This window comes from Excalfactoria chinensis, chromosome 13 (assembly GCF_039878825.1).
Source record: "Excalfactoria chinensis isolate bCotChi1 chromosome 13, bCotChi1.hap2, whole genome shotgun sequence".
NCBI lineage: Eukaryota > Metazoa > Chordata > Aves > Galliformes > Phasianidae > Excalfactoria > Excalfactoria chinensis.
Genome location: NC_092837.1, coordinates 9,300,197 through 9,372,285, shown reverse-complemented (window position 1 = coordinate 9,372,285; position 72,089 = coordinate 9,300,197). Strand labels below are relative to the sequence as shown.

The window sequence follows — 72,089 nt, the reverse complement described above, 5'->3', positions numbered from 1 at the left end:
TTCTTGCATCCAAATTTCCCAATTCACGATGCACCAAGGATTTTGCAAACAGATTACAAAAGCAACAAAAAGAAGTAAATAAATTAACCAAACTTTATTGGATTTTGGAGTTCCAGCTTCTGTTATATGCTAAATATATTATATTTTCTGATTAATGCTGAAAAATAAAATTGATGCTCTAACTCCATGTAGGCACTTTGCTCTGTTACTTTGGAACCCACTGTTGATGAGGTGTAAGTGAAATGGGAAAATCAGATTATATATGGAATCCTTTTGGTCACTAAGAGCCAAGTTCTTGAGGTCATACATGAAAACCTCTTAAACGCAATTTCAGCTCAAAATAATCTTTTAGCTCTTCTCGTCTTTTCCTGTATAAAGGTTTCAAGTGAAGCTAGATGGTCAGAAGCTCGTGATTTGTCTCATCAAAGAGAAGGAAAGGTAAGATACAAAATGTCACACTGGTGTTTTTGTGATCCTCTGTCTGCTGCCTGGAAGCGGATCTGGCCAAGTGATCAATGCAGCTGTCAGCTCCATGTGAGATTACCATAGCTGAAGGAAGGCAGGAGCAATGTTCTCGTAAGTACTGCAACCTTGTGCAAAGGAGATACCCAGTCTCCCCACTAGGAAGATTTAGAACTAGTTGCTCTGTACTCCCCTCTAAGCTAAAACGCATTTGTAAAGCTACAGTTGGCTTAGCGTGTAACCATGCCAGTACCTTACCTTTTCCATACCTGTCATCTACCTTATAGCAAATGCATTTAAAAGGCTGCTATGAAACACAGGGACTGCAACTGAAGAAGAAGGGATGGGAAATGTAATATGTGTATTTTACAGTGAGAAAAATACCACTCAGCATCTCAGATTCTGCAGAACAGAAGCTGCTTAGAAGGTGTGCTCTGTGTAGACAGCATGACTGCAGCAGGCTAACTCTTGCTCCAGCCCACTCTACCTTTAGGTCCCACATCCTTGCAGGAGCTCTGTGGCAACCTGTTTGCATGGCATCTTCCAGAGCAGGGAAAAGAGCAGGACAAGCAGTTGGTGGGGTGTGAGAGCAGGCGTGGATGCTTCTTTCTGTGCATCTGAACCCAGGGGCTGGGAGGACTGGCAGCAGAGAGAAGCTGCAGTTGCAGTTGTGAGGTGTTCTCTGGGTACACTGATGGCAGGAGCCCAAACCTCAAAACAGTGTTTCATTTTGCATTGGAGTTTTATTCTCTTCGGTTCTATACAAATTTCTATCCAATTTACTTCCTAAATGAGAAGAGAAAACATACTAGCAGAGTGAACTGTAACAGGCAGTGCATACCTGTCAGACACACTTAATTTCCAGTGATACCAGTCAGTTCTGACCTACATTTTACTTAGGATGATTTACACTATCTCACTAGTGACTTAAATTAGCTGAGATTTTAACAGTCCCTTTCCCAGATGCTCTATAATTAAATCATGTCTAGATTTTTATGTTTTTCCTTCTTTCCTTTCTTTCTCTCTTTCCTTCTTCTTTCTTTCCTTCTTTCTTTCTTTCAGATGTAGGACAATTTTACTTAAACTGTGTTTGGGTTTAACATTTTAACTTTGCAGTCCATCGTTCTCACATATAAAAATCCTTGAGCATCTTAGGGATTATGGTGTAACGGGAGCTTAGATAAACAGCATAATAAGACAGAAATGTATAGCCTGATACAGTATACCCTGTTTTTGATGAGATTTTGGAGTTTAGAGATAAATTAAATTGTAAGCTTAGCACTGCCTCAAGGGACCTTGAGTTGCAGCCTTGGGCTCAGAGAACTTGTGGCATTGCAGTGCTGTTTGTTTACTTTTTAACTTGTATTTGCCTGAATTCGTATTTAATTAAAACCTTAGAGAAATGGTACTTCTGTATGAGTTGGTATTTTTTTATAACCCGTAAAAGGGCTCTCAAGGAGGATTGGCTGTTTTGTGACACTGGCTTCCAAAATAATGACTGCTGTGTAATGTTATAGGGCATTTGCGAGCATGAAAAATTGTCCTTAGTAGTTATGTAAAAAGAAGTGTGTAAACAGCAGGGCATAGGAATTACATGAACAAAACTATCACAGGAAAGATTTCTGCCTCTGCTTACTGTTCCATTGATTTCTGTAGGGTTCCTTACCATGCTTATATTTAAGTACATATCAATGCTTCAGAGCGTCTTGACGGGAAAATAAACATACAGATTTTCTCCTGGTATGCATCGTAAGTGTAGTTTGACAGTATTCTGTTGGAGTCACTGTAATGTAACCGGAATGGAGCAGTTAAGTTCCAAATCCTTTTATTGCTGTCTAGGAACTGATAGTGATAGAAGTGAGTATAAATACAGGAGGATGGACCCAATCAGACCTCAGAAGTCGCTGTTTGTACCCCAGCATCAGTGACTATATGAAATTTAGCATGAACAAATAAGAAGTGCTGCACCTGGGAAGGAAAAGCCCTTTTCAGTTGATCTGGGATGAGTAGCAGCTCTGCAGGAAGGACCCTGAGTTCCTGGAGGACAGCAAGATAGCTGTTGAATAAGAGACGATGGACATAAACTGGAACATGTGCAGCTCAGGCTGAAAAGCCTTTCACAGTATGAGGACAGGGAATCACTGGAAGAGGTTGCCCAGAGAGGCTGTGCAGTTCTTGAAGGTTTTCACTGAATAAAGCCACCAGGCATTACCTCAAGGCTGACCCTGCTTTGAGCAGGAGATTAGATTAAAGGCCTCTGTGGTCCCTTCTGACCCAAATTACCCTATGATCCTATGACAAAAAAGGATTAAAGGAAGCATGAAAATGCAGAAAGAAGTGAAACATATTTATAAGCAGCAAAAGGCTGCTGGGAACACTGTAAGAAAGGATGAAGATGTATGATGCTGATGCTGCAAGTAGTCTAAATGAATTTCTTTGGCCCATTATTCATGAGACAGACTGAAGGTCAAATTCTGGAAAGCGGACTAAGTGAGATGTTAAAAGGTTTTATGATTATGCTGGAGCAGACAGGCAATTAGAAGTATTAAAAGCTGACAAGGCACAAGGTCAAGATGAATTATACATTTTGGTATTCTAGCAGGAGTGGGAAGAGGAATATTTTGAGTAGCTCATCCCTTGGAACAGTGGTGCTTCAAAAGCTGGGTGTAGGTCTGAAGTACTGAAGATGAAGAAATGTGCCCTTGTATACAAAGAGGCTTTTTTTTGCCAAAATTCAGTTTCCACAGGAAGGCAGCAGTGAAAGAGTTTTAAAAGGAGAAAAAAAATGTCCAAATGAAAATAACAACACCAACAAAATGGCTTTTTTTTTTTTTTTTTTTTTTTTTTTTTCTGTGTGACATTCTACATATTTCCTCAAAATAGCCACTCTAGATTGTAAATAAATGGTCTTGCAAAACAGTTCTACTATCCCTTGTGACAACAGACAATACAGGCACACATAGCAGAGCAGGAGAAAGCAGCAGGTATTTTTTTTTTCATCCTTTCCCAAGTGCCTGAGCATTGGAGAGGCTTTATGAAGAGCTACTTGATTCACACAGGCGAAGCAGAAGCTTCAGATTTTCTCCCTGAGGATGTAAAGCATTGCAGCTTCCTGACTATGGGGGAATACATTTTCATTGATTGTCTAAAGAAAAATAAACAAGTTCTGTGCCTGGCTGTTTCAGGTCATAGTTAGCTCCAATATAAATGCAAGTGTGTTCACTGATAACAGTGATACACAAACAACACATACTGAGAAAAGAAGAAAAAGCATAAGGAGACACAATGAAAGTACAAGATAATTAGTGTCTATAAATGAAGTCTTCTATCAGAAAACAAGTTAAATAACATTAGCATAAATGAAGATATGCTTAATTCCATATCCCAAATATCAACATTTGTAATATTCATCAGTCTTTCCATGTAAACCAGATGTAAATAACAATACTGTAAGAGAATACCTCTGCCTTGAAGAGATACTGAGATTTAAGCAGTCTTTAACACCTTATGCAAATCACTTTTGCAAAGGCTTTCAGGGCACTATGGGAGCTGAGCACTGAGCAGAGCAGGTAAATCCTATCATACATTCTGAGTCTCTAACCATCCCGCAACAGGCAGCACTTGGCTCATTTACTCCAGTTCTAAGTGTACTCTTAATTTCAGCTTGAAGTTCAAAGGCTCAAAAGGAATATCATGCATCCAATCAGTGTGAACTGAATGCATAATACTAACATGAACATTTATTTGTACTTTTTGATGGACCCTCTCTTCTTTGTTTGTTCACTGCAATTAAGTGGGGAGCTTTGCACAATGTCCTCCTCCCTCCTGCTGAGAACTGTTCCAGTTTATTCTATCATGAGAAAATAGATGATTCATCAAACTGAGACCACAGGGGCATTCTTGCTAAGTGTCTGTATATCCCACCAACCAGGAGGCATTATTTCAGAAGGTCAATGATAAACTAAGGCAGAGAAAGGAAACAAGTTTGAAACACAAAGTTCCAACCAAATCCCTGGCAGCACTGGTGCTGGGCCTTCACTGTCTGCACAGAGTGAAGGACTTGTTTCCTCCTCTCTCTGGGGCAATGTGTGTGGAGTTGGGTGAAAGTGCAGCAAAATATTACTGTCTGTAACAGGCATTTAGCTTGGAAGGTTTTCTTTCTTGAGGCCGAGTGGTGGCCATTTTGACTTGCTTTTTAAAAAGTGTGTATTTCACTGATAATTTATTAAAGGACAAAGCAGAGCATTAGGCATCTAAAATGAGCAGGATGACTGGAAGAAGATTGAGAACACTGCAGGCCTGTAAATCTGATCTCAGTGGCAGCAAATACAAGGAGAGCAATTATGCAAACAGAACATTTAGATGTATGTAATTGCTTAAGGGGTAGTCAGCATGGATCCTGGAAAAGAAGATTAGGGAAGATAGATGTGCCTGGTGGCTCTGAGTAGGCAGGACAGAGAGAGTGGTATCATTTATCTGGATTATGGGGAGGGAGGGGAAAAGTTCTTAATCCTACACAGCCCAAACGATGATTCATTTTTTTTCAAAGTCTATAAACATAGCTTGGGAAAAGACAGCCCTTGGACTTGATTACAGCAGGTAGAAACAACATGCATAAATATCCTGTAATGTTTCTACTACAGAAATTCTCTACCTGATTTTCAGAGACTGTTTAACAGGCCCCTGAGGCTTTGTATTTCTCTCAATTACTTATAAGTAACCCCTACTGACTCCAGTACTGTCCTAATGTAACCCGAGTCACTGCAGCAGTTCCTATAGCAGAGGCTTGGTCCTGTGCTCTCTTCAAGAGTACCTACTTTCACAGAATTAAGGTGTAGAGGAAGGGCTCTAAGCTGGCATCGAGGCCCCCGGTGTTGATTACATCAGCCATTTTAGGATGTGGCGGAACAAGCACTGTGTTGTGTTAACTCAAGAATGGAAGCCATTGGAGCTAGGACCTCTCTGGGCTTCAATCTTCAGTTTCATTGCCATCTCCAGCAGCCACGTTTACAATCTTGCTTTTGTTCTACGTGAAAAAATTTAGTCCCAGACTGTAGCTTGGGACTGAACAGGGACATTTCATAACCCTGAGCGCTGTGGCAGGGAGGGAAAACTCTTCCCACAGTGGGCCTGTATTTTCAGCCACACTTTATTCAGCCTCCAGCCAAAGCATGAGGCATCATGGCGGCAGTGCAGGACTCCTCACAGAGCTCCCTATGGCCACACACCAGCAGCTTACAACTGAAACAACTTCAGATCTCCATGTAGATTCTGCACCAATGGTTCCTTCTGACTTCTCTCCTAAGTGGTAAGATGAACCAAGATGTGAAGCTTTGTGCTGTTGCTGTGCACTGTGCTGAGGTAACCTCTGTGGCTCCTGAGGCCCTCAATGATTCTGTGGGGATCGAGCCGCTCCACAAAGCATAGCTTGGCAGTCATCCGTTTTTTTTGTGCTAGAATGTCATCATGCTCTGCTTACCCCCTCTAGTTCCATTTATTTTCATCTTATGTGCAAAAAAGAATAATATTTCTCAAGACATTTAAATTAGGTTTGAGGCCTTTCGCTGTGTGTTCACTGTGCTCCCTGTGTACAAAGTGTGTGCACAAAGGTTCTTCATGCTACAGATGATGTGCAAGGAAACTGAACTTTGGAGGTGGCAGATACACTCCTCAAGGGCACATCCTTGATTTAAGACTCTTTATTTGCTTTATTTTGTACTGGGAAATGGTTACAGGATGCAGAGGTATGAAATCCCGCTTCAGGTGGTAGAGCATGGGGGAACTAATATTCCTCTTGGCCTTGTTCTGTGAGGTAAAGCAACTATCATCTCAGAACCTACAAAAACAATGGCAATCGCTTAAACATGCCTTTTCTCGTGACCAAGGGAACAAATAATGCAAGATAGGCTTCTAGGCATGTGCTAAATAATGTAGTGAGCAGGTGAGAATGATATGTGCAGCCTGTGAGCTACAGGTGGGATTTGTGTGAAGCAAGCCTTTTCAGGCCAAACAAGCTACAGCTGATGGTGTAGGAAGTTTATAAGTTTGTTCTAGCATAGAGAAGTTCTACGGAGAAGTTTTTCTCATGTTCTAGCAGCGAAACGATCAAGAAAACATTTGGGAATGGTCCTGCATTTTCAGAAAGGAACCCTTTGCTTCTGGAGGTGTTTCTCTGCAGCGCTGCCACTAGAGGTCTGTATCGCCCCGTTTTACTGTTGCTCTGCTTTATCGGCTGTACCAGAACAGGTGGCACATTTGTTCGACTTCATTGAGTGTATTTTTCCTTTATTGAAGCGTGAGGGAATTTGATGTTTGCAGGTAGAAGTAGGTAGGTAGTTAAAAATTTATAATGTTTATTATTTCTTTGTGCATTTTTATTGATGGGGGCTGCAAAGTAGTTGATTTATCTCCATCAGTTTGATGGACACATGCTAATGTCACAAGTAGGACATTCATTTTGTCTCTGATGTAACACTTGAAAAATAGATGATATTTAGTTGGAAATGTCACTGAAGTAATGTGCACACATCAATTCCTTGATGCTGCCTGTCACTTAAGATTACAGTTGCATTTTTCTACAGGGACGTTAGAATGGCTGGAGGCAACACGATTATTTTGGGGTATGTGCATGTGTAGAAACGTGTCTTGTGGTTCTTTTTGTGTGTAGTAGCTGAGAAGTGGCCTAAAATCTGAATGTTTGGGTGACTTCAAGCATTTGTTGTATTTTATTTTTCTCGACTGATAAAAAGAAATTTCAGATAGCAATTGGTTCAGGCTATTTAGTGTAACACAAGAAGAGATTTTGGGTTGAAGGAAGAACGCTACATGGGGTTAGGGTTTTTTTCAAGTTAATATTTAGAAAATGCTTAGTACTGTTTTAATAGTACAAAACAGAAGAGTATTATGTGAAATGTTCTTTTCCTTCATTACAATGATGCAAATATATCAACAGAGGAGTAAGGACTAAAGCACAGGAACCTTCTTATTCTGCTTCTTGACACCCTGGAAATAGAAGTTTTTCATTCTTTCTTACTACAGAAGATTGCATAAGCACTGAGAAAAATTCACCTCGTCCTGAAATGCACTTTTGACCCCTTGTCTTTGACCCTGACACATATTCTTGCATCAGCAATAAAACCCTGGCAGTTCTGTTTGGTTCAGTAAAAGGCAAGTTTGCAGAGAGAGACAGGAAATCCATTCCTGCTCTGTAGATTTATCACAAAAATGCCTAAAGCAAACAGCAAAGTAAGTTTGCTTTATTGGAGACAAACTCACACCTTTGCTCTTTCAAAGACCCTGTTTACAAGTTAAAACCATGGCTCAGTCTGACTTTCTTCTTAAGCTCCCAATCTGTAGATGCTGCCTGAAGGCACATACAGAGGGAAGAAATCGGAAGATACCCTGCTGCTATCGTGGTCTAGCAAAAGTGCTTGATGTTCTGAATATAGAATGATTGTGTTTCAATAGTCTGAAAACCTGGTGAGGTGAAGCTGAAATAATGGCATGTGTGCTGTCACCAGCAAAATTTGATAGTTGTGCCTAGGAAAAGTCCAACTGAAGTTATCCAGACCAATACAAATCTTTCCAATATAAACATGCTTTCCCAGTAAGCCTATTAATGGACTGTATCATAGGAAGATTTCAAAAAGGCCAGTCCTCAAAGGCTCTGCCTGCACTTGGAATAGATTTGTGTTTGAAAAAGGTGTTGAGGCATAGTTTGAGTTCAGCTCTTGCTGCTCTATTCTGACAATGGTTTGGCAGCTTGGTAAGAGCTTGGCTGAGATGTTAGGTGTTATTTTCTTGGTGTAGGGGCAGGAGAGTTTTACTTCTGTTATGATTAACAAACAAAAAAGACAGCACACAAAACAACACTTCTGGCTGGTACAGGTGCTTTGAATTTTTCTTAATATGGTTGGTTTTGTGCTAAACATTATTCTGAGTTACAGGTCATGGATGACAGGGAATCCATCTTGAATCATTTTTAATACTGTTTTCAGCTTGGCTCCCTTCTCAAAATAGGCCCAATATGTATTTGAAAAGGGCAGAGTGAAATGAAATGATTACGGATTATGAAACGTTCTTATGAGTGCTGGCTGGCTGTAAGCACATCACAAGAAATTGCTGCTGTCGTGTGGTGGCTGTGTAGGTAGATAAATAAATAGAGGAAATAAGGTAACAGAGGGGTAGAGGTGTGTATTTGTTATCCTGGTTAGGAGGTCAGTACAAGAAGTTTGTGGTAAGGTTAGGAAGAAAACTTAAGTATTTTGATACCTGGTGATCTGCTCTGTTTGCTGGACGTGATGGATTTGAATTAAAGCACTCACAGGAAACATTTAGTGGTAGTTCCTTTTTAAGGAAAACAGTTTTTTTACTGAGTGCTCTTGTTGGCATAGTTTCTGATATAAAACCTCAATTTCTTTATTTATTTTTTTTCTAGGTTATTTCCTTCTCTGTCTAGGAAATTGCCTTTAAGCACCTTTTTCCAGATTATGTTATTACAGATAATAAATTAGACACCACAGTGTGGTATGGATTACCAGAAAGAAAAGCTTCCAAATTCTTATCAGTGGAATCTGCTTTCTTCCCATTTCCTCTTTCTGTTCAGTTCTGCACCATTGCTTTCTTACATTCTCAGGTGCATCATGAAGTGTTTGGGGGGCTTGAAAGACCTCCTAGAAATATAATGGAAATTTAAAGATGTATTGTTACTACACAAAATATAAACATTTGCTTGTGAATAGGTGTTGTATCTCCCAGGTCCTCTTGATGGCACTGGAGCCTTAGAGATGTATGCTCAGAAGGTCTCTCTTTCAGGCACCAAATCCTATTATCTAGGTTAGCTCATCTGTATTCAAAAGATCAATGTTGCATTATTACAAAGATCCTTTCAAGTGTAAAAAGGATGGCACTTCATTACAGAAAGTAAAAGAAACTAATCAAACTTTCTTGGTGAAATCACTGACTTTTTTAAGCAAAGGGCAAATTTAAGAATTTGAAAGTCCGAAATGTGAGAGCGCCTTACTGTTAAGGGTCTGTGCTGCTCTAACTTAAATCTTCTGAACACAGTTCTTGGATTTTCATGTAATCTGAAGTAAGTGGTCTGCTGCAGCTCTTCTAGCAGTTTACAATTAAGCCAAGCTGCTATTAGCCCTCGTCAATCCGATGTACTGTATAGGTTTAGAGAACTATCCCATTTGCAAATTGTCTTTAAATCAGAGAACAGAAGAGATCATCTTTTATTTCAGGGTATTTGGTCTGTGCTTTAGCAATGCACAGGAAAATTTCAGTCTATCTGAAATCGTAGCAGAAGTGATTTTGAATCCTTGTCGTCTGGGACTGTGCAATTTGTCCAAACAAATGAATTAGCTCCTTCCTTTTATTTTATTTGTGAAAGGACTGCAGAGATTTGTGCAGTGCCTTGATGCGATATTTATAGTGAACTCCTCTATCTCATGCCTCTAACAGCTTTCCAGGTGCTTTGTTACAGAAATGGTTATTAGCACTTTGCAGTACCTGCAGGTAGATACAGGGCAGAACCTGGACCACTGAACTTCCACTCCTCAATGAATTGGTACTGATTAGCAGCTCATCTGTGAACACCTCGCTGTGAATATTTGTAATTTGTGCTAGATTTACATATATTACTATTTCTTTTGCTTATTTCCCTTGTCTGATTAGATGACTTGTGTAGCTCACCAGCACTGGCAGACCTTGCCATTGAAAACGCTGCTCAGAATTCCCTTCTGGTGACTGAGTGCTCAGTTAGTTTCCATGAATAAATCTCCAGCATCTGATCATCCACAGAAGTGAACGTAAATGGGTTATGAATGCAGCCAAATCAAAATTCAGCTTTAGTTGTATGCATATTCATGAGTGTTACTTTCAACCATTTCCTTTCTCACTGACAACTTGCATGAGTATAGCTCAGTTGCCAAAGTTCAGTACAATACCAGATCTTGCAGGCACTGAAATCAGCTTGGGCAGCAGTGATTACTTTAAGCTTGAAGGATGCTGGTTTTAATTCAGGATAGAGGTGGAGAGGTTTGGGAAATGTCTTACATGGCATGCATTGTACAAACCAGCAAGGAAATACTTAAGTAAGGGTGCTGCTTTGGTGGTAAGACTCCACTGTTCGTTTTACTATCAGTCATAAAACCTTTAATAATTGGGATGCTCTGCTTTACTTTGAAGATTGTACTGCTTCCAGCCCCACAGCACTATGGCCGCTGTTCTCTGGGAAATCTCAGGTTTTCAACCTTTTGACTTTTGTGTTTAAGGATCTCACAGAATAGGACTAACTATCCCTTTCTGAATCTGAAGATTTAGGTTGATAGTGTCATAGAACACAAAAAAGTATGCTTAATAAGTCTCTAATCAGAGTGACAGAATTTGGTCTATAACATCTCCCTTTAAAATGAGGAGTAATTCTAAATAGCACTGTGAATTTTGCTGCTATAACTTGAACAACAACAACAATAATAAAGGCAACATGTTTCCTTGCTCTTACTTCTCACTCTACCCCTACTGCTGATGACTTTCAGTGCTGGCTGGGTGGTGTGAAGGTTTTCTGCTTCCCATTCCTGCCTCTCTGCCATATCACAGACAGTTTAGCATTCTCAGTACAAAGGAGCTGTGGACTGTTTGGTTCTCTAGCTGAGGACCTTGAGGCAGTAACCTTGAAATAATTTATTGTGAAGGTAATATTTGATAGCCTAATTACTGTTATAAGTCCCACTTTTCCACTTCCAGCTAATCATGGTCACTGGAGAAAACTGAGTCCAGACTAGTATTTACCTTGAGTAAAGGAGGGAATGTCTTTACCCTTTAGATTTCCTACATCTGGTGTTGGCTACTGTTGGAGGTGAGGTGTTGCATCAGATGAGCATTAGAGAGCTGTGCTCCCCCTCTGCTCCTTGAAAAATTAGGAACAAATATATTCTGTATTTTGTATGAGGGTATTAAGGAGTATAAATTTGTCTTGGACAGAAGTTTTGTAACTGTGCTATTAGAAGATCTCTTAAACAGAGAAGAAATATAATTAGTAACATGCTGGCTAGCAGTAATGAAAGAACAGTAAAAACACAACTTTCTCTCAGGTCATGTAATGGTTCAGCCACAAGTGTCCTTGGCACTTCTGCTCTAGAGCAGAATGTAATAAAGGGAACAAATGGAACTGTGTCCTAAGTGGCTTTTTTTTTTTTTTTTTTTTTTTTCCTCTCCTGTTTTTCTCCCCCTCCTGCCCCTGCCTCCCCTTCTATTTCTCATTTCTGTCACTGCTCTATGGCAGCTTTACAGGATGCAGGGCTGAAATCCTCTGCCATTTTACTGAGACTTATGGAGGCTAAAGTAGAGAGCATCGAGCCATCAAGCCAGATTGCAAGTTCTTTTATGAGCCAGTTTTCTTTACATTTTAACATTTTATTTTCTGGATTATGACTGGATTCATAATCTTTAGGGGGGTGATTTCAAGGGGAATACTCTGGAATCTAGAGAAGGAAACAAACAAGTATGGATTGTAGCCTTAGTCTGATTCTTTATGTTCAATGCAGTATTAATATCTTCTGTAAAAGCAGCAAGAATTGAGAAGAATTTCACTATATTAATGTATATTACCTTTATGTATCCTTTGTCATATATATTACCCCTTTAAAATAGATAATTAAAGATTTTTTTTGTGCTTTTAGACCGTTTTTTTGGACTTAATAGAAATGATGTAGCCAAATGCTTTTGAAGGCCAGGTTGGACAGAACTGGCAAGTGAGTTTATTTGAATTCACAGTAAATTGAGCTATGATTTCAGTCTATTTATATTTAAATGTAACTCACTGTCTAAATTTTATCTTGCAGTCATATTGTCTGAAGCTTAAAATTTACCCTTGAATGGCATGACTTGTATTGCTGCGTTTGATTCTTGTAGTAGTGTATCCCGTATGAATTAAAGCAGCTATTGATGCATGGTAACAGGGAACTATGTCATTGGAAGGGCTTGTTGGACAAGAGCAGGATGTTTCTGTATTTCAGAGTATTCGTTCATTAACATTTTTTTAACTGTTCAGAAGCAGTTTATTTCAATAATATGCTTACTGTATCCAAAGGGCACTCCTTGAAGTGTCTGGAGCCTTATGAAATAGATTTGATGGGGTTTTTAAAGACAGTGAGGGTGGATATGTAGTTGAGGCGTATTGGATCATCGTTTTTGTGAAGTCATGCCTTTTCCTTCCTACATCACAACTGAGTCAGAAACCAGGCTTTTTAGCATGGATAAAAGAGCCCAGTCTACATCCCTGATAGCTTAGTTGTCTGTTTGGTAAGCATCCACAAAGGCATTTGGAATCCATTTCCCAAAAGGCTTTGGTTCTGGTACAATGCCCTACCTAAGTAAGGAATGTTTTCTTCTTCATTATGATTTAATCTCATATGGCCCTGACTACATCTGACCTTCCTGTTAATCCTTACAAAAAGCAGCAGGAAAAGTAGAAAGAGATGAATCCACGTACTCTATTAGGCTTGTTTTCCCATCACTTTATCTCATTAACTGCTTGATCACTGTGAATAAAAAATAATACTCCATTAACTCTCAACTTCAAAAGATTCAGATTTTCAGATCAAACAGTCCTTCAACAGCTGTTTAAAAGTCTTTAAATCCAAGAGGTTAGCTTCAAAGAACACCTCATGAGTGTTCTGAACCCAGTCGACAGGTAAACAGTAATTTATGACCAAAGATGCGCATTAATGAAATGGCTTTAAATCACAGGCAATCTCTTGCTCTTTTTTTTTTCTTTTTTTTCTTTTTTTTCTTTTTTTTCTTTTTTGATTCTAGCAGGACATTCCCAGATTGGCAGCATCATGAGTGGATGATTCAATTAGTGGATGTTCCAGGCTTCTTTTTACAATACCATTCTACCAAGACACTTAAAAATGTGCTTTGTTTGGAGGAGCACATTACCTCCTGATCTCTTCTGTATGGCCACAAAGCTATTTGGAGCTTTGTTACAAAGCTTTCTAAGTAGCAATTTGTTAGAGTTGTTTAGAGAGAAAGCATTATTCAATTATTAAATTATTAGTGCTAATTGGTATGGGTTATAGACATACAGTCATTAAAGTGGGAGAATATAGTCCTACTGTTCACCTACCACCGAACTGTCCTCACTAAACCATGTCCCTTCATACCATACCAAAATGTTTCTTGAACACTTCCAGGGCCAGTGACTCAACCATTTCCCTGGGCAACCTGTTCCAGTGCCCAACCATTCTTTTGGAGAAGAAATTTTTCCCTAATACTCACAGGTAAAAAGAAACACAGGTTCTTTTCTTTATTAGTAGATATGAATTCCTTCTCTCATGTAATCAGCAAAGACTTAGAAGTGACTTAAAGGAGTTTTAGAGATAGCACCAGAAAGCAGGAAATGAAGAAGGTAGCTGATAGAATGTGTTAAGTAGAAATTAAACAGTTTTAATTAATGTTGGGATGTTTAGCTATGTGGTACCTGCACAGTTATTTAAACACAGTTACCCATCTGAATTGGGCAAAGCAGTGTGAGGTGTAATTAGCTATCTGTTACAGCCCTTTTAACTCTGGGAAAAGCAAATCAGCCCGTAAGATACCAACTGTATGTCATGCATACACAACATTTCAGTTTCTGTTGCTTTTGTGAAGCAGATTGGAGTTGGGAGAAGCCAAAGCCTGTTAGAAAGGACAGTTGAAATTATGTCTGTGGGTACCAGATGCTTTGCTTACATGCTGCTTTTCCTTGTTCTCTAAACCTTTGTCATTCTTCTTTTGCTGACGTTAATTACCAAGATATTTCCACTCTGTCAACTTGATTGTTGCAGACTTGCCCCTCGATTCACTTTTTTTTTCCTTTCCACCTTTTGTTTCTTTTTCTTTTCTTTCTTTCTTTTTCTGTTTTCCACTAAAACTCACTGATCCATAGTTCTCAAGGTTCAGGCTCTCAGCTCACAGATCGTTTATTATCTCAGCCTTTGCTGTTGTGCTTAATCTCCTTGGACAGGTTACATTACCACATCTCTTGGTTCTCGGTACTATAGGAAGCTAGCATATGGAATTTGAATGGGAGGTCAGACCAATGCAGATCAAGTAGCTGTTATCTCAGACTAGCAAGAAAATGTAATTTCTAAGGTTCTTATGATGAATTTTTATGTTGGGTGATTTTGTGACTGATTAGATAGTGCTATACTTAGCCATTAGCTATTTCTTTGAGATTTCCAGATGTGTTGGTTTTGTGTGTTAGCAGTATGAACCTTAATCAGAGGGTAAAACAGAAATGACAAGAATAATGCCACAAGTCAGCATTTTTCCCTAACAGTTTGGGTATAACAAAATACAACTGCTGCCATCTCAGCTATAGTAAGACAGTGTTTTAGGAGTAAGACACAAGCTGGCAGTTTTCTATAAAGACTCATAAGTAACTTGTGTGAAAGTTAGGAGATCTGAACAAGGAAAATAAAAGTTCTCCAAGAATTCTTTCATCTCTTTTGAGTTACTTCCCTGCACTCAATTAGGGACTGGATGAGGCCTTGACATGTAACGCTCTGCAATAAGGTCTGTGCCTCACTAACAGTCTGTTTGCAGAACAGGGCTGTTCTGCAAGTGTTTGAAAGAGTTGTGATTCAAACAATATCCCAGAAAACCTTTTGCTGTCAATTTCAGTTACAAATGAATTGACCTTTACTTTTTTTTCCCCAGAACTTTTTGGTGAGTTGTTTCAAGAAATTACTTTGGCTTTCTGAAGCTTTAACTCTAAGCAAGAGATGCTGCAGCACACACAGCCTGCAGTGAAAACAGCCTCCCTGATTCTATGATAACAACAAATGTAAATGACTCAAGATCAAAGTTGCGAATGAACTTGCTTGTTCTCTCTCTTCCATTTTCCTTTAACTTCTTTCTTTTTAAGTGAGGAATGTCTACTGAGAAATCTTATGAAATATCAAAACTGAATAGCAGGTTTTTTTTCCTCGAGTCCTAGAAACTTTTAGTGAGGGGGGAATCTTCTTTGTAGTATTGTGACAGTTGTTCCAGAAAATGTCTGCTTCTCTCTTCAAAGCAAAACTGCTTTTAGTTGAAATAGCTTGTATTCCCACTGACATTTTTTTTTTTCCTCTGAATCTTTTTGTTCTTTTTTTCCAGGCTTATTACTTTTTTGGTGAAGTGCAAATGCTACCAACATATTACTAGTCGTGCTGCTTAAGTAAATGACATGTACTTTTTGGTTTGTTCTGTGTAGTAGTTAACAGAAATTAGATCAACACTTTAGATTTCTAAAATATCTGGTGGCTTTCTCTCAAATGTTCAGTTTGTTTTTATTCATGCAGATGGACACTGCAGTATCTGGACTACAGAAATCACACTGGGGGGAAAAGGAAACAGTAGCAGCAGGAATAAAACTATAAACCCCATGTTTGACTTCTTTAGTTTTCGAGAAGATCTCTCTCTGGGTTTTGCCTTTGTTTTGAAAATTTATTTTAAAAAGTTTTTGTCAAACTACGGATGATGTGAAGTAAAACTTGCTGGTCTGGCTGTAACATAAGTAGACTGTCTGAATCTTCTGTTCCTGCCTGACAGTCGCCTTCACAAAGGATTTAAAAGCTATTAGGCCATTTGAAAAGGTGTGTTTAGGAGCATTAGGTGATGATCCAAAATACTAAATGCTTATTTAAAAACAATCTTCTGTTTGAAATTATGAACAAAATAACTAAAAAGTCTACCTTAGTGGGTAGAGTGAAAGTCCAGCTTCTGCTAGGAAGAACAAGGGGAAGCATTACCCTTCTTCTCCACCCTTGCTGTCAGCAGAACTCAAGACATGCTTCTTGACTGTTAAACTTCAGATCTGGGAAGTCTTTGTGTTGTTGAAGGGCTGAAGGTGGAAGCTCAGCTGTAAAGCCAGCCTAGGAGCATCTGCCATAGTGCAGATACTATGAGGAGCTGCAGATACTATGAGGAGCTCCTCCTGCTGTGGAGGAGCTGCAGCTGTCACCAGCTGTGCTGCTTCTAGCTGCTTTTTATACCTGGTGATGGGCATGTTTGCTGGGTGTCTTCAGATGATGAGCCTCTGCCATGGCCATGCAAAGTGTTTGGTGTTCTAGCAGCCTTATTTCTATTAGGTGAAAGAGGCAGAGGGTAGGGAAACAACAATGCTGTGGACGTTAAGCTTCTAGGTTGTTTTACTTAGCAGCATTATACAGTGTAAATGATGACACAGTTCAGGCAGGGAGGTGTGGGAGACAGATAAGATGTCTGAAGTGATTAATTAGTGCTCTAGTGAAAATACTAATTGGATGTGATGTTGGGCTGCTGTGCATGTCGTATAGCCTGACAACAAACACAGACACATCCTCCTCCATCTCCCTTTCCTTTAATTGTGGTCCATAACAACTAATCCCTTCCCTCAGCCTGAGAGTGTTCATCTCATCTGTGAGCCAACTGTTACTGTTTCTCTTCTTGTGTTTTGTGAAGCTGGGTGACTCTCCAAGGCTAAATGTGAAGGCCGCCTGCATGAAAGCCTGGAGGGACATGTAGTCAAGTTCTCTATGGGTGGATGTCAGTGTTATTAAGGCTTAAGAAAGCTGCCTCTCTTACTTATCTTCAGATGCACAAGAGAAGTACACTTAATGCAGACCCAACATTGGATCTGTTCTAAAAAAACACTGCTGCCAAGAGTGTCAGCAGAGAAACCCTGAGGTGCATGTGTTGAAGCAGCCTCTGCTTCCCTCTAAGTGTAGTTATTTCAACGGACAGGCTTGTATGAAAGATCATTAATATTTTCTCATTTTTATGGAGAGTTTTTCCTGAATAAGAAGGATTGATTGAACCCGCAGATGTTAGATTACTATTAACATTTTTATTTGCATTATGTGAACTGGACAGTCAGATTCTTAAACGTTAGAATATATCATCCCTACCCAGTTAATAAATACAACACAATATCATTCTACAGAACTTTGTCTCTTCTATTCTTGGGCTTCTGAAACAGACTGGGATTGCTTTTAGAATAACTGTCCTATTCTCTTCATTCAGGCATAGAAACCTCTGCATTCATGTAGAAAGGCCATACATACGACATGTCCAGGTAACTTGGTTCTGGGCATTTATACACAAAGGATGAGTCAATAAAGTTTAATGACCAAGCCACAGACACTGAACCCTGTTACAGTAAGGATTCTTTTCTTGTTGCATGTAATTTATGGTATATTTTTTCAAATTTCAGTGTCTTTATACTAATACAGAAGAACATTGCAGAAATAAAGGCATTGACAAGGAGGGTTCAGTGCTTAAAACAACTGGTCTGAAAACAAATCCAGAGTTTGCTCAGCTTACCTGCATTTTGTGTAGCAAGTCTTTTTCCTAAGTTTGATTTTTCCTAAGATTTTCCTAAGTCTGAACTTGAGGCTTCAAGGCTTCAGGTTGTTGGTTTTTTTGGCTGTTTGTTTGGTTTTTTTTTAATTTATTTTTTATTTTTTTGTTTTTTGCAACTTACATTTATCTTTCGTGTCGTTTGAAATGATGAGGACTGATTGCCTGTCTATAATAAGAAAGAGAAAACCATAGGCCACAGCTTGAGAATCACCTGTGTGTAACTTGCTCTTTTATTTTTAGCTTGTTTTGTTTTGTGATGTGTTGGCATATATTGATTACATGGGTAGATTTTAAGATGATGAGCTAAAGAGATTGAGCAGCACATGCAGTGAGAATAAAATACTCCAATGAAGGATGTTATTTTTATCTTAAACTTGGATGCTGCTTGCATTCTACTAGATTCAAACTTTACCTGCTTGCTACTGATTTTATCTGTTTTATTCTTTGAATCTAAGTACACGCAAATCTGAATTTATCATCAAAAGATCAGTTTTTTTCTTTATCTTTGCATTCATCTTTTTTTTTTTTTTTTTTTTTTTTTTTTTTTTTTAATTTTCAATTTAAACTACCTTATACATCTTTATATTTGTGAATTTTTACTTTTACAAGCTCCAGCTGAATGATGTGGAATGGAAGGAGAATGTTAGTCAAACCCTAATTTATAACATTTAAAGGAAAAAGCGCACAGAAACAGTTAACACTGAAGAAATTAGTGCTAAGTGGAAAACAGAAGAGTCTCTCTATTTCTTATCTCACTGAATATCTGACTGAACATCAAAGTAACAGCACTAAAATATTGTTTATCGGGTAACTTTCAGAAAATAGAACATGGAATCAGATGGGGAGAGAAGAAACCATACTGAACTTCAGGAAAGTTGAGCACCAAACACAAGAGCTCTTATTCTCTGTTTTAAATTCTGTGTAGTCCTTGCTCTGAATCACTTGAGTCTGATTCTCCCAGGTGCATTGTCCAGTTACAATGGGATAGTATTACTTCTTAGCACTCTGTTAATATGTACTTATATTGTACATAGTGACTTCTGTGTGCGCCTGAAAATACATTTGTGGGTGGGAATGGGAGATTCTTTCAGTTTGTTTTTCTCTATTGTGGCTCCTGCTGAGCTTGTACAGTAGACCATAGTATCCAAGGGAAACTTGGCTCACGTTGGCTGCATGTACTCTTGGATCAACTAGTGGCTGCGGTCAGCTTGTGTATGAGACAAAAGTACCCGCTGAGCTACAGAAGTTTTATTTTCTGTAAGCATGGCTATATTGTTTCCCACAAGCTTTGCCACTGTGGAGTTTTTAGTGAGGTGTACAAATTTTTGATAGCCTGATCAGAAATGTGAAGGAAGTGGTGCCAAACCTTGATTGGTCTTAAAAGCAGACTGAGCTCTTATTTTTTGAAAATACTTGCAGTGATATGGCAGTTCAGCTGAGTAGTTCAAGTATAGTTGCACAGTTCTGCTAGTCTTGCTTAAGTTCTGTGCTGTAGAGACAAGCCAAAGGCAGTGCACAGAACAACTATGAGGCAACGTGATGCTCACACAGCACTGCTGCACTGCTGCACTGCAGTGGCTTCTGCAGGAGGAATCCAGCAGCTCGGTCATGCAGTCACAACTGGATGTAAAAGAGACTACAGTGACTTTGCCCACTAGTCTCTTGCCTTGGGCTTTTCTTCCCTTTCCTATACTTAAGGTTGCTCTGAAGTGTTACATTTTACAAGTCAGAGCCTAAACTCTGCATTAAGTTAGCCATATGGGAGCTCCTCCTGCACTGAGCAGTAATATCAGATTGGGACTGTGCAGAGATATGCTGTGTATCCCTATTTTTGCGGTTTGCTGTAGCACTCTATAATCAAGTGCTCAACTATTGTGAGCATACTTCAGCTTGTTGTAATTGCCCTTTGTTTCAGTAAAGAGACTGTAATTACTCCTGTGGGCCATGCCTTTTGCTTTAGCAGTGTTTGATTGAAACCAGTCATTTATTTTAAAATCTTAAGACTTTCTGCAGTGTTTACTGATAAGCTTTCTGTGTGACAGTCATTTAGTCTACCCAGCCATCCATATATTAAAGATATTGCACATTTTCCCTTTCTCTATTCAGACAAATCAACTGCTGGTTTTAGTTTGATTACATTTCAGTTTATTGAGTTCATTGTGAAAGTCTTTTCTTCTAGGTTCTGCTTGAGGGAAGACTGTCATTCTGTGGGACTGTGGTAGGTTTTGGGCTGTTGGAAATTAGTGATGTGAAACTCATTAATAAAATGAACTAAATACCTTTATATATACTTTAATCCTTTTCCCTTACCACTACATGAAAGAATATGCCACCACTTCATGAAGCCTTTTAAATATCAGTGAGTTAGAAACCACTGATGCTTACTTTATCAGTTATTTGCAAACTGTTGACTAGAGGTATGTGAATTTTTATCTATTTATTTCACAGCAATAGAAATATTTTGTTTACTAATAAATTATCTTGGTAACTAAATATCTCAAGCTAGAAAATAACTTACTCTTTGTGAAAGAACCCAGAAAAACTTCGTTTTGGGGACTGGTAGAGTCTGGCTTAGATACTAAGGAAATGAAATAGTCCCATTTCACATCTAGTGATATGAAAGTTGACTAAAACTAACCACCTGAACCTAGTTATAACCTAGAATTTATTCCAAAACAAGTATGAATTCTATACAACTGCTGTGGGTCATTAGGAGATCTCATGTAGGTGAGTTTTATGCAATGCATTGCCTATTTTTGTATCCTTGGACATTCTTGCTCATTTTAAAAAGAGAATAGTAAAAAATAATTACCTTTTCAACTTTTCTTCTGTAAGTAAAATAGGCAATTTTGACATCTGAGAAGTGTTGATTTTATTATGAAGATGCTTCCAAATGATTCATGTGAGTTAAATAACTGTCTCAGTGGTACTCAGCTACTTTGTAGCACCAAGGGCAATAGGTTTGTGTATTTTGCTTGAGTGATCAAGACTCCTGCTCTTAGCACACATTTAACCATCTTCCAGGTTTGCTTTGATTAGCAACACCTAAGGAAGTGGTTTAAGGTACTTAAGCTTTGAGTTTTGTACAAACATCTGTGTCTCTAATCTAATTGAGAACTCTGAGACCCACAGTGTTAATGGTGTCTTATGAGGAAGTTTTCCTTTCTGTTTTTTATTGGTTTGACCTTTCCATCACATAACTCATTGCAGCTTGTTTGGAAAATTTCTATAGCATAGTGCTTTTGTCTGCAATGCCATCAAGTCTGTGAGTACATAACCAGTCAAGGAGTGGTTTTTTTTGTTTGTTTGGGTTTTTTTTTTTTTGTTGTTGTTGTTTTGTTTCTGTTTTTAAGTTGGACTTGATAAGTGGTGATAGTAGCTGTAAAGTCAACTGAAAAAGCTGTGGATAGAAAAATGCACATCCATGGAAGAAATTTTCTTAGTGTTTCATTTTCTGTTCATTTTCTGCCTGTATTTCTGCTTTATTTATGCTTTTGTTGCATTATTTGATCAATAAGATATATTTAATCTGAAGTGCTTTTTTTCTGTTGTAAGCTTGTATGTATTTGTGTGTTTGAAAATAGGAAAGGAAAATCAACTTCTGCATATAGCGCTGTCTCTGTTACAAATGTAAAAGTCCCACAGAAGAGGTTTGGCAGAGTAGAAGGTGGAGGTTGTCTTTGACTCTCTTCCTTTTGTAATGATTAAGTAAAAATAGGTAAGAGTCACAGGTGAGGTAAATTGAAGTTTTCCACAGATCAGTCAGGGTGCGTTTTCCTTGAGGAAAGTGTGCAATTTGTAGCCGAGTGTGCCATACATCTGCTTTGGATGCTGATACAGTGTAACTTGATTAAAGTCATATCAGACCTTTTTCTCCTTCAAGGCTTGCATGACTGTAAATTAATAAAGTAGACTACTTGGCCATTTGAAAGTCATGTTATTTGTTCTATAACAAAATTGTTGCAACAGTTTTTTAAATGGAAGACTCTGAAATAAATCAGTCTTTCTTAACAGGAAAATAGGTCTCCCAAGTATTTCTGATAAAAGGATCCAAGAATCTATGCATCTCCAAGCAGTTTTGTTTGTGCATGCGACACAGACAAAGCTTTGCTGTAGTGCTCAAATGGAATGTGCCTGAAAGTGCTGGTGAAGACAGGCAGAATTTTTACTATAGGTAATAATGTTGAGAAATACACCAGAAGTACAATAACAGAGTGTATGCAACTCCCATTTTTGCAAACACAAAACAGCCAGTTGTATAACAGCCTTGACTGCCTTGGATTTTAAAGAGTCATTGTTTATATGAAAGTTATATAACTAGCCAGTGTATTCTAGTAATGCTAAAATTTTCTTTGAGTAAAATCTCAGAGTTTCAGTTGCATAAGTAAATTAAATGTTCACATTAATGAGGTTCTAATGGATATACTCAAAGGAATGATTAGGGCCTGGCAGAGAAAGCTAATTGTGTCTTCTAAGTTTATCTCTTAAAATTGTGATTGCTAATAAAATGGGACCATCAGGTGTGTGATCCTTGTGTAACAGAAAGCTGAACATTTGTGTTCTGGCTGACTTGAGTTCATACATATATAAGTATACAAGTCACTTTATATGAACAATGTGTTTGTCTACATGCATTAGTTTGATTTTTATAATGACATTACATGTCTCTGTAGATGTATAACTGCCCCGTATGAACCTTATACAGCTGGTTTATGGGTTCTGAAAATCCTGCCTGGGGATCAAAAGGAGCTCCTTCAGTGATTCACGTATGGAAATGAACCTCCCATCCTGAAAATTGTAATCCTTTGTTTTCTTGGAAGCTCATGTAGTCTATACAGATTTAGAGGAAAACTGAAGTGCAACTCTGTGAAAATCCGGAGTGTTAAAATGAACAGCATCTGGTCTTGAAGAAGAAATGGAATAAAAAGAATCAGAGACACAGTGAACCTTAAATTATTTAAGCACCTCCAGTGGTTGTGTTCTGCAACTACTTTCTCTTTCTGTAAATGTTTCACAGCTGTGAAGTTTCCAAGTGAAGAGCTGAAGTGTTGGCTACTGAGCAAAACTTGAGGCCAATCTCTGCTTGCTTTGCTCCCTTGTAAAACCTCATCAGCCCTGTCTTGTGCTCTCTGCAGTCAATTACGGCTGTGCAAAGTGGTTGTAAATTGCTACTGTTTATGAGGTGATAGTTTTATCTCATTTTGTGATCTGTTTGACAGTCTACAAAAAAGCTACCATGCGGTGCAGAATCAGGCCCACGTTTCTTAGCACCAGAGGAGTTGTACTTAATAACAAAGACCCCTAGAAATAAATATATGTGAAAACAGCAATAATTCTGGTGAGCGTCTAAAAGACTCAAAGCCCAGAAAAGCAAGGAAGAGAAAGACAGCAGGAGTTGCATTGCTTCCACAGGGCTCTTAGAAACATGGGCTCTGTTAGTAAGCTGAGCTTTGCAGGAGGTGGAGCTCTTTCCTGTATGAGACTTGATAACTAGGCATGAATCTAGGAAGCGTGAAGTGTCAGATGTTTTGGTTTTATTCTGCCTTATTAGTTGGTCTGGAGTAAAGCTAGCAATGGATTTCTCCTGCAGTGTGTAGAGTCGAGATTTGTTTTTATTAAATACTTTTTATCAGTCCAGGTGGAACAGTCTCACAGTTCTTTTGCTGCAGACCCTGTAAAGAATGTAGGTCAGTGTTGAGTAGTTGCCTGGGGAGATGGAAAAAACAACAGAACGATTTCTTCGTCTTTAGCATTTCTTTAAAAAAGGTGGATGGTGGTTGCTGTGCTCTCTGTGAGTTTGAATTTCTTGGGATGCTTACCCTTTTGGTTTTGTGAAATGCTTTTTGCTTTGGTTCTAGGCAAGACTAAAATCTGTAGCAGAAATCAAGCAGCACAACCACACAGAGAACTTAAATACTGAATCTCTGAAGTGGTTTGAAACAGTTCTCTCTTTATGAAGTGCAATTCATTGACACTACAGAGAAAACTTAATTAGTTGGCATTTACCACCTCCACCCTATGGCAGAATAAGCTAAAAAGCTTTACATAATCAAACAATCCTGAATTTAACGATCTTGTTTATTTAAACAGTGTATTTTTTTTGAAAAATCCATAGTCTACTTTGTAAATTCTTTTCAGATCATTTTATTTTTATTGATTTTGATTAGCCAACTAATTTGTACATAATCAATAAGTGTGATGCTGATTAGCTCATTTTGATCTCTTGGCATAGAAGGCTGAAATGAAGAAGAGATTAGCATGGTGTTTTGCTGACATTCCAATCTATTTTAAGTGAATGCAAGCTTTCTAATAAATATTTAATGGGTAGTTGTTTGTGGTTTAATAGAATTAGATAATTCTATTAGAATCCTGTTTGAAAATTTACATGTGCCATACATCACTGCTGAGGACATGGTTAATAATTTAGGCTAAGTGACTAGTAATTAGAAACACAGTCAGATTAAGTAGGGACTTTTTTTAAGGTCATCCAGGGATTTAAATGTTATGTGTTTGCTGTGTAGCTGCAACTCTGCTCTTAGGTTCTCTCTTACATAAGAAAAGTAATTTGGTGAGTTCAGGACAGGACTTAACAAAGCACGAGGCCCCTGGGGTTTATTTAATATCTCATCCTCTGAGTTAATGAGATGGAAAATAGTTCACTGTTTATCTACAGTAGATTGAGCAGATGTTACCAATTCAATTTTATGGAAAGTAATCTCTGAGAGATTGTCTTCTGCCCATTACTTTTTCATTGGCTGCATCTCTGCTGTCCTTTTCTGAGCTTAAGAGAAAGTTTCCTGCACTGGTCATGGAGCTGACAAAGGATCAGTGCAGCTGAACTTACTTAACTAGGTAAACCTAGTTAAGATCAGGAATCCTAGCGAAGACTACTTGAAAATATCTTGAATTTTCAAATGCTTAGTTTAGTGTCATAAACTGAATGGCAAGTAATGCTGAACAATTGAGAAGGCACTGGAGAAGGTTTTAACTAATAAAATACAGCACAAATATTTCTCAATTGCTTTCACTTTATTTAGCTTTGATTTCAATTGTAACTATAGAGATGGCCATACAGTGTGGACCGATATCTTCAAGGGAACTAAATTTGGAGCCAATGCAAACAAAACCATAGACAGCTGCAGTAGTACTGACCTTAGCCCCTAGCATTTAACTGGAGTTCAGGGTGTGTGGTTTGCTGAAAAGCCAGTACTCATCTACTGTGGCAGACAGTGAATTTGAAGACAGAGTGAATGCAGAGTTGAGTCAAGGAGACATGCATGGCAAGAAGCTTTGTATCCCAACAGTTAGGTGGGATGAGCAGGCAGTTCACCTCTTGCACTGTCCAGGAGGTAAGCTCTTCCTGGACGTTCCTCTGGTCATTCAGATTGTAATATCATCACTTCTGCACCTCTCATGAATTACAGAGTGTTCAGTTACCCTCTGTTCTGTCCGTGTAGCAGATGCTGACTGTGTTTCATGAAGTGTTGGTTCTAATCTCCATGAACATGTATATTTTCTACAGGACATCCAGAGGCTGTGATCATTACTGGTCTACTTGTTTTCATGTTGATCCAGTACTTGTTCTGGTGCTCTTTACTGAGACTTACCTACATAATGGTTGTACTGCAAAGGAAGCAGGACCACTCTTGTGCTTGGGAGTGTTTTGTCTTGTTTTTGGAGTTTTTCATATCACCTGTAAGACAGAAGTGTCTTATCTACCTTATGTATTTATCTGCAGAACCACATTGAGAGGAGAGTCCTGTAACAGGGCTGTGTAGTTAGGGTTGTAGTTTGTCTAGTTACATAGTAAGTGTACAAGGGGACAGTGTCAAAGAAATCTGTAACTCTGACATTGCTGGATACTTCTGCAAATATATAAAAACTTAAACTATTGCTGATACAGTGTATTTTTTGTCTCTTTACTTTTCCCTATTATACCTTTTACTTTTCAAAATTAACTAGAAGTGTTACTCTATAGCACTGTTCACGCTGTTACTTAGTAGTACTGGCTCAAACTGGAGATACGTACTGCTTCAAAGACTGACAAAATCTAAACTAGACACCTGTGGATTTAAGGACAGTTTCATTTATTGACAGATGCAAAGATCTGTGGAATTGCTACTATTCCTTGAGATAAACCTACTGGAGCTGAGACCTGAGTCTGGCCTTGAGCTCTTAGTGTGTGTAGGTGCATGCATGTAAATAAATCTTCCCAAAGCACTCTGGGCAGGTCTGGGGACTTTGCAGTTGAATTAGTGCTGTTCATAGTACTGCTTGGAAAAGTAAGGTTATTAGGCACTGCACTGACGCAAAAGATTGGATTGGAACTCTTCCTATGGATATTCTCTTTTAAAAAGGAAAAATAAATAAATAAAATCTAGTAACTCTTGTAGTCATTTCTTAGATAAAAGAATGCCATCAACCCAGTCCTTGTGCTCATCTTGAGTCTGTCTGCTTTGTTTCTGTTTTATTCTTTACCAGGCTGTGATATGTATTGTGTTCTCAGGAGAACAGGTCTATTACTGAGAGCTGTTAGTTCCACTTGGTATTCACTCTTTGGAAACAATGGTTTGATGGGCTGGGACATGGATTGTTGTATTAAGCAAGAAAATAACTTGAACTTCGCCTGTAATTACTTCGCATGCAGTCAGAATCTAGTAGAGTTTCTGGCAAGCTCACCTTCAACTTCTACACAGACATTATTGCAGCACTTAACATTTATGTAACATGGTTTTATACCTTCAAATTGTTTTATAGTTATTAACTAATTAATTTCATAACATCCCTTTAAGGTCTATCTGTTTCTGCTTGGGTGACTACATAGAGAATAATATGTGGCTTGAATGTTAATAAACACTGGAGTGGCATATCAGACTTGTCTTGTGATCAGACTTGCTCTGTTATATTTTGTTTTTGTTTAGATAAAATGATTATTTTCAGAGGTGGTGCCTAAATGAAGGTTCTGAATATATGTAGACTAATTTTTCTGCAGTGCTGATGAATATTTTCACTGTTGTGATAGTGAGTCAGTAAAATGCTAGTGATGCAATTACAAAATCTGATCATAATTATTAATTAAGGATATTAATTTATTAAAAGTAATTAGATTATTTTTTTTAGCATAAATTGAAACTTTAGTGCTTTTAAGTCACTCCTTTAAGAATTTGATGGATGATGATTAACTCCCTTAGATTTGTCTTTACACTATTCAGTTCCTAGCAAAGAGTCAGCTGACAGCATGCAAACTATGCAGGCATCTAATACCCCTGCATCACAGTTGGTCTCTCAGTTGTAGCTGAAAGTGATGTTGAGCAGAGACTTTCATGGGAAAGCTGAGATGATGGGCAGAATGCTGGTGGTGCTGATAGGCTTGCTTGGGCTTAACCCAGTAGGCAGCTGACAACCACATGCTTGCTTCCCCCAGTTGGTCTGGGAGAGGAAAATTGAGAATTGTCTTGTCTTGAGATGAGAATATTTTAATGGGTAATATAAAAGTTCTATGTTCAAGCAAAGTAAGGAATTAATTGACTACTTCCCATCAGCAGGCAGGTGTTTAGCCAGTTCTAGGAAAACAGGGCTTCAACAAATGGAATAGTTAATTGGGAAAGCAAATGCTACAACTCCAAATGTCCCAGTCTTTCTTGTCCTTTCCCACAGCTTGTATTGCACATGATGCTGTGTAAGATAGGATGTTTCTTTGGTAAGTCTGCATCTACAGTCCCGGTATTCCTGTGCAACCTCAGCCCTTTGCTGGCAGGGTAGTGTGAGATAGAGAAACCTCAGTGTTACTCAGCAGATGATAAAATGGCACTATTATTACGAATTCATAAAGTAGCACCATATGAGCTACTGTGAAGAAAATGAACTCTATCCCATCCAAAACCAGCACAGGCTGTTTCTGTTCAATTAGAGCATTATTCTTTGTGATTGGAAGTCAGCTTATAAGTTGCTGTCTTTTAGAAAAATTTGCATATATAAAAAAGTGAACATCAAACTCACTTTGATACATTGTCAGCATCTTTGTGCTTTTAATATAGAATACTGACTTGCATTCAGCCTTTAGGGATTGACAAATGTGCTTTTATACAAGTGGATAGTGCTGCAGAGGTCAAATGCCACAGTAGCTGTGCAAGAAATATTAATTAAAGAAAACAAAAACAAAAACAAAACAAACAAACAAACAAACAAAACCCCCAAAACTAAATTCAAACCCTCACAAAATCTACCATTTCCAAGCAACAAAATCAGCCCTGAAGCATACCTATAATTTACAGGAGATTAAAAAATTAAAAAATAATAATAATAAAAAAAAGTGATTTTATATATGTGGTGGTGTGGATTTTTTTCAGTATTTATTATCGGTGTGTGTGTGTATGTGTGTATATGTATACATATATACATATACAGTCAGTAAGTTCTTTTGTATGTTTAGCATGAATCTTATCCTGGTGTGTCCCTCTCTCTTGAAAACTGGCAGTATTTTTTCCTTCTTTATGTGCAATTTGAATGTCTTAAAATCTTGAAACTTCAGCTTTCTGCAGTGAAGTAGAATTAAGGCAAAAGGGCATTTGGGTTGGTAATACAATGAAACTAGTGACTATTTTTTCTAAGACTTAGGATGACAGGAAAACAGATGCTCTACTTGATACAAAGAGAAAAGCTAAAGGCACTCAGTGAGACTAAAAGGAGTTGTATTAAATGTATTTTAACTATGGAGGAAAAACAAGGGAAAGCAAGAGGATGTACTGACTTGAACAAAGTGACTCGGCAGTTGTGTTTATTACTGAAAAACATCTGTTTTGGCAGATGAGCTGCAACTTGAGTTTCTGGAGAGTAGTCTGAGTAAGGACAAAGCATCATTTGATGTTCTTCTGTCACAGGTTTTTGCACGGTCACTGTGCTAACTGTGAATCTGGGTCAAGGACCTGAGTGGGTAAGGTGGCCTCATTTATCTTCAGCCAAGGTTGAGACAACAGTCATCAGTCCACTTGACTCCAGCTGTGAAGTGAGCAACTTACTTTGTTGTAGTAATAATTTGAGAGGCTCATCAATAAAGTCACTGATGCTCTTCATTGCAGCAATCTGTCCATGTCTCCATGAAACTACCAGGAGAAAAGAGAAAGGAGACCAAAGTGAGCAAGAAGGTTTCCTTTTGTTTCCTCTCAATTCCTTTATATCAAGACACCTTGGAATCTCAAGAAGGTTGTGAGGTTGTGATTGTCTTGTCCTGCAAAGCAGTCCTATCTTGTTACATTAAAATAGATGCAACCTATACTTGGTATGCATGTACTTCAATCTCATGCAGAAATTCTATTGATTGTGCTGCTCCTGCTTGTTTTGTGTAATTATGTACAAAATCCTCAAAAATATTCCCAGTTCATGTTGACATGGGCAAGAATTTAGTAAGGTCACCTGAGCAGGGCGCAGTTTTTGCAGACATAGCTGTGGAAATCCCTGACCAAGTAGCCCCTGGCTGGTTTGGAGGGCAGGCAGAGCAAATCTGCATTGCTGTCTGTGTAAGCTGCCATTATAGTTCGACTGCATCCTTGTTAAGTTCTAAGCATAGACAGGGAAACACTTAGGTTGATTTGAGCTAATTGAGTTGATCAAGTGTTGCCGATTAGTTCAGTTTGCACAAAGTCCCACTTGTCCTTGTCTTCACTTGGAACAACAGCAGTGTTAGCAAATGAGTTACTGCATCACGGCTCTTGTTAAAGATAGAGAATAGAGGGCTGTACTTTTTCTATATGGGAAGATTGACAGGCTTTTAAAAAATTTCTTGCTTCTAAAGTTTAAAGGACCCTTAAGACCCTTTTAACTTCAAAATTGTTTCTTTTCTGTAGGCTACTGGTGCCCCAGATGAGCTTGATGCTGCTGAGTTGCTACTGTACTCTGTATTTGCCTGTTCTGAAGGTGTTAGTATTTTAGTGTATGCTAATTTTATTTTTAATTTATGTTAATTTTACATTTATACTTTTTTTTAATACAAGGCTCTGTTTGCCACATTCCAAAATCTTCTAGAGAAGAACCTTACATTTGCAGTATGTTTCTTGCACTGTGTGCTTCAGGGTGCTTTATGTTGAAATCACCATATTACATTCTTGTGGTATGTATACAGCACTCTAGATTACCCTATGCGTAGAGCTGTCACTGAACAGGAGACACATTTATGTTTATTATAAGTTTGATCTTTCTATGTTTTGGAGGTTATTTTTTACTAAAGAGTTTTTGCTAAGGTCGAACAACCTTATTACAGGAGAGATTGTCTCTAACAGCAGGGAACTTGTCTAATCTGGTAGAAGCACTGTCTTACATATCAAGGTGCCTAGTCAATACTCTATTATTGCAAGTTAAGTAGTTTGCTTCAGTGTCCTGCACATGGGGTATTAGAAGGGTTGTTACCTAATTTCCTCAGCAATAATGGTATAAACAGTATGCATTTATTTTTTTTTTTTATTATAAAAAGCTAACTAATGCCTCCACTGAGGTAATATTTCTTCTATATACAGTTAACACCCAGGGGACTGACTTATAAATCAACACAAAATTAAATGGAAAATGCAATGTTCTGAGAGTCTAGAATTTATTATAGAGCTGGAGACCTTGGCTCAACCTGCAGACCAACTTCAACTTGCTGAGTTGTAATCCTAGTTTAGAGAAGGCTCTGGGGAGATCACACTGTGGCCTTCCAATGCTTAAAGGGAGCATATAAAAAAGAGAGGGAAAGGCTGTTTAAGAGGGTGGATAATGATAGAACAAGGGGGAATGGTTTTAAACTGAGACAGGGGAAGTTTAGGTTAGATATTAAGAGGAAGTTTTTCACACAGGGGGTGGTGACGCACTGGAATATGTTACCCAAGGAGGCTGTGGATGCCCCATCCTTGTTGGCATTCAAGGCCAGGCTGGGTGTGGTTCTGGACAGCCTGGTCTGGTGATTGGTGACCCTGAACATAGCAGGGAGGTTGAAACTGGATGATCATTGTAGTCCTTTTCTACTCGGGCCATTCTATGGTTCTATGACTGTCACATTCTTTATTTCAGTTGATGAGGGGTAGCACAACAACTGCCAATATTAATCAAAGAGCACTAAAACAGAGAGGAAAACAAAATACATACTTCTATTAGATATATTTTGTTCCTTTGTTCCGTTTTCATTTTTCAGGTGATCAATCCCATGTGGCATGTAGGCACACTGGTGTGCGTAATATGGAAATAATATGTTGGTAGCTTAAGGGTAAAATAAATTTAAAAATAAATAAAAAGCCACAAAGTAACAAAATGTCCTGGTTTAAATACACACTTTTCAGAACTAAATAATTGTCTTTGGGACAATGGCCCCAGTGAGTTGGTTTGATTCACAGCTTCTCATTTCAGAGCAAGAGTTTGACTTGTGAGTCTGTAAGACAATGATGGTAAGCTGCTGAGCTTTATGGGAGCTTGTTCTTCTCAGTTTACAAGTGGGATGAAAAGTTCAATCCAACCTTTATGCTTTAATAAATAGTAAAAGCAAATAGAAAAAAAGGCTAAATCTATATGGGAATCCAGAGCTTTTCGACATCTCAAAGAAATGCCAATAATGGCTGTGGAAATGTCATAAATCAAGCCTATAAAACAAAAGTTTGACCTTAGCTGAAGATATCTAAGTTAGCCTTCTTTTCCTGGGAAAAGTAAGAAGCTGCTGCTAGTAAAAGAAAGCATTCAATCTGTAGTGGAAATACAAGTAATGGCTTGGACCAGTGATTGAGCACCTGGAGGGAAGGCAGGGCCAACCCAAGGGAGCTCAGGTGTATGCAATGCAGCTTAGTGACTGGAAGGGTTAGAGCCAGGATCCAACCCTTCCCAGACCTCATTTAAAGGTTGGTAGTGAAGGTGAGGGTGTCTTTCTGGAGATCCCTGAATGCCTGTGGCCTTCCGAAGGTAAGCAGCTTCTTTCCTTTATTTTTGTCCCTGATGTTGTTGTGTTTGAACAAATCCTCACTCACAGCTGCCTGGGACCTTGCTGTTTTGTGCTTTCATTGTTGTGCTTTCTTTTGTATTACGCCATCACATCTACCTTTACAGTAATGAAGTTAGTTCTCTTGAAAGCCTGGGTGCATTCTCTAACTGGCTTTTAGAGTCTACACCTGAAGTCAGTATAGTAAAAAATTTACTGTCTTTGAAAAGATTTTTCAGGGCAAGACATGTATGCACCATAAGAATGCTCAAAGGCTTTCTCTTGGATACCACTATGGCTTCAAATGTACTTTTTCATGCTGCAGGACTGCAGGAGCTTGCCATGAGTTTCTGTTTTCCATTATCTCTTCTGAGTACAGCTTCTTGATTAAAATACATATATGTGTGTATATATATGTGTGTATGTGTGTATATATATGTGTGTGTGTGTATATATATATATATGCAAAACACTGTGTTGATCAGTGAGTGTCTTGTTTTAAAACTACCCTCATGCAGAGGTTTTAAAATAATCTTTAAGATCTGTAAGGCAAGGGGTGGAACTAACACGTAAGAAAAAGCTTCAGCATAATGAACTTTGAAGACTTATAACTGTGTACTTAGGAGAGCTGAAGAGGAACTTCTAGAATTATAGGACTGTAAGGCTGGAAGACCAATAGGAAAAAGTGAGTGCACACTTCTTAACATTTTCTGACCATGCATAAGATTGTACTGAACAGAAAGTTTTTCTTAGTGTTCCATCTGTTTTTCAGCTGCACCTGTGTGACAAGTTGTTTTTATCACCTGAGCACTAGGTTGGGGAATTCTATGCAAAACTTCCTGAGGGACAGAGAGGGAGACATAGGCTTCACCAGAAGACACTATCCTTGGCAGTCCTCCTGCTATGCCAGTAAATCTCCAAAAGCCCATGAGATTCTCAGGAGGTTATCTTCCGAACACCATACTAATAGTAGTAGCCAGCAATAACAAGTTCTTATACAGAAGAAAAGTGTTTGGGTGACTTAATCTGGTTGAACTTGAAGCTGTAAGCAGTCCTGAATACTTTAGGGAGGAAGAAATTCTATCCAGGTGCATATAGAAGCTGCGGTTTGTGGCTGCTGTGGCTGGCTCACAGGATAGTTTACAGCTCCTTGTGTTTTTCAGTTAATTACCAAACCAAATGACTCTAGAGCAGCTTGTGAGAGCAGAATAGGACAGCAATCAGGGTCTTCAAGAAATATCTCAGCAAAGCTGCCGAGATATTGAAGGTGGATAGCCAGAGGACAAACCACGTGCCTGTAAGGACAGTGCTCACTTGAGTGCACAATATGTTAACTACATCTGGATTTAGGATAATCATCCTTGACTAATATGAGGAGAAGGTTTAAGTGTTGAATAAATAAATTACTTAATTGCATGTTATCAGAGAGGAACAGATGGTCAGTCGAGTGTGTTTTCTGACTGCTTGTGCTTTCAAGGGAGGGTAGATTTGCACTGATTCTTGTACAGAAGATTTCCCAATGTCAGTAACTCATCTATAGGTACATTGAACAACCTGCTACTGTTATCTTTGAGGTATGTCTTGCTAGTGCCTGTTTTAGGCATCTCATTGTTATCAGAAATTTACATTTTGTGAAGCTTTCCTCTTTCCTTCATACGATAACAGTATGCTTGTTATTCAGAAAGGTGGAATATGGTTCAAGATACCACACCAGAAAGTGACGGGTGGCTGTCATGGATGTCATGTAATATAACATCTTCCTGAAGCTACATTAAAATCCTAATTTGCAATCCATGTTCCACTGAAAGAATTTGTTTTCTTGTTCTTTGGAATTTTTCTGGGGAAAAAACGAATAAATCTGACTGCTGCTGCTAAGTGCCTTTCTCAAGTTCTTGCATACAGGTGCCTGCAGGCCTTAGCAGTTGGCTTGACCTACTCTTGCTACAGTCCTTCACCAAGCATGAATTTAAACTGTACTTAGTGGTGAATGTTTCCATATGAAAAATGAGACAGGGAACGTGGCCCGATGTTCTTCTTTGGAACTAAGATCTATCTCCCTTGCATTTCTTTTTTAAAGGGTTCTTATCAGTTTGTTGCAGCATTTGCCTTGCATAACTTTGCAGTAGCCTAAACTTGGTGTGGTAGATTTGATTGCAGCATGTTTTTCTTTAAATTGTTTTCATCTCACTTTGCCAATCTTTTCCTCATGAGAGGTAGCATGGGAAAATTAAGCTTAGGAGTGCTTCAGTTTTAGTACACAATTCTTTCTCTAAATGAGGAGGAACAAACCAGGATTTACTTTTTGTATTCTAGTACTTCATTAAGAGAAAATAAACAGCAAAAGGGAAATTCCCTAGTGTTTTGAAGATAACAGCAATATGGAACATGCTCGTCACTGTCTTCTCCCATAGCACTGAATACTTTATCACCTGTTGTTTGTTTGTTTTGTTTTTTTTCTTAAAGTAGCACATGAAGTACCTCTTTGCTCCTTGTGTGTGAATGTCAAAATCAAATGCAGTAACAAATGCTGGAGCAGAAATTTTCGAATGCTGAATTTTATTTCAGAGTTCATTCTTGGAACCAGCTTGATTCATTAATATTTAGCTTTCTTCTATTGAACTTCTCTGCTTAATCTTTGTTTAAAGAATATTTTCTATTACTTTTTTTTACTAGTTTGGATTTAATTTTGAGCTAAAATCTGACATTGAATATAAAAATGCAATTAATTGTCGGGAAAGCATTGGGCAGGTTTAAGCAGTAGTACTAGCTAGTCATATGCTTGTCAGCACTCTTAACTCCCCTAGTCCTGCTTCTTGACATGGATATCTTGGCCCTGAACATGAGGGAGGGCCTTAGTGTTCAGGACTGATGTATGCTAGGTGCATGTGACTGGTATATTCTGGTTATCTAGTGTGCTTCAAGACAACAGCATAAAAAATAGAGCAGCATTTACTATCATTAATTAGGTTAATTCATTTATGTGATGGACTAGACTAGATAATTTCCAAAGGTGTCTTCCAACACCTATGATTTTGTGAATTAACTGTAAATGAGATTGTATCAGTGAGTAATATGGAGAGGGAAGCTGTGTTAGCTACTGTTTGCAACAAATAGTTATCCAAATGCCTTGTTTGGCATTAGGCAACTATTAAAATAGAATTTGCTGTAACTTACTTGTAAGGCACAGTGGATTTCTGAATTGTATCCAAAGAGCAGTGAGGAATCACTCTGTTTGCTACTCTCCTCTCCCCCTCTAGTTTTATTTAACTGACAGCTTTCAATTTTGTCAATTGCAAAATACCAAAGTAGGATAGGAAGCACGGAGCGTGGCACCTTTAGACACAAAACAGCTTTTGAATGGTGAAAGACAGATAAATTGTCTATTTTTTGATAGGGATGTGTTGGGGAGAACCATACTGAACAGTTAATGCCCCAGTGAATCCACAAGGACTTAGAGTGACTTGACATGTCAGTGGAAGCTGTCAAACTCCTATCAAAAGGACAGATCTCTGTGGGATTTATGTTCTTCATGCCAGCCTTGGTAAGAAGGCTTCATAGCACCAGAAAAGCTAGGAGTGGTGAAAACTAATGAAGAGAACACAGACACCTCAAATACAGTTAAGCACTGGTAGTAGTCTGTGAACTCTAGTCTTCAGGACTCTGAAACTTTTTTTTTTCTTCTAAAATTCACTTTTGCCAAAAAATCTGCATACAATTTGAATGAAATTGAATATGTTTCAGGGCTCAAGCAGCATGTCTTCAATCTGAAGCAAAATGGAGATGAATTTCAATTAGATGTTCCCATTATAATCTATCTCCACCTGTAGTTTTCATCAAAATTGCTAGTAAATGTGATATAATATATGATCAGGATTTGCCCACTAGCAGCAGTATGCCTATTCTTTTTTGAAAAGGAAAAAAAGAAAATAATTAGCCCGATGCATGCATACCTTCATGCATATAGATGTATACAACAGCTTCTAACAGTGAATGACATTAATTGTGATGTGCAATTTGTGTGGGGCTTATAAGTAGATCTGTATGTATGTGTTCTGTGAACGTAATACATCTAATGGTTTACATTCCTTTCATCTTCATGATAATGATACACATTACTAATTAGGTTGATAAAGCAAAGCATTTCAAAAGAGGTATTGTGATAGTTGCAGAGAAGTCAGGTACTCAAAAATGTCTGTTTTTGTAGTGATGGTTTGTTCTGAACCTCATTTGATGGTAATTTCTTACGCACCAACTCACAAATTGAATTCTAGAGTGGCAGTGTTAATTCAGGTTTACTGCCTGCTCGCAGTGCACCGATGGCAACTGCTTGCTGGTGTAGTGAAGCTCTTCTGCCTTTCTGGAGTTATTGGTGTGCTGGGATGTTGTGGTGCTCTGAAATGAACATCTCCCTACTATGTATCTACCTGCTCCCTAATATGCATCATTCCCACAGTTGGGAAGTATCTACTCCACACAGATGATAACAAGAAAGATTGTTTCCATCTTTTATCACTGCTTTAGACAAAGATCTTAAAGATCTGTGTACTCTTGGCACAGTTCTTAAATGAGACATTATCCAGGCTTTTATTTCAGGCAGTACCAACTTCATATATGGGTTGAAACAACTTGATGTCTTTTATTCACAAGATGGTGATTTTTATTAAGTGGTTTTGTGTTGATTACATTAAAAAAACAAAAACAAACTTATATTAGTACCACGTTGTAGGTGTTAATGAGGCAAAACTTTGTTGTGCTTGGGGAGGGTGAGATGTTTTAGGTGTTAAGGGGAATTTGAGATGTGACCTGATAGTACCTCCCCTGTTCAGTCCCTTACCTTGTGATGTATCTTGGGCGTACATTTCAAACGTACACTCTAGGGGGTGTAGGTGAAGTGATTAAAGTATATGTTGTATTTGAATCAGCTGTGGTGATAGGAAACTTCGGTTCAGTGTTGAGAGGAGGAGGGTTACTGTTGAGCTGTAATGTGCAGAGAAGGAGATAGTTGATTAGGTTCATAAAGTGTTCCCTGTTTAGGGAAACTTGACAGAGTTCTTGAGTTTGGTTTCTGTTTAGAAGGATAAGGGAGTGTTAAGTGGAAGATGTAAACCATTGTATTTTAGGGAGAGACTCTGGGTACCTTTGGAGTGCCACATAAGCACTATGTGGGAGACTGCATTGCATCTAGTATATAAATAAGTGTTTGGATTTTAGTGTAGTTTATTTTTCATGTGCCTGGTAAGGAAGATGGAGCTGACTTTCTATGCTTCTGAATAAGCTTATGCTTAATTTCAACCTTCTACTATTTTCATTGTGGAACTTAAAACTGCATGTTCTTCTGCTTGATACTACATGTGGTATCTGGGCTGCTGCTGTTGAGACAGTAATCTTTTCATCCTTCTTTCCTTTGTGATAAATGCAGCAGCGCCACCGATGGGTCACTTAAGTGGAAGGTGTTATTTAGAGGAGTGGCATGGTGCAGAGTGCTTGAATCATGGCTCTGCCAGCTGCTGACACACTGATAATAGACACCTTGTCAAGCAACAGCTGTTAGAGAGAAATCAGCTAAGCCTAAGTGAGTGTGTCTATCTTTAGGCAGCTGTAAGTGAAATTCACCTGTGGGCTTGTGGGATGAAATGAGAAGAATTCACATTCCAGTGTATGCATGATCAACTTCTAGAGATGACAAGAACCTCAGTAATGGTAAATGGGGAAGCAGCAAGATAAGGCAAGCATTCCTCTGAGCTCTGCCATCTGAAATATAGATGTTCAAGTTGTGACACTCTGGCAGAGGGATGTTTGGGGTTTCTTTTGGATTCTAGCACTAATCAAGTGATCAATAATGGGAGATGTACATCAGGTAAAAGCAGGAAGGAGAAAAGAAAGGAAGAAACAACTGAAAAGGGAAAAAACAAGTTGTAGTTCTTCACCACACCTAAATAGGTAGCAGTAATCAAGTGGTTCTGTGGGGCCCTTCTGCTGATAAAGACATGATATGTCTGTCCTGCTGGGAGGGTTTTTTCCAAATACCCTCTGGATGCTGTAGCCAGGTGAGGGTGAGCAGTTAATGTGATTGCAATGAGCAGTCCGGTGTCCTGCTGACTGTGGGCTGTTGGTCAACTGACCTGAGTTGTACACTGAGGGCAAGTGGTTGCTGCTTTTATAACCTTTTTCTATACTGTGCTTGGTCACTTAAAACCAGTTATATGTGAATCTGGTTCACGATTTGCTTGTGGACATATCACTTGTTGCTTAGTGCCTGCTATCTTGTTGTCCTTGATTTTATTCAGAGCTTGTATTTCTTTTGTTCCTTTTGTTTCTGTGAGAGCCAGTGTTGTCACTGGAGTTTCACAGGGGTAGGGGACACTGGCAGTCCCTAGCCTGTCATAGTGGGACTGGCACCTCCTGTATGTTGTAGGAATGCAGACCATGATGTACCCAGGTTTTCTGCCCTTGGAGGACACCCCCAGCCCTGCCCCTGTCTGTGCTGTGACTGTTCTCAGCTGATCTACCTTAAAGGATAATGTGTCACTGGTGTGTCTTCATCAAGTCAAACGCTGCTTTGAAAACCCTACTTAAAACAGTAGTAAGGAAACACAGTATGAAATCAGCAGCTCTGATGCAGTACTGGTAGTATATAGTGATGGCTTTCATCCTGCCTGGCAAATTAAAGATTTAATAATAAAAACATATAGCACAATCATCTGTCTGAGTGGGAGAAAAGAGTATTGCTGTAGAAGCAATGAGCAGCAAGATTTTTCTGAGGCCAGAAGCTTAGTGGGAGTCAGAAAAATGCTGGACAAATCTTCCATAGTTAGCAGAGAACATATTTAAAGAGTGAAGTGAGGCTTTAGAAGCAGTAGTAATTGTATATGTAAGGTCAAATTTTATCAGGGTTTATGAAGGTCCTTTCTTGAACGTCATATGATGCCTTTATTGCTGCCTTTAAGTTGTTTTCTACTCTCACTGGTGTACTGTTGGTATGCGATCAAATGAAAATACTTCAGTAAGACAACTGTGCATCTGAGTATATCAGCTTTCATTCTTAGCCTTGAGTTATGATTTTAGGTTTTGATAAGTCATATAGATGCATATATGTTTTCTCTTGATAAGTCAGGATAATAACCGAAGCAAAAATGGAAATCTTATTTCTTTTACTTCATCAGTGAGTGAACGTCAGTTGGAAAGTACTTGAACCAAACACCCTTACACCAGCAGAAGAGATGTGATGTCAGTGATAGCAACTAACAAGAGAAAGCGGGGAAGTGTTAGGAGCAGAATATAAATTAAAGTTTTTGTAGTGACTCATAAACACTAAGAATATTCAAGGACAAGGTTAGACCTAAGTACTCAAGGTAAAAAGACTTTTCTTGAATTATTTCAAATGACCTAGAAGCTCACAGCATGAATCATTGTTAAAAGGGTTCAATGTCTTCTGTTGTTGAAAACAAATTTCTCTCAAACCACCCTTAGCTATTAATATGCAGAATAAAGGGTGACTGGGAATGCCCCAAATTGCTGGCAGTATGACTTGCTTTATGCTAGCGCTGATGGCCTTACCATTCTCTGGAATGCATTTGAATGGATTTTGTTAAGGTAGAAATGGTTGGATTAGCATTTGCTAAAAACCCTACTAAACTTTCTGTTGTCAGAATAGGAACTGTTTGGTCTGGGTTTGGTACACTGAACTTCTAAAAATAAGGAGAAAAAAAAAAAAAAAAAAAGAACAAGTATAAGATTTAAGTATACTGCTGTTGAATTGTTGGCACTAGGACTTTTGTCGCCTTTTTATTCCTGCCAACCTATAAGCAGACAATGTAGAAATATTTCAGACAGTTAAAGTCTAGAGAAATAGTTACGGCTTCCTTTTCTTTGTCTTTCATTTGGGAGGGGGAAAGAAGTTGCATCGGAGTGATTTCAGTGATTCAAAATTTTGAGTGTTCCTTCCTAAATATCTGCATTTTCAGAGGTTGGTGCTGGGTCCAGACTTGTTTCCTTGATGAGGAAATAGTGTCCACCCCCAGCAAGTTTGATGATGGTATGAAGCTGGGAGGGATGGCTGACACACCTGAAGGCTGTGCTGCTATTCAGCGAGACCTGGACAGGCAGTAGAGTTGGACAGAGAGGAACGTGATGAGGTTTAACAGAAGCAAATGCAGAGCCTTTCACCTAGGGAGAAATAACTGCGTGCACCAGTACGGGTTGGGGGGTGACATGCTGGAGAGGAGCTGTGCAGGCAGAGCCCTGGTGGACAGCAGGTTGGCCATGAGCCAGCAGTGCGCCCTGGTGGCCAAGAAGGCCAATGGCATCATGGGGTGCATTAAAAAGAGTGTCTAGCAGGTCGAGGGAGGTTATCCACCCCCCTCTATTCTTCCATGGTCAGGCCTCACCTGGGGTGTTGTGTCGAATTCTGGGCTCCCCAGTACAAAAAATACAGGGATCTCCTGGAGAGAGTCCAGCAAAGGACCACGAAGGTGACAAAGGGCATGGAGCATCTCTGCTATGGGAAAAGGCTGGGTGACCTAGATCTGTTCAGCCTTGAGAAAAGAAGACTGAGAGTGGATCTGATTAGTGTTTATAAATATCCAGGGTGTAGAAGGCAAAGGGACAAGGCCAGCTTTTTCAGCAGTCTGTGGGGAGAGAACGAGGGGAAACAGCCACAAACTGAAGCATAGAAAGTTCCACACAAATTTCTTCACTGCCTCCCTAGGCAGCCTGTTCCAGTGCTCCGTCACTCATAGTGTTAAGTCTCCTCTCTGGAGATGGCCAAGACCCACATGAATACCTACCTGTGAAACCTGGTTTAGGGAATCTGCTTTGGCAGAGTTGGTTTGGTTGGACTTGATCTCTAGAGGTCCCTTCCAATTTTGTGATACTGTGTTTCTGCTTTTTAAACTTTTTGTCTATGGTAAGTAATAATAATAATAAAACAACAAACAGAAATGTGGTGGTTGTGGCTTGTTTTACGTAATTCAGAAAGGCAATTTCTTGGTGTCTTCTGTCCTGCATGACAAACACAGGTCTGTTGAGAAATTCATTATGGGTCCTAGTTCAATATAGCCTCTTCACATCCTGCAGTTGTTTTCAAATCCTTTAATCTCAGCACTTCTGAAGAGTTGATTTTGGCTCATGGCTCTTCTGCAGCAAGGTGTTTATTTAAACTGGCCAGCTCCAACAGTTAATGCAGCATCTCTGAAACTGCCAGTGAGCCTAAATTAAGTTGTCAGAGTCAACATACAGATCTAGTGAGCCTATTAAAATCTTAATAACTTTTAAAATTGAGCTCTGGGTAGCAAATGTTGTCCTGCGCATTAGATTTTGAGTAGATAAATCCATTAAACTGCATTTTATCTCTTCTCTTTTTTCTTTTTTGTCACAAACAACCTGAAAGTGGAGATAAGAGGAATTTTTAGAAATGCATTGAATACCTCTAATACTGGAACATCACAAAAGACTTGTCCTTGAACTGTATGCTGCTCATCCAAACAAAGAAAAACTTTCTGCTTTTCATTGGTTCTCCCTACTACTGGTATTTGGATTTTTGTCCCTGAGTGGAAGCCTGTTGGTTTTAATGAGGCAATGGTGTGGAGAAAACAGCTGTGGTGCTTCTTTGTTGCCTATTGCTTCAGAGCCCATAGTGCATTCTGAAGTTAGGAAAGGAGCTGTCAATTGCATTTATAATCAGCATTTTATTGTCTCATCTCAGTTCTATGTGTGAGGACATTCTTCAAGTCCAGTAAAGTTACATTTTTTTCTTCTTCTTCCTTCCAGTGAAGTGACACATAACTGACAGGTGGCAATATCTATGATGCACTGCTGTAAATTAGAATTTCCTCCTTCCATTTACTCTGAACTGGAAGGAAAATTCTTTTTTTGCAACAGTTCTCACGTAGCACTTAAGTTCTCCTTCATTAATAGATGCGAGTGGGAGGTCAAAATTGAACTTTTTAATGGGAACAAAGTTGCAGCCTTAATTATGGAGGAAATTGTAGATTACTCATAATAATCAACTGAAATTTGAATGTTAAGTTTGACTGACAGAAAAACATCTGTCATTATTATTACTATGTGTAAGACCAAATCCATTTGCAGACAAGTACTGAGTGATTAGACAGTACTAGAAGAAGTAAAAGGACTTTTATGCAAAACTCCTTGTAATTCTTTTCTTTCAAGAAGGATAATTAGTGGCCTTTTGGATTTTCAGCCAGTTGTAATGCTCTCTGAAAGCAAATTAAATAAAACCGAATGTGGTCATTTGTGACAGCGGTAACTGAAATGAGCCCTTCTGCTCAAGTGTATTATGATCTTGGCTCTGTCTTTTATCTCAGTGTGAAGTGAATATTAGCACGGAATCTTTTATTTGTACACCAATTAATAACTAAAGAAAATGTAAAATATGCGGTATGTATAACACGTGTTGATAATGAAGAATTAGACATATAAATGTCACACAATGCAGTTGTCAGTTCTTCTAGGGTGGCATTTAAAGCTACACTTTGAACTTTGCAGAGAACTGTAAAATGTAAATTCATTGTAGATAGCCAAAAATGTGGTGAAATGTACTTGAGGGAGTCAACACTGCTAACCATGAAGTATATACCAGTCTCTATGATAATGAAGTAAGTGCTTTCAGATGTGGTTCGATTTCTTAGAGCTGCTTTCAGTACATTCTTGTTCCTCAGTACAAAAGGATAAACTTGGCTTGGGGTCTTTAAAAGAGGCATTATCCACTAAGCTATCCAAATGCCAGCACTTTGACATCATTAAAGCCTAATTATCATGAAATCTTAGTCAGAGGATATTAATGACGCTGTCTTTCTATGGTTTATAAAATGGCAGCATAATGATCTAATTGAATACTAAGATTTGTTTTTTTCCCTCCCCATAATTCTTCTATTAACAAAAATAAGAACACCTGCAGCATTTTGTCCTTGCAGACAGCCCAACCCAACCGATTTCTTAGATTTCACATTTGTGTAACAATTAGATAGCATGGCTCCTTAGACTGGGAGCCTATTTTGGTTACAGATGCACTACCTGTAGCTGATAAGTTACTCCCAAATCTCTTAGAACCTAAGCATAAAATGCTTTTTCAGTGGTGAAACAGGGCAGTTGGCTGGAATTGAAGGAGACAGAAATGATGGAACAATTTTCCTCAGCATAGCTGTCCACAGAATTCCTTTGCTAGCTTTTAGTTATCCCTGAGTTTGGACCCTGGAATCTATTAAGAAGGCGGTGGTGCCACAGATGAGAGCAGTCTTAGCTTGATTTTAAGCATGAGCGTGAAGTGAGGTATGAGAAATCTTAGAGAAGTTAACTGTGTAACAGTTAGTGAAACACAGTCTGTTAGTATTGCGTAGCACTTGGAGGATCTCCAAGCAGCTTGCAAATATCCATTAATTAACCCTCAGTGGGTAATGACACAAAGATCGTTTCTCTCATTTTGGAATCATAAATGAGTTGCTGTTAATTTGTAGATCAACTTTGCTACCATCTGTTAAAAGCAGGAAAGAAAGTAGAGCTTAAGGAAAAAGCGTTTATTTGCTGTCAGGACAGCCACACGCAGAATGTAACCAACTGAACTTGATTTTACACTGGAGAGGGGGAAAAAGAAAAAAGAAAAAGAAAAAATCCTTAGATACTTGTTGATTTGTGTTTATAAAGACCTTCATAGTCTGGGTTTTGTGTTGCCTGACTTTGGAAGATGGAGCTTTCCAAACAGACCACACAGCCGAAAGAGGTCAGAAGTTTCAGGAACTTCTGTGGCTTCTTCAACTTCTGAGCCTTTGCTGTTTTTCAAATTACTTAATGCGTGTCCAACCCCAGCTGCTGTTTTGGACTGTCATCTTTACATTGCTGTCATGTCACGCATAAACTTGCCTATCATTACTGCGATGCTTTGTTTATGACAAAGATTGGCTTTAATAAGCCTTTTTTTTTTTTTCCTCCCCAGTTTACTGCTTCTCCAGAACCTTTGTCTGTGAACATTGAAATCATTAGTGAAGTATGTAACTCTGTGGCTTTCTGATAGTAAGAACCTGCAATGGTTTGTGCTTCTTGTCTCTTAAGGATGTGGTTGGTCGGTATTAATCACCCTGATTTTTTTTGCTCCTGTATAGGTATTTAGTCACATTTTGTATTAGCCACTGTTTCTCGGATAGTCTATTACTCACATATCAATTACATTGAATGAAAGATGAGTTCTTGTTATTTGAAAGTCTGGGTCAAATTACATGGTGTTTTTTCTTGGTTTTTGTTTCTATGCTGCTAAGAGAAGCATCAACATGCAACACATTTTAAGAACTGGAGGTGGGGGGAGGCACACGCTTCTCAAGTCCTCGAAGGAAGGCATATAAATATAAAGGTCCTTTCTTCAGAAAGTTAGAAAAATATATAGTAGCTGAAAAGGGAGGATGGAGTAGCTGTAAACGTTCAAGTGAAATGATCTGATAAAGATTCTGACTGCATTTAATAACAAAAAGAAATAAGATTTATGTTATCACTTTCTACTTGATATTGACATTCATATGCTTTTTGTCAACTTAGTAATTCTCAACTTCAATCACTTAGAAGAGTTTTATGGAAAGATCTTCCCCTTGTTAGTGTGTGAATGTGCTAAGTTGAATTTATAGTCCACGTTCCACAGTAGAATAAGCTGCCAAGCTGTTTGGTTTTTAGTTCGTACTATGGCAAATGTGGCTTGTTGTGAAACTGAAAAAATATTTTATAACAAGATCCAAGTTCATCCATTCACCACTTGGTGCCACTCTAGCTTTATGAACTGCACTTTCACCAAAATTAAAGATCTTTTTTTTTTTTTTCTTCTAAGTTTTCTATGTGCTGTCTAAAATACAGACTGCTTTCAGTTACGTTTCTCGGAGTCAAAGTGAATGGTGGCTGATGGACAGTTTTCTGATATTACTCAGAATGGAAAGGATACGGTGGTATCTGTATTAGGGATTTAAAACTGAATATGTAGAGAGATGAGAGTACAGCAGGTTTTTGTTTTCTAATGCTGCTGTCAGTTCAAACCTGAAGCTGGGCTAAAACATTTCAGTGACTGCTCTAAGTCTGTCCTTTTCCTGATGAGGAAGAGAGAGAGAGCTGTTGGGTGCATATAGGCATTTGCATGTAGGTTTCAGAGAACTATAGCACGTTACTTACTGTGTTTAATTACATCCCGTGTAGCACATATGCTTTCTTGCACTTCAGGATCTTGATCATCAGAGTGTTGTGAGTAAGGGTCTTTCCTCTGCAGACAATTCCATCTTCTTTATTTTGTTTCTTAAGATGTGCAATCATGTATAAGGAGATGAGTAATCTTTTTCAAAGGGTACAAAACAGTTTGAAGCCATGTTAATGCCAGAAATGTTTCCTGTCCCTATGAAGTGAACAGTGATGGTAAAAAAGGTGATAAGTTATTGAAAAGTAAATGTCCTTATTTGCACATGGAAGATAGGATTCCACTATCTTTTTGAATGGTTGAGGAGCCAAACTGGAGAAGTTGGTGGTAATAAGAAGCTATTAGACTAGCAGGACAGGAAGTGTATAACTTCATATGGGAGCAGTAACATAGGAGTCAAGGGAGAGACAGGAGAAAGGCTGGTACTGTTGTGAAAGAGGCTGTGATACCTACATGTGAGTGAAGAACTCAGGAAAAAAAATTGCATCTGGACTTCGGAGTGTAGGCAGAAGAAATGAACAGATTAAACTGAATAAAGGAATAAGAGTTTACAATGCTTTTATGGCATGTCCTCTCACCCTCTTCTCTCTGTCTTATTCTTATCAGTCCACTCTGTCAACCTTCTCTCCAATTGCTTGGGCACTGTCTTGTGCACACTTGGTGTTAAAAGAGATAGTCTGCATCATTTAATTTTCCTGTAAGCTGAAGAGATCAGGTGCATGGCTAATGAGCAGCAGGAAGTAATATGTTCTGTAAAAAGATGCAAAGTAAATACATATGTGAGCAGAACAAAGTCTCAGAAATGACCTTAATTCCCATTTCTGGCTGAACTTGCCAGAAGAACTTCAAATCCCAAAACAAACAAATCAACTTAAAAAATAAAATTGGAATTCCTGAACATGGTTACTAGCTTAATACCACTATTGCTGGAGAAACAACCAGGGACCATTAGTGGTAAGAGAAATAAAGTTACCATAAGAGAACACATACTAATATGCTGTTTTGCAGTTATTCTTTTTCTGATACTTCTCAGAATTGCTAGTTCTGTCATTAATGTTTGTCTCTTGCACACACTCCTTTTCACTAAGGGCTTGATTAGAAATGTTCATGTCAGGTGAACCTGTCATCCCACCACATTATTACTGGTTCTGCACATGATGTCACATACAATATCGTTCTGAAACAATATACCTCCATTGCAGATACATGAGAAGGGGAGAGAAATGTGGTGTAGAGTAGGGTGTATCTTACACACTTGATTGTTTTTTGTTGCAGTTGTTGTTTTTGTTTTTACTTTTTTGAGTAAATAATCATCTTACAGTATTTAAAGTTGTGTGATGAAAGAGCCACATTAACTTGCTTTGGACTTCCTATTTGCTACGTATGTATCCTGTGGAATGAACAATGGTGTGGGAGTGTAAAGATATGCTATATTCACAGTATCCGTTTTGGAACCCGTATTCTTCTGTATTGCTTAGAACTGGTGTAAGGCTGAGTTGCTAGTAATACATACATCCAAGCTAACTTGGAAGGTGTTGAATGAGTAGCAGAATAATTTTTAATGCAGCAGCCTGTAAATCTTTGAGCTAAATTATCCTGCCTTACAATCTTGCTATGGCTAGATTATTTACCTGCCTCAACTAGCTTGCTTTAAGCAAATGTGGATTTCTGTACACTAAACTGAAATTTAAAGTTAAGACAGGCTAGAGTGTCTATTTGATTCCTTTACTTTTTTTTCTGTGACTTTCAGAGCAAAGCAAGGTATGTGCACAAAGACAAATGTGCCTAGGTAGCCATGTGTAAAGACACGAGTTTTCCAGCAAGATGAAGAAGAAAGCTCAGGTTCTGAATTACCTTAATTTATCACTTTTGCATTCATCCCACTTCTTGGTACACATGCTTCACTGTGGAGTCCTCACTGTAATTTTACAAATAAGAAAACTGCTCCACTTTTTAAGCCACTACTGGATTTGCAGTGCTGACAATTACAAACTTTCAGGGGGAATAAATGAAACATTTTATGTGCAGAGAGGGAGAAAACGCACAGCATGTGCTTTTGATGATAAAAGAAACCAAATTCCAAAGGGACTCATGAAGTCTGACTTTTTACAGTTGTGGTGACGAGACACATGAAATAGCAGATCTTAACAATTGAAAAATAACCTTAAAGTGTTCTTATAAGGTGTAAACAAGAAGACAGGAATCTACTGTTTGAAAAATATCTGCTACTAAATACTTATAATATCTTGGCAGCATAGGTGAGTTTGAGGAAAAGTGCTAAGGCTCAAAAAAAAACAGAGTAGTGTTCTGTGAGAAAGTAGTTTAACACCTGGTCTCCCACTGGTCGATTATTAGTAAGTTTTATCATTGCAAGAAATATCAGCTGCCTATATTGCTGCGCACTTAGTTATTTGAAGCAGAACAGTGTCAGCAAATGCCTGTAATGCTATGCATTTGATAGAAACAATGTTGGGTAGATCTGAATTGCTACTTTTGGGATGGCATTTTTTTGTGTGTGTGGAGGAGCCAGTGGGACAATGGAGTTCTTTATGGGAGGGTGTTGCCCCAACAGACTCCCCCTGCTCCTGTGCTCTTGTCAGCACTAGTCAGGTTCTGTGTTCTGAAATGTTGCAGCACAATGTGAATTTGAAATGAGTGCTCTTGGATAGGGATACAGGAGAGTGAATCTGGCTCTAGTTGTACCATTCATGTTATCTTCAGCACATTTGTTTTCTTTGTTCTTCTCTCCCTGGTACTGGCCTGCGTTGGCTTTAGTGCTAATGGTAGGCTCTTAAATAGATAAGTATTTGATTTCACTGTAATAGTGTCATTAATGTTTGTTCAACATAAAAAATGTATTAGTAATCCTTACTGGTTAATATGAAATGTGTGGTGTTTGATAGCTGAAACGTGATGCTGCCACATTGTCTTCAAGTATCACACCACAAAGGTCAGAAAGCGATGTTACTACAGTGCCATAAATGGAGTAATTTCTCAGGATTTAACTGTGACTGTCGTAGGGGAAGAAAATGGATTTGATTAACAGGAATTAATCAGCAGATATTCCATTTATACCATGTGCTTTTTCAAGCAGCAGAGTCTGTAACTCTGTTAGTGTTGAGAAGAGCATTTGTGGAGAAATCCATGTTTTACTGGACAGGCTGACTACATGTTGAGTTTACGCTGGGGATTAGCCAAGTGCTCTGATTACAGTTCTCAAACTGATTCATTCTGGTTAGCTGAATTGTTTAATGCTATGTATGAAATTGAAGAAGACTGAAACTACATTTCTGTACTGGAAGGTAATTATGAATGTTAAATTGAAAGATGTGATTTGTAACACAAATGTAAGACTTCTTAAACTTTTCTAAGGGAATGCTCAAGTGGGACAGCATCTGAAGTAGAGCCATTGGGAAGGCTGCTTTGTGATCCTCAGTAAGGAGAACAAAGCAAGTTAGTGAACACAGAATAATAAATAAGTTACTAGTTTCAGGCCAGAATAACCCAGGTAAGTTGTTGAGTGAACGCAGAATAGAATAGTTGAGAAAGGACTAGAACTTGAGCTGTCACTTTTTTTAGGTGATGTGTTTGACTTCTCAATAGGAGTTGGTAGGTTTGTACCCTTTGCTGAATTATGCCTTGAATAGTTAATGAACATCATCAAAGGTACAGCTGAACAATGTGTGGGCAGGAAACATCTGCCAGGGAACATTCAGAAATGCATGGGCAGTCTGATGCTGATAACCATCTGAGTACCTGAGAAAACTGTACTTTTATAAGTACTGTTACAATTCTGAACTGTTTTTTTATTGTTGTTGTTGTTTTGTTTTTGTCTATTGCTACTGTGTTGCTTCTTCCTCTCCAAAAATAGTTGGATAGCAGATTCTGGGATGTAAGCAGGAACTGACAGCTCCTGTAGGGTTGTTTTCACTGCAAAATTATTCAAAATTGTTGCAAACATAAAATTACTTTTTGAGAGACAGGCGTAATTTTTCCCCAAAGATTTTATGAGAAAAATTGAGAAGATTAAGTGAAAATTGGATTTCATTAAGGAAGAGCTGCCATCCAGAGGAACCTTGACAGACTTAAAATCTGGACCCACATGAACTGAATGATGTTTAACATGATCAAGCACAAGGTGATGCGCTTGGGTTGGGCAATCCCACATATGTTCGCAGAATGGCAGAAGAACTCACTGAGAACAGCCCTGCAGGGAAGGACTTAGAAGTCCTGGTGGACATGAGCTAGCAGTGCGCACATGCAGGGTAATTCTTGACTCACAGAGTGGTGATGCATTGAAACAGAAGGTGCGGGTGTTTCATCCTTGGAGGCATTCAAGGCCAGGCTTAATGGAACTTTGGGCAGCCTGATATGGTGGGTGGCAGCCATCCCATGACGGGGGGTTGGAACTAGATCTTTAAGGTTCCTTTCAACCGAAAACATTCTGTGATTCAATGAAATGTTGTGTTTCAATTCCTTGTTTTTTATGTAATTTATTAATGAACTTCTGATAATCTAGAGAGAAACTTCACCTTAATTGAACAGTGGTTTTTTTTTTTTTTTCTATTTTGACTGTGTTTCTATCAATTCTGTGAGCTGATCATTAAGCTAGTACAAATTTCCCTAGGAGTTATCTTTTTTTCTGTTTAAAGAATATTGTTTGTGTTGTTCATTTAAGCAGCTATGAATTCTCAGACAATTCTAGGGTCAATACTCAAGGTTCCTCTGGAACCTTGTGCTGTAGTATTGAATGTGTTGAGTAAGTTGCATATGAAGTAGTGAGGTAGAAATCTCATTTAGTCTCAGCTACCCATTATCTCAAATTGACCAAGCTTTGTTTATAGACTTGTACAACATTTATTTAACTGGTTGTAATTAAGCTTATGGGAACTAATTGTCAGCAATTTAATAGAGAAAGAATGTGAAAACAAAACTTTAGTAAAATAGCTTAATGATTTTTTTACCTATTGTTTGGTCCTATCTGAAGGAGGATGAATGTGTAAATGAAAAACAAGCCTCACTGAGGTGTGGTGCTACAGTTCACTATGAGGATGATTGTTTCTGTGTCTTTGTTCCTCTGATTTCAATGTGAAGGACATACAGTATGCAGGCAAGCTGTTTTATTACTTGGTGTACTGATTTGCTCTCTTCTCTTTGCCATGAATAAAGATTTATCTTCTCTAACTATCTTTAGTCAATAGTTGTTCAGAAATGTGAGCTAGTGTTTCACCTCCTACTGCGTCTGTAGTCTTGGGGTTGAATGTTATGCTTAGCAGCAGTTTTTGTTCATGCTGCAGTACTTTGTTCTGAAATTATTTCATTGAATAGCTTGCCTGTACATTAGAGAGGGTTTATAATATGCAGGAAAAGTAGAAATGCAGAGGTTTTGTATCAGAAAACAAGTGGAAACGGCCTTGAATACCCTTTGCTACTTTGCTAGTGATTTGCTTTATGTCCTGGGCTATGTTCAGTTGGAGTATTTTTAAGTTGGTAGCTGAAATACATAGTTCAGGAAAGGAGACATTAATTCAAATCCTTACACTGTATCAAGCTCATGATTTTCCTCCTTTCTAGAAGAGCATCCTAATGAGAGGCAATTTAGCAGAATTCTGACATGGGACCACTTTAGTCTCTCAAGGGAACTATTCTTGTAGTAAGAAATCAACATCCAGGTCCTAAGGTGGGTGAGTCAAATGAGGAGAGAACAGTTGACCAGAGAGCTGAGGTATAACTAGTTCTGCACTTCACAATAGAAAACCCTTGTTACTTATTTATGCAGTCTCTAACCTCAACAAATACTGAGAATCCCACTTGCAAAGTGACTCTCAATTGACAGCTGTAGAGAAGAGCATTTAGTATGTGGCAGCTTTCCCCATCTGTGGATCTTGTATACAGGGGTGCACGCCCTGTCTCTGGTAAAAGCAAATTGAAATGAAAGGAGGTTGTGTTTCCCACTGCCAGTTAGTTGAAAGGGTGTGTTAATTTCCTTTGTGTTTCTTTCAAAAGCACAATCATTAAATATTCTGATACGGTATTAGAGGGAAGCTTGAAGGTCAAGTGGAATACTTTACATTGGACAAATTATCTGTGGGGAGGTATTCCTCCTTGATATTCATTTACATTACCTTTTTTCTTTTTTTCTTTCCAGCTATTGAGCAGGTACAATCCCTAATTGTAATTGTTCTTAAAAGGATTTGTTTTATAGCAGATATGACTTTATACATCCCTCCTGTCAAAAGAAAGCTCTTGATTTCTAAGCAAGCCTCAGTGCTTATTGATTGTACAGGCATTCTGCCGGGTAGAATGATAGCTGCCTGCCTGCATCAAATATTTTGCACTTAGGCCTTTTGCTGGCTCAGGCAGTTTAGTGTAATTAATTGTAATAGCTATATTTATCTTACGTGATTTAGAGTTTACTATCTGATATCACGACATCCTTAGTGTATATATTTGAGGACTGTTTCTATTAGGATTAGCTGAATGTAATTTTAAGTGTCTTTGAGCTGACCTGGGCTGAACACTAATATTCAAACCACAGCAACTTCAGCAAAGAAAGACTCTGAGTAATGAGTTTATAATCAGTCAGCAATTGTGTTTAAGGGCTGAGTCATCTGCATTGTCATCTACAAGAATGCTGTGAATAATAAGATAATATGGGGAGAACAAGAACGGATGTAAAATGCTATGTAGCTCTAGCAAGGAAATGTCTCTATCTCTGGATATTTGATAGAATATGTTTGCCAAGAGTTAATTCTTACCGTAGTAACTACTGGCAGTGCAGTAAGCAGTAACTGAAGTAGCTGATGAAGGAGGTGGTCTGTAAGAAATTTGAATTCCTTTAGAGAAGCTTGTTATGTTTAGAAGACACTTGCTTTTACATGGGGAAAAAATGAAGCAGGAGTTAGATTTGTTCCCCACCTCAGGCATGAATCAAGGTGCTTTAAAGAAGCAAGATCTCCTTGTAGAGTTCTAAACGGTTGTGCCCAATGGTAGTGAGGTATGCTAATGGACACAGTCTAAATGCTTTTTCTGCTTGATGATAGTATTTGCTGTTTGTTAAAATACACTAATTATTTTATATAGTATCTTTTATAATCTCTTCTTTGATCCCTACATACTTCAAAAAAAACATGTTCTAGTTTAAGAATCTAAAGAGTCTGTAACATATGCAAAAATGTGTGTGGATACCTACTTAAGATGATTTCTGTGTGTTAGAGTGCACTTCACACTGCTTTATTTCATATTATTTTTGGTATTATTGAGGGGGCTGGAACTGAAGTGTGTCTTCAATGTCACTTCTAATCCAGTCCATTCTATGGTAGTACAGACTTGATTACAGACACCCCTACCCAAAAACAAACAAAAAAACAGAGAGCAGAAGATGGGTCAAATGGCATAATGTTAACTTTTGTCTTTAGTGGACTTCTACAATATACAAGTTGGACAATTGAGAAGACTGGTAACAGGATGATATTTATTATTTGAATTAAAGGCATGTTCCAGTGCTTCATGAAACAGTGGCATTTTTGGCCTTGTATTTACTGTTTGGTTGTAGCTCGTACTGTACAGAGGTCAGTCAGAAAAATTTCTGCTTCTTTTTTTCCCTACCTCTCAAAATTTAGGTCAGAGTAATTAGTATAGAATACTCATTTATTGCTATTTAAGTCCTGAGTTTAACTATCTCATCTTTTGACAAATAGGTATAATTAGTTCTTTTGCATAATTTATTAACTTTCTTATTAAGTTGTGTACAGATTAGTGAGGCACCAAGCATGCTGGTAGAAAGACTTCCAATTAGAAGGTGATAGATGGGTTTGTTGAGTTTGATAAAGTGGCTTTGTCATAGTTTCAGCTGAAACTGAAAGGAACTGTTTTTGTTTAAATCTTCTGGTATCATGAGTCTGACCTGTGTTAAGCTAAATCTTGTCATGCAATGCCACCTACCCTTCAGAACACTTAATAGTGAAATTATAGCTTTGCAAACAGAAGAAATGTAAAGATACTAATAGCTTGTGATGAGAAAATTTTGAGACTTCTTAAGAATAGTGTGAGAAAAGGCTAAAACAGAAGCAAAGGTGAGGTCTTGATCCTTGTCTCATATGGCTTCCTCACCAAATTGAAGTCTCACTTTGAAGCTGAAAAATGCCCAAATGAGTTAGTGCTCCTTGAGAATGCCAACCTCCATGCAGCCTTTGTCATGACTTTTGCTGGTTTTCTTAGTCCTCAGTGTGCTGGAGTGAAGATAGTCCTGAAGATGTGTATTATTTACAGCTGTGTAGTAGAGTTGCCATTAAATCACTGCCATTTTTGTTTAATAATAATAATAATAATAATAATAATCTGGTAGATGACAGCTTTTGAAACTTCCGTCAAGACAAAAATAGCAACTACTTGAGAGATGTCTATAGGTAGGATGTACCTAGTCTGTGTTCATAAGGGTGAGTCTGGCTACTACCAAATAATACATAAAGGAAAACCAGTGTTAAAATTAAGAGAATTTGTGGTGAAGAGTTGTAGGATTTGTTGTTTTCTTTTTTAAAAAGGTAGGAAACTTGTCCTGTGCCCTTCTGTTGAGTACTGCTTCCTCTGTACAGCTTGGCAGATAAAATAATATTGCAAACGGTAACAGAGCTCACGTGAATGCATGGTGTCAAACCATCATTTTAACTTTTGAATCGTCAATGTTGTCATCACACAAAGCTTTCTAGAGTTCATATTTCTCACCAATAGCAATCTTCTGTGATATGGGTGTTTCATAAATCAGTTGCCCTTAAATTGACCACAATTCCTCCAAATATGCCGTTGTGGTAAGCATTGCAATTCTATCAAAATAAGTTAATTTTGGCCCTAAAAATTGGGACTAATAGCTTGATTTCATTTGTACTTTTGCTGAATTTTATAATTCTGCTCCTTTCTCATATGCTTTTAGTACTTCAAGTGAGATCTTAGTCTGCTTTGCCAGTTTGAAATGAACACCTTTAACCCCTTGTCAAAAGCATCTTAATCTCAGTGGTGTGGAGCAGTTAATAGATTATAATTTCCAGTGGTAATACTTTTTTTAGAAACATGTTTTTGGAGGAAGAAGGCACAGTTGGTGGGTCAGACTGTTCATCCTGTTTTTGATTTATTAAAACCTGTCATGATTTCCAGTCGTCTTTTGTCCTGCTACTGTCTTACTGCACAGGAGTGAATCTGGCTTCCTGAGATAATTTATCTTTCTGCAATTTCACTTAGCTCTGTGTCATTCCCCTTCAAGGATTTTATTTACTTTTGAGATGTTTATATAGGAGGTAGGGCTTTTTTTTTTTTTTTTTTTTTTTTTTTTTTTTTTTTTTTCTTCCTGCTTTCATTCACATACATCTGAGAGAGGTTCTTACTGAGCTTACAAACACTGTTTTTCCTTTGACCTTAAGGATGAAAGGTTACTATTTCGGATAGTATTTCAGTACAGCTTGTTCCCCTAGGAATTTTTTTTTTAAAGAAATGAGCTTACAGTATGACTGCCAACATTAAATATCCTACTCAGAGGAGCACTTAAAAGTAAAGAACCCTTGGCTGCCACTGCTGCTTATCTCTCTTTCTCTTTCTTCAAAAGATGAGATAATAGAAGTGCTGCCCATTTGACTACCTTCAGGAAGTTAAATACCTGAGTGAGCTGAGGAACAAAAACCTCAAGTGAGTAATGAGCTGGGTGTGGAAGTACCTCGAGGTGGTTTTGATTGTGATATCCTCGAAAGCTCACCAGCACCTTTTCTCCATGCTGACACTTCATAGAAGCATCAAATGGCATGTGTAGGACTTTTCCAACTTAATACATGGAGAGAAAAGCATGTAATTAAACTTTAATCTTCCATGTGATGTGTGCTCGACACTAAATACAGATTTTGCAAGACTTTTTTTTTTTTTTTTTTTTTTTTTTTAAATCTGGAGTATGAGATGACAGTGTGGCAATAAGATATCAGTGGATGGGAGTAGTTTTTGTGAATATGGGGGCCCAGTACTGTCTCATAATTTTTATTTATAATATTTTTATAAAAGCATGTAGTTACTAATTGATAGTTAAGAAATTTTTGTCTTCATTTATACCATGCTCAGTAGAAAAACATGAACAATGCTTTTCGGTATGATGCAGATGCTGGTGTTGTTCGTGTTGTCTTACACAAGTGGTATGAGCTTTTGTTGCAACAGTTTGGGTTGTATTTTATCATTTTTCCTCTTAATTTCTAAGGGTTCTTTGATAACGTATATGCTTTCTGTTTAATACTGTTTAGTTGCCATCATAATGAGCATCCATACACTTAATTGTGCTGTTGCTGTTTTGAATTTTTTTTAAATTCATTTTTGCTTATGTAACTGAATGTGTTTGGCAAGTAGATGCATCTTGTGATGAGTCAAACCTAAAGATGATTCGGGAAAAGTAATAATAGTCACAAAAGAGACTGAGTTGAGGTTGGACATGTTTGGACTCTTAGAAGTGCTTTAGATATGCATTTAGTTACACAGTTGCATCTGGAGCCTTACATTCAGAATTTAGTCTTACTATCACAGATACCTTTGCAGCTCTGATTTCAGGGACAATGACTGTTATCAAATCTTAATACTGATGATGAAACATATATTTAGGGAAGGTCTACAGTCTGCAAAGACACCCAACATTCAGTTTTTCCATTTTGAATGGAGGAACCAAAAAGAACACCAACAGAACAAAGCCCCAAAATGAGCCAACTTCACCCATTTCTAGCAGGGGCTGCTGTTACTTCCAGAGGTGTTTGGGGTTTGTTGTGAGTATCAGAAGTCTCTAAGATGTGTGGTGTTTCAGTGATATTGGGAAATCAAATATTCTGGCTTTAAGGTGAGATTAAAAAAAAATACAACCCCAAACCAAAACTGAATATCCCTTAAATGGGGTGCCAATTACTGCAGCGTGTCTCTGTGGAATTTTTTTTTTTTCTTTCTTTTTAATTTCTGCAAGTATCTAGTTTGGTTGTTTCCCTATGTATTTATTTATTTAGTTAGATTCCAGTGCTTCAGGCCAGCCCGACATGCTCTAAATCATTAACCCTCTGCTCCAGGGAACTTACCCTTATGGCAGCATCTTTGATATTAGATTGGATCCCTTCTGGGCAAAATTTAATTGACTGGATTTCTAGGGGAGTGCTGGTTCCCTCAGTCTCTTTCTGCAGCATGAGGCCATGATTGTTTCAGCAGTTGATTTAGTAGCCAGGTTTCTTCTGTTACATGGTTGCAAAAGGAGAGCAGGCACTGAATCAGAGGGCACAGACTGTGCTTTTAAGCGTGGGTTGATGTTTCTTCATTTACAGATACGTTTGTGCTAAGCGTACTGGCTCTTCATAAGCATTCAGACCAATAAAAGCAGCATGGCATGGATGAATACAGTTTTATAGCACTTGCTTGTACGTTACAAGGAAAACTGTAATTCTCTCCATGGTAAGACATGGAAGCAACATTGCAGCAGTAAGGTCATATATCTTACCTAAAGCTTAATTCATGTAATTGGGGTTGCGATTGCTGACAGGTTAAACTTCAGTGACAGTTAGAGAAGAAATGTAGGATATTGATTGGCTTTTTATATTCACTGTGGCTGTAGAATTGCTTCACAGATGAGCAGTCTCTCTGAAGTCAATAGAGCTGCGTGTGTGAATTGATATTTGCCTATTCAGTGACTTCACTGTCAGTGAGCTCTTTCCAAAAACTTTAAGGTCTTCATTGCTAAAATACAGAGCAGTGGTGATCAGAGCAATGGTTCTGGGTATCTACATGCAACTTCCATAGCAGCTAGGGAGCTGTATGCTTTATTTGGTGTTCTGAGTATCCAAAATTGTATGTTTCCTGCTCAGTGATTCAGGGCTTCATAGAAAGTGAGGCTTAAAGCCACGTTATTCACTGTCAGTTAGATTAAGTCAGGTGTAACAAGAAGGGAAACGCCATGTTTTGTCCTCATATTCCAGGAGGCTCATTCCTCATTTGCTATGTCACCACCATTCTGTGTTGCTCAGGAGGGAGACCCCTGGATACCTGATGTGTTCAATATCAGTCTAAGTTTTCATTTTTTTTTTTTTTTTTTTTTTAAATTAATTTATTTATTTATTTTTGTACAGGAAAGCACTATTTATTTAGTTTGGTAACAGTATGGATCTAGTGTTGGAAAAGCTGGTGTACGTGAAGTATTATCTGTGCTTATTTTAACATACAAACAGTTTTATTACTTTTGCTAGAGAATATAAAAAAGGACACCAAGACATTAAGCTGGCAGAATCTTCCACAAATTTCAGGTGGCTCTTCAGTGTTTAGGTATATTCAGATATTTATAAAATACAAATACAATTAATATATCTCTAGTAATTGTTTAATGTTTCACTTAGCTGCTTTCTGTAGTCATTTGAATGTGAACTCATTGCAGAACTTCATAGTTTTGTGTTAACTTGACAGATAATGTTTTTAGTAAAGTGCTTGTGTTAATATAGGGTTTTCTGAAAGCTCTTCTTATTCGTAGGTATGTCTTCATGCTAAAAGTATTTGCTATAAAACCATTTCAGTTTATGACTTACAGTCATTAGCCAGTCCTAAAATCTAATTGTGCTGACAGCAGTGGTAAATGTATGCAGATGGAGAGAAAAGCAGGGTACTCATCCTTGGCCTCTATTACTCCATACAAATGAACTCTTGCTGCATTTGTAATGCTTGGAAACTGCTTCTTAATCCTGGTAAATCCATCAAAGGTGGAAAGGGGGTGATACAGGTACCAGAAAAATGTCTATATGAACCCTGAGCAGTTAAGACTTGATGACTGGAAACTGGCTTTGAAATTTAGGTAGTAGAGTTAAAAGACTTCTGTTATGAAATGAGTACTCAGACCGGTAACACACCTCTTGCCAAGGTTCTCTTCACTAGCATCAAAAATAGATCAACTGGATTCTGCAGTACCAGACAGTAAAGAGTGATGTTGTTTAGTTACATCCTTACAGCTACACATGTATGAAACATAACTTTACTGCTGAACGTGCATGTTTCTGAGATGACCTGCATCTCTGCACTAGTAAGAGATTTTCACCCTCTCCAATCTTTAGTTGGATTAGCATCCTTCCTTCCCTGCCTGAATCTGGGGTAGTTCCAATTCTATCTAAAAACACTTTTTATTAGAGAACAAATGGCTTTATATTTCTCAGGCAGTAATATGTACAGCCAAGTAAAATTTCAAGTTGAAAGAGTTGAGATAGAGCTGGCTGCATTGCTTGATCTCTGTCTGAATGTTACTGGCATTAGCATCACAGTGCACTGGCTCAGCAGGGAGGGAGGATGTGTAGGCAGAAGACAGGAATTACATTTGTTTTCAGTGTTTTATTAAAAAAAAAAAAAAAGAGGTGGAAACTTATTTTAGCAATTACTTTGAGCCCTTACTAGGTTTTGCTGAATGGTGCAAATGTAATGCTACAAAGCTTTTCTTGTAGCTTGAGCTCAGAGAAAGAATAATATGCAGAGAAGAGAATATGAGGCAATCTTCAGATTCCTCTGTTTAGATAGTCTGAGATATGGAGGAGCACATAAATGGAAAACAGGGTTTCTTGATTTCTTTGCCCTCTAACTCCTCAGAAAGATGAGAGCAGAATCTGATCCCACAGTATCTAACATCGTTTCATGTTCTGTCACTGTAGTCAGTGATGAGTAAGCAATGAGGTAAAGTGAATCCACAAGGGAACCTTTGCTCTGCAAAGATAACTTGAAGATAATGAAATGAAATAGCAAACAACACTAATCAGAGCAACAGTAGGGGTATTACAACAAACCAAACAAACCCCACAAAACAATTATTCAACACGTTCTTTGCAAACAATAACCTTGCTCCTACCTAAATGGAGTCTGTCTCCCTGGAAGTTGCTGCAATGTGACCTAGGCTTGATGTACGTGTAGGTTCTGTTTTTCATGCCTTTCTGCTTCCTTTCATCTTTTACATCTATTTTTCATTGACTGACTACAAACCTCCTCTTTGTGGTCTTAGCTCTGTCTTGATTAGCCTTGTCCTAGAAGAATAAAATGGGATGGATGTCATTAGGCCAAGGACAAGGGAGGTCTGGCAGGAATTACATCTCCATAACGTTTTTAAGAACTTCCTGCTACTGTATGTGCCAACACCATGATTATCTCACCAGCAGGCAGGTGAGAGAGGAATAAAACTGCTGTCTTATTTCCAAAGCCCTTCAGAGGAATCTCCTGGGACAGATGAAGTTCTTCAGTTAGCAAATATCTGACTTACTTGGGAAGCCTCAAGATCCTTTCCCCAAATAATGGAAAGACTTAGTCTATCTTTCTTACCTCCTGTCTTGTTCCAACTTATGGGAGGGAGGCAAGGCTATCTGATATATTATACCCAGTGTGAGATTAAGAAACAACGGTTCAAATGTTGGTCCGACCAGTTTATTACAAATAATAATCAACAGAGAAGATGGGGAAAGCCGCGAGTACGGAGAATTAGGGTGATGGGGAGGGGAAAGAGGGCGGTAGGAAAGGGAGGAAGAAAGCAAGAATTGCGTAAAGCGGGGATAGCACCACCTGGATGCAGCAGCGTCCCGGCACGCGGCGTTCCGTTGGTCCAAGGCAAAAACGCAGGGGGGAGCAGCAGCAGAAGGAAGAAGCAGCAGAGTGGCTGGCCACAAGCAGCAAGCCGGTGCAGTGCAGAGCACGTGCTGGAGGAAGCAGACGGGTCTCACGCGGCAGGCCCAGAAGAACCGTTGGAAGCAGCAGAGCAGCAGCGAGGGAACTGAAGCCAGATACCTCCTTGTTCTTCAGCACGCGAGCATTGTGAGGAATCTGATGGCAAAAACCTTTCTTGTTCTTCAGCGTGAGGGCATCTTCGGCATGCAGGTGTCAGATCATGAGGAATTTGATGTCAGAAACACCTCTTGTTGATGTCAGAAAACCCAACCTTATGGTTGCTGATCCCAGTCTTACCCTCCTTTTTCGTGCCTGCGTGACATTCCTGGGTGCTTGGATTCCTTGAGTCATGTGCAGCACTCCCTGAGATGGCCATCTTCCACGAGGTAAGTCCGCACAAAAGACCACTTCACAGCCATTCATCTGCAGCTTATCTCTCTCTCTTTGCGCATTGTCCATCTGTGTCCCTCAGACAAAGGATTTCTCAATCCTTGCCTAGGACTTGCCTGGACCTGTGCATCCTCAGCAAACTTTGAGGCTATAGTGTAAAAGCACGGCCTCTTACACCCCTCTAAATATAGCAAAACCTTAGAAGGTTCTTTCAGGCTATCACTGTAAGTTCAGTAAAGTTACATGTTCTGGAAGTGTCTAAGTTACATGTTTTACACTGGTATCACTTCACACTAATACTTACTCTCGTGCTCGTGCTTTCTTTTACCATCACACAGAGCAGATGTGAGATACGCAGCAAGAAAGAGTGTCACACATACTGAATCAACTGAGTTATTTAATATTTTATGAATTTAAGCCTTTTGTTCTCTCTTTTTTTTGTTTTGTTTTGTTTTCCTATTTATTTAGGAAAGCAGGAGGAGTCATGTTGCTTAATGTTTTACAGCAGCAACATCTGTTATATTTCCCCTTATTTGTTTCTGAGGATGTGGGCATATTGTGTGCAACGCTTACAGCGGCATTTAACATAAATTACAGTTGATGTGCAATTTGTATTTTTCTGCCTGTCTTTTAAAATAATTGTTAGAGATTAATTCACGTTCACCAGGATTTATTTTTTTTTTTCTTCCTGTGGAGTTATCTGCTCCCTACGTTTGCTTTCCCTCAGGTATAGAGTGAACTCAGAAGCATTTGAATCAGATGAGAAACATACCCCACTGAAAACTGGGCAGTATATGTTTGGTTACCATTTTGATTCTCTACCACTTGGGCTGTCCTTTGTGTTGTCATAATTTACCGTCTAGATTAATGGTGCATCCTTGCAAATTGCTTTCAAAGATGTGTTGCTTTCTTCTAGCATGCATGAAAATGCAACGGCTCTAAGCACCCTGTTTATCCTTTCATTAGGTGATCTCCGTGGCTGTGCTTCACCAGCTTCTTGTTTTGTGTTTTATCCTCTTCTTATCTTGTGCTACTCAGTAGCTGTTCTTGTTTTTTTTCTTATCTCTTATTATGTTGTTCATATTTCTTCTTCACTGGAAGTTGTAAAGTTTTTCCTACTTTTTCTGCTAGTTAACAGTAATTGTCTGCCATAGTAATTGTCAGTTTGGAGGCCTGTGAAGACTCTGTACTGCATATCTTATCCTGGAAAGTGTGTACTGAGAAGAACTTGGTCTCAGTACACACTTTCCAGGATAAGATATGTTCTTCCTGATGGAATTTCTTCTATCTGTAACGTCCCTTTCAACAAAGATGATAAAACATTACAGAATAAGCATTCTGCATTGCCATATTCCCGAGAATCTTCCTCTCTGATCTTTTTAAGTTGCCTTTTGTTAGCTGGCACACTGAGTTGTAGCTGTGATTCTGTCATGGTTCTGAGCACACAGCATATATTTATATGAAGTCAAATTGTCACTATGTGGTCATATTGATAGCATTTCGCAGATATGTGTATTTGTGGGCTCTTTGTTATAAGAATTATGCATCTTCATCTGCATTATGCTTTTTAGCTCTGAAACTAAAAACCGATATGGATGGAGAGGATCTTGTGTTTTAGTAAAAAACTGAGTTAGACTAATGAGGTGGTAATATTTAAGAATCTGAAATGCTTTAATGAAGAAATTATATCTGTAATTATCTGTTTCCAAGCTCTGCATGATTGCAGAATTAGTAACACACCATTGATGTGTACAGTTAAATTTTTTGCTAAGGGATGAGTAAAATCTATGCGTTCTTCTGTGACACTGGAAATGACACTGGTCAGGAGTTGTTATTGGCAAAATAGGTGCTCTAATTTTATACCCTCTTCAGGAGAGAGTTTGTGAAACTTTCACCGTTGCTATGCAGGACTGCCCTCAGCTAGCATTTATCAGTGAACTTTATAGTTCCACAATCTCTTCTGCTTGGCTGTGAAATTGGTACTTATGTGCTGTTCTGGTGTTGCTGCCACTGCTGATACCATTGCATTGGCTTTCATTGTGATATGAAGTGAGCGGGAGAATTTCTCACTTATTAAATCTCTTAAATTCAATTAGTGCCCTTTATACCATAGGAGGCCATTGCAATATCTGAAGTGGAGAAAAAAATTCTTGCAGCCCTTTCTTGTTTGTGCTGCCTAGCATTTTCCTAGAGCCCTGCTCTGAATTTCAATTCTGTTCGCTGCAAGTGTCACAAATCAGCAGTTGTTAGAATGCATTATGAAGAAATAAACATTTATCAGATTGCCTTTTGAGAAGGTGAATAACTTAGCTAGAAAAATTCCAACAACAACAAAAGCATGCTGCTGACTGACAATTTATTTTATCCCTTTGAGATGCAAGGAGTTGTTGCATGCTGAGTGAATATTGATCTGCTGTATACAGATAAATGAAATTCCACTTACAATTCTTTGGTTGCTCACTTGCCACCAATTAAAACTGAAAAGCATGGTCATGCACCAAAAATATTAATTAACTCTCTTCAGTTGTTGGTTATCTTCCGACCTGGGAGACTGCCAGCTGCTTGTTTGATTTGCTTGCGTCTGACCTTTGCACTATGCAGGGGCTCCTTTATGGCAGGTGTTATTCCCTTTCCACTGCTCTTTGTGATGATAAGTAGGGGGATGCAGTCAGGTGAAAAAAAATACTCATTTTCTTCTTCCTTTTAGGCTTTTCTGATGATTTTCTTTATTGCTGTTGGCTAACCTATAGCCACACTAACCTCCTCCAGCAACCACAGACCCACATTTAAAATATGCTTCTCTCCTGTGCGTGTGTGTGCAGTCATGTCATGAGGTAGGAAATGAAGAGAAAGACTGTAGCTATGTAAAACAAACAAACAAAAACAACATGCAAAAACACCCACATGTAAATAAGGGATTTGTTCTCTGGAGTCCTATTGGGAAAGCAACTGCTACAGACTTGGCTAATATTACAGAGTGAGGAGAAAAATGACAGAATGGAAGCTAAGCAGCATGATCAAAAGGAGCACTGAGTTTGTTGGGAAGAGTATCTGGTCAGCTTACCAGCTGAGGTGCACATCTGCTCCTTTGATGATGTTTCTAGCCATTGCTGCAGCAGAAGTTTGACAGCTTGCAAGGAAGCTGGTCAGTGAAGAATTAAGAAACTATAACAGCTGTCTTAATAGAGTCAGGTCTGTGGCTACCTGCCTTTCCTCAAGATGAGGTGATCTAAAAATAGTGGCTTAGGAGGCAAGTTAGAAAATAAATAGGGTGAGGAAACTGTATTTTGAGCAGTTTCATCTGCAAATCCGGTGTGATTCTGCTGACATCCAATTATACAAATGTAATGGAGATCATCATCTAGGCCTTGATTTGAAAATGACATTTCAGTGCTTTGGCAGCTCTAAAAATACTGACATTTCTAGTAGCTGGAGGCCATAAAAATATTGATTCAGCAACAGAATTGTTTTGTAAAGCAGTGATAGTTGGCTGGCTTCTGAACTGTTAGTATGTTGCTTCAGGCTCTACAGTATATTGCTAACAAGGAAGGAGTAGGGCCATTGAAAGCCAAACGTGTTAGAGGGGAATATTGCTGAAGGAATCAAATATGTCATATACTACTTGGTAAGTGTTGTTGCAGCTTTCAGACTATACACCCCATTGTTAGGTAACTTGGCAAAAAATCTGCACTGGTAACACCAGGTTTGTGCTGTAGCTTAAGCTAATACCAGACAGAAAAGCGGTTTCCAGATTCTTCTTCCTAAGGGGACTTATTAATTGAGCAACTGTAAGAACTATGTACTGAATGTAAAATATGAACTACACAATATTTGGAGAAATTAAAATAATAAAATATCATTGGACAGAATGAGCTTGCCTCTCAATGTCAAAATGTGCTTGGATCTGAGCCATAAAAAAAGGAAGTAGAAGCACTTATTGTTATTTACACTATGTGGGCAATGTAGTTATCTTTTCATTAGGAGAACAGTAGGGGAAAAAAAAACAAAACTTAGGAAAAATGTACTTCATTAATAGAGGCTTTTCAGAAAGAGTTTATTCAACAACCCCTGCCATGCTCCAGCAAATACTGAAATAGATCACTGCGGTACAAGAAATGTATTTGGGGAGCTGACATGCCTTAGAGTCTGAGCTGGACTGCCTCTATTAATTCTGCATATATAACCTCTAAAACAGGCAAGTTTTGCTATTGTCCTGATGTTTGAAGAAATTAGGGAGAGATAAGAGTGAGGAAGGAATCCCTTTTCTGTGCTGTAATTGTGCTGTTCTAACAAGAAATTACACATGCTATTGACATTTGGCATATGTATGATAGACTTTATTGCATTTCCTTTTCAAGTAAATATTTTGTCCTAAGCCTCTATTTTCATCTTGCTTTCTTCACCACATTTAGACTGCTTTGCTCCCATGCTCCCATCCCTCCCATATGACAGTGCATACTTCATTAGCATTCATTACCTTCTGGGGGATTGTTGTTGTGAGGTTTTGTTGTTTAATTTTTTTTTGTTTGTTTGTTTTGTAGTTTTGTTTATGGATTCCTGTGCCTATGAAGATAGTAACCATTTAATCCAAAGGGACAAGCATTTGTTGCTTCTGAGAAGGCAAGTTAGAGGTCTAGAATCTTTTTTCTTCTGCTTCAGTCCTTTCAGGAGCTGTCAGTTTTTCAGGCAAGGGAGATGTTCAGAGACATGGCAGTGAAAAATTGATAGAGTGCTTCAAACACTGCTGGAAACGTAAGACCAAGTGTAATGCTGACCAACATAGCTGTGCTGGAGCCCATTCAGTAAAGCAGTTGTCTGAATCAATAACTTGAAGGTGAATATTAACAAGTCTCTGTAAGCTGTTCATCCAAACTTGAGCGTTGATAATATCTGTAGTATGAGGAGGTTGGAGGTGAGAGAAGGGGAAGGAAGTAAACTTTGATTCATTTCCTATTCCTGTGGCAATAGCTAATCTTCCTAGTATCTGAACAACATGATTGCTCCCATACCTATAATTTAAAACTTGATGAGGCATCAAAGAAACTGCCTTGCAAGTAGAAGACAAATCAGAAGTCAAAGCCAATCGTATTACTGATCATTTCTATCCCTCCTAGAAGTTACTCATATTTTGAGGACAAGTTGCCTCTGTTGCTGCCGTTATAGTTGCATAAAAAATAAAGTTAATGGTTTTGATTAATTTCCTGTTTTAGGGGGGAGGGGGAGGAGAACAACAACAAAAAAAGAAGAAATTTTACTCTCTTTTGAAACTTATATCACACCTTCAAATAAAGGTGTTCTGAGCTGAGGTTAAGGGAATCCATCTGGGTGGCATCTGAAGCTGTAAATGACTATATTGTACTTACAAAAAATTTCTTGCTTGTACATAAGGGGGCAATTTCATGAGATTGTCTATAAAATTTTATGAAGTTATGATTATGGGATGTTCTAGAAGAATGTAATGGGCACAAATTGCAGAGAATGCAATCCATGGTGAGGGAAACTTGCATATCAAGCAGTTACAGTTACATCTCAAAATTTCATCTTGCATCTAGTTATCAGGATGAGCACCTGAACACCACGAGAAAGAGTTCAGATTATGAAATCCACTTCAACATTAACTGCAACTACAACAATGGTTTTCCTTATATATTTTTTCCTTTTTTCTTTTTCTGATTATCTTTCTAATCTTACTTTCTTTGTTATTCCTCAGGGAAAGAAACCAGTGTGAAGTCTGGAAATCATTGGGAAACAATCTTAAATTAGAAGGCCTTGATATCAAAACTCCTTCTGTCCTTGTGAGCTGATCCTTTCTACTAGGTCTCCCCTCAGCTCAGTAAGAACAAACTCTTTGTGAGACTTTGCTTCTCTTTTGTATTACAGCAGGCTTAGCTCTTGTCTGTCCGGGATGATACAGACTGTAGAGATCATAGTAGGAAAAGCTGCATTTTGGAAAGAAAAAGTTAAGGAATGACACTCCTTGACCTCCTTGCTTAGTTGATTTTCACATGATTCTTGGCCTTTCTAGTGCACTAATCTGTTGGGTGTTTTAATAGTGGAATAGGCAGTCTGCGTAAGGAAATGTTGAAAAATTATTATTTTTTCCACTTCTGTGTACCAATGAACTTATGTTTATTCAGTCCAAATCTGCTAATGTTCATATGAATATCACAGCTTGAAGTTCAGTTCTGATTATTCAATTGAGAATATTTTTTACCTTATCAGACCCTTCAGTGCAAAACATCAGAATATGGAACTCTTAGAAGGCTGGAGAGTATAGAAATCCCAAAGGCTGTGCTCTCTGTTTTGGGGTTGATTTTCATTTTGTGCTCTGAGGGCTGAGGTGAGGCTCGAGTATTATACAATCTTTGACTCTTTTGCAACTGGAATTGGAAACCCAGCATTTTTTTTCCTTATGAGAAATTTTGTTACTGAAGTTTCGATTGAAACTTTATATCAAAAGAGAAGAAAAGCTCTTTCAGAAAAATAACTGTGTTTTCCCCCAGATGCAGAGGAAGGGTTCAGAAACATACCATGAAATTGAAATTTCTCAAAGTGCCTCTTAAATCTTTGCTGCAATTACTGTAATTCACAATAATAGATCCAGTACTATTTTTAAAAGCTTTTGAAGGTTGCAAGTAGCATCCAAAAATTGTGGGTTGTGGGCAATCTATGAAACCATAGGTTTCCAGGGCTTTTATTTAAATGAGAGAATGAGAGAGAAAGATGTAATAAAAGTAGTTAAAAAACTTGAAAGTTTTCTTTGTGCTGAACTGTAACTCTGAGGCAGGAAATAAGGAAATACCTCAGCCTTCACAAAAGTGGTTTTTTATTTATTTATTTCTTTTTTTCTTTGCATTGAACAAGATTTTGCAGTTCTGGAATGAGCATCCTTTAATCCAGTAGTCTTTTTATAGAGACTGATTAAATTGGTAGCTCACTGGTCATAAATCCTAATGATGAGGAGTATATGAGGAGAGATCTACAATAGTTGGAGGAACTTGTTCTGTTTCCTCTAAATTTATATCATCTTTAGTGTTGAGTTGGGCCTGTTTCATCAAACTCATTAATTTACCTCTTGTGTCTTTTACTGTTCTACCTCCAATGTACAAGTAATATTCAGAAGGGTCATATAATAGAATCACAAAGTATCTTGAATTGTAAGACCCACAGGGATCATCTAGTCCAAATTGCTGAGCAAAGGACCACCCAAAAATCAAATCCAACGTCTAAGAGAGTATGTCAAATGACTCTTGAACTCAGGAGGCTTGGTGCCATGCCCACTGATCTGAGGAGCCGCTTCCATGCCTGGCTGCCTCTAGTGCAGGATCTTTTCCTAATAGCCAACCTGACCCTCTCCTGACTCAGCTCCCTGCTGTCCGTTCAGGTACTGAGGGGTGCAGAGAACAGATCTCAGAGCTGCTTCTGCAAGATGCAGGCTGCCTTCTCCTCTGCTCTGGGCTGAACAAACCAAGAGACCTCAGCTGCTCCTTACATGTCTTGTCCTCCAGACTCCTCCCCATCTTCACAGCCCTCCTCTGGGTGCTCTCTAATAGCTTTATGTCCTTATATTGTGGCACCCAGAACTGCACTCAAGGTGAAGTTGTACCTATGCAGACCAGGACAATCCCTTTTGACTTGCCAGCAGCTATTGATCTGATGGACCCCAGACTATGGTTGGTACTTTGGGCTGTGGGGTCACCATAGACATAGTTCAGAGAATCACCATAGACAGTTTTGCTCTTTCTCTGAAGATTACTTTTCTTGGTTTCCCTTGTTTGTCTCAGAGCTTGTCCACTCTCTGGAAACATTAGCCTCTCAGCAAGGAAAACAGAAATAAAGGCTACTTGGTACAGTTGTAGTGGCTCTTAGAATCAGAGAATCACTGTGGTTGGAAAAGATCCAGTTTAGCCTTCTGGCTTTCGCCAACAGTTCTTGCTAGACCACATTCTTTGATACAAGACTCTAGAGTTTATTGCAGCCTTATAGTAAGTGTGGGGACCTTGTAAAGAGGAGAGAGACCAACTTTTCATGCAGTCTGGCAGTGATAGATGAAGGGGGGATGGCTTTAAACTAAGAGGAGAGATTAAGGTTAGATCTTAGGTAGAAATTCTTTACTCACAGGGTGGAGATGCACTGGTGCAGGCTGCCCAAAGGAGTTGTGGATGGCCTATCCCTGGAAGTGTTCAAGACCAGGATGGATGGGGGACCCAGGCGGTATGATCTAGCACTTGTCAGTAACCCTGCCTCCTGCAAGGGGCTTGGAACTACGTGATCTTTAAAGTCCTTTCCAACCCAAGTTCTTCTATAATTCAAAGAAGAGACTGGAGAGGAATTTAATCAGTGTATACTTAAGGAATAAGAAAACAGTGGTTTCTGTATTCTAGTGTGTAGATGTATAATGAAATACACACTCAGACTTAGAAATAAAGTGTATTGCTTTAGCAATACAGGTAATTAACCTCCTGAGTAACTCACCATTCTCTGTCGTATTTTCTGGCATCTTAATTTAAGTTTAGAAGTGATGTTCAAGGAATGTTTATTTAGGGAAGTACTGGTGCCTTTCTTAGGCAGAAGGTCAGACACGATAGATTGTGTTTGTCTTTATAGTCTGTGCATAATTCAGGTACATCATGCATGTGCGAGGTACGTTGTGGTTAGTGAGATAATGGAAACAGCTCACAAGTTGGAGGTAAGCCAGCTCTCAGTTCAGATTCTAAAGCATGCTTGTCACTTCTCCCAAGAACAGAGATAAGTATGAGATATTTCAATGCCATTCTTTTCTCCTTCCCATTGTTTGAAAGCTCACTTTTGGTACTTGGAAAAATATTCTTAGGACGTGTGCAAAACACAAGCTCTAAAATCTGTGCTTTATCAGGGAGTAGGTGCTACTAAGTAAATATGTATTTGGTAACTTTTTAACAGTAAAGCATTCCTTTGATACGTGGGGACCTGTTCACCACAGGGAGAAATTCCAGATCATACATGGATGGCTATAGCTGTTGAACTTGTATTTCTCATTCAGCAGAATGAGTGTGCCCATTAAACCACAACCAGAAATCTTGCTCTTGTTTATTTTAGGGTACTGGTTGCAAGAAGAAACCTTTTATATTTCCTAATTGGAGTTTAATAGTGCAAGTGTTCTGAATGGGTCCTGCAGATCTTAGTCTCTGAGATGCATTTGGAAAGCAACATCAGGCACAATGTGTTTTCTAGCAAATCCAATTAAGGGGAAAAAAATAGTTAAAAACAATATGTTTTACTTATGTGTGAGTCTTTTGCTGATTTTGGCTATTTGAATTCCCTGGCTGCTTTTAAAAATATTCTTAATTTGTTTAATTAACAGTTAGTAAATTCCTGTAGTGTTTTTGAGAAGAGATGTTGTATTCTACATTTGTTTTCAGTCTGGAAAACTGAGACAGGGAAAGATGAAGTGATGCCTGGAAGACTATATAGGAAACAGAAAAGAAAAAGACACAATATGAAACCTTGTGGATTGTCATGCCTTTTATGTGTTTGGAAACTTCACTTAAAAAGCCAAGAATGAATACCATACAGTATACAGTACTGTGGTACCGTCCACAATTTTACTTCAAACCATCCTGTGCCATGTAACTTATTAATAGCTAATACTAGGATGTATGAGTCAATGTGGGGCCAACCAAGTTACGTTTGGGAGATCTGTGCAGTCTTCAGTAAGGAATGCCTATGGAGCAGAGAAAAATAAAGTGAAATCCTGTAATGACAGCATGCTTCTGAAAGCAGCATTTCTCTGTACATTTCAGCTGATGCACTGTTGAGGTCTGTCTTGTCAAGTTGTTGCAGTTATATAGCAAGGTATGAAAGAATGTGACAGAACTCAGTTGTTAATGAAGCAGCTCCTCACTGAATGCAACAACATTATCGTGTGTCTTTTCTGACATGGCATGAAAGAAGGCAGCCTTATTTGAGAATGAAAAAGCACCAATAAGAAATGAAAAAGATAAGCTGTTGAATACTACATGCGTTCCTCAGTGCCACTTGTTTTGCTGTACCAATACATGGCAGATAATTAGACAACTCATTTAAAACTGACCCCCTATCTCCTTGAGTGTTTTGGTGGGTGGGTGATTGCTCCCAGGCTTGTAGGTGACTGAATTTCTCATCAGCCATTTGGCATCCCAGGCAGTGATGTAGATCTTCTGACAAGAAAATCAATCGCATTGCTAAGTTTCAAAATTTGATTACTTTATAAAAAGTCTCTAGAGCAGCTCTTTGTGTGATTATATAGACTTACTGCTGAAATGAAAGCTCAGTCCCACATGCTTCACAGTTCCAAACAATTTATAGTAATTATTTCCATTAGACATGTACTGAAATGCTGTTTCGATAATGAACAAGGTGATGTGCAAATTATAGAGGGGAATATGCACAAAAGCCTTAAAATAAACAATATAGGGCAAAACTTAGTTCTGAATTTACTGGATAGAGCTCTCTGAAGCTTATTCTCCCTGTTTGTGAGTTCAAATTCTAGATCAGCTTGGATTTCTTCACAGAGTTTTGTTTTGCAGATGAGACTTCCTTTCAGTTCTCTAATTTCTGATATATTTTAGATGATCAAGTGTTAGAGAATAATGCACATGCTTAAAAAACTTAAATTGGTTTACTGTTATTGATGATTCCATAATAGCAGAAAAGTTGTAGATGCACTTAAGCCTGTTTAAAGTAGAATACTGACTGCATTTTAGACAAGGCACCTGGCCATCTGGATTTACTAAACTGTTTGATGTTGTGTCCAATGTAAAAATATGCTTGAAATAGATTAAGATGTACTTCAGAGTTGATATTAACAGCAACATCTGTAGTGGCATACGGATAGTGCCCCATGCAAAGGCTTAAGTCATTTTTTTTATTAAGAGCAAGAATTGCTGAGTTTGGAATGTGTGAGTGTAGTGGAGATGAGACTCCAGAAGTCTGTATGCCTTAGGAAGTGCTCCACTCCTCTGAGATACTCAAAAAGAGCCTAATTTATAGGAATATCAGTAGAATGGTGTTCTGTTGATTGATTCTGTGCTGGGAGCATGGTAGCATGGCTAGCTCTTGTGAACCATGCTGCTTTATAAAGTTTAAGGTTCCTGGGCTAGATTTGTGGAAGAGTTAAGAGGAATGGAAAGCACAAGACTGAGAGTTTCAGTATGCTTTTCCCTCATCTGTCTTTCAACCATTTTCAGCCCTTAACCTCCCTGGGTGACTGCTCAGAATGGGGTTTGCACCAGCTCTGGGTCATTTCAGGTTTGCTTTCAAGAGCAGAGGTAAGATTACTCTTTTACAGCATAACCTTGGGAGCAGGAGGAATAGGCTGTAATCCTTTTTTTCACTTAACAGCTCAATATTTCATAGTCCCTGCAGTGAGTGCTTCCATTTTATGTTAAGCAGGTATTGAATGACATTCAGCAACTGTAAATGAAACAGGAACTAGGCACCTAGTCTTTGCCCTCTTAGCTCCCCCAGGCAAAAGCAATATTCTTTGTATTCTTTCCATTTTTACTTAGTGATTTTGATGAAATACAAATACCTTCTATGTGAAGGGCATCTTGGTTCTCTTCCTCTCATCCAGGAGTAATTGACGACTAATTAGGTTGCTGTTGCATGAGATTCTTCTAATAGCAAAGACAGGAGCTGGAGCTGAAAGGGACCCAGTGTTTTGTGTGGAGTCCTTTTAATTAGGGGTTCCATGGAAATTGGCTTCAGGAATCAAACTCATGAGTTAGACGTGGGGTTGGTAGATGGAGATACGCTCTGAGCTTCTCAGCTCTGAAAATACAGGGCATTTCCTGAACATACTTGGTAGCACAAACCAAAACCAGCACAGATACCAAATTCAAACCAGTATTGTGAAGTGAAATGTTTACTTTAGATGAAAAAAGCAAAGAAGTGAAATCCTAAAAGGAAAAGTAGTAAGAGAATTTTTGAATATTATTTATATGACAGAACAGAATATATTAAAGGATCACTGGATCCTTTTTTTATTTACGGAGAAGATGAAGCAAGATTAATCATAGAAATGCAAGACATAAGGATGAATAACAACGGACTATGCAATAC

The 72,089-nt window shown here is 38.4% G+C and overlaps 1 long non-coding RNA gene across 1 annotated transcript; it reads left to right on the top strand.

Annotated features, from left to right (window-relative positions):
• The first annotated feature begins 31,727 nt into the window (after positions 1-31,727).
• On the top strand, positions 31,728-65,935 carry LOC140258036 (uncharacterized). The gene is made up of 3 exons (XR_011905170.1): positions 31,728-31,752; positions 64,550-64,628; positions 65,719-65,935. It is a non-coding gene; the product is annotated as an uncharacterized lncRNA (long non-coding RNA).
• Positions 65,936-72,089: the final 6,154 nt, after the last annotated feature.